The following is a 55,927-nucleotide window of genomic DNA, read 5'->3' as shown; positions in this document are numbered from 1 at the left end:
GATTTATCATCGCCGTGGCGCAACCATGCCAACACGGAAGATGCAATTGGTGAATGGTGATCCACCTGAAGAGATCTACCTGACCTGATCCTTGTAATACTCTTTGGTTTTGCAAAGTCAACACAGAAAACCTGAAGGAAACCCAATGCTAAATAATTCTCATGATAATCAATGTCTAGGATCAAAGATTCAATAGTTAATGAATTTCACAGGCAAAGCTTTTCGGCGATAATTCGATAATGATTAAAGATATTTTTAGGTCAGTTGGATTTTAAAAGAGAATGGCAAGAATAAGAAAATTCAAAAAGTTTAATAGGGTATTTTGATAATTTAATGATTTTCATTATCTTACTTCACGACCGAAGGGGTATTTGTCACAACATAAAAGTTCAGGGGCGGGTCAATGCAATTTACCCTTACTTTTTTACGAGTATGGACTCCTGGTTATTACTGTGTCAAGGTTTCAGGTTTGAGCCACGATACAATGCAATAGATATTCATTCAACTTGATGCCACCATGGCAAATTAAATTTGGATTAAAATTGATTTCAAGATTCAAAACCTTCTTCGGACCCTCTCTCGCACCATATGTGAGTAAACAAATGGAGTGTAGGGAAAATTTGTCTGAGACATGCACTGGAAACAGTCCCTACAACCAATCTAGTTCAGATCACTATAATTCCTTCTCTTACTCATGGAATTACACAGGGCTCTCGCCCAAACATGTATATGGCAATGAGAACTGGATGACTGGGGGGGAGTAAATTGACCACGTTTCAACTTTCAGGCTTCAGCATTTTCACCAGCTCCACTGTCCAAAGACTGAGTAACACCAACCTCGGCTGGCCGAATTACCCGATCATAGAGCATGTATCCAGGCTGCAAGATAAACACAAAGGCACAATTTCGTTATAAATTTGCCACTACATTTTACTCGTCATTTTTCCAAGGCAAATGTGAATGTAATTTCAAATGTAAGTCTTATTTCTGCATAATGCAACCAAGTCATTTAGTCATGCTTATGTCATAATGTCTATCAGCACAGTTAACCCCCACTCCTTTGCTACATAGATAAACTAAAAAGGAAGCTCCATATTACGTTTTGAATGAATACTCGTAATAACATCCAAGTACCTTCAGAACTGCAGCCACAGTGCCAGGAGGCTTAGAACTATCAGGTATTTGGAAGACTGCATTATGCCTATGTGGATCAAACTGCTCATTCATTGAATCAAATTTCTCCACTCCAAACTTTCTAAACACCTGAAAGAAAGAAATATTTATCAAAAACTTATAAACTATGACGAGCACATTATTTTCAGGTGACCCTACGAAAATCGTTCAAACTCCAGACACAAGTAGAGAGGACATTGTTTGTAAACAGATACAATTAGCAAAGATGAAGATTAGAACAATTTATAACCAGTTTTGGAACAGATATATTATCAATAGTTAACAAAGAGGATAAGGCTTACTGAGTTTAGAATAAATTTAGTTTTAGAATAGGAAAAACAAACTTTTTGGGAGCATGTAACACTTGAAAAGCAATGCAATATTAGCAAACAGAGAGAATAAATTTAGAAAAAAAAATCCAGTGGCCACAGAGCACTGAAATTTTAAGAAATTGCATCCAAGAAACTCGTATCAAGAGGGAGTTACATTAAACTTGGTTGCTGACTGGAGAACTGGCAATGAGAAACCATCAAAGAGCAGATAGGGTGTTTAGTTAAGCAAATGTGGTAATGTTCGTCTTGTCAGATTTACGAGGGGGGCTCATTAAAAGCTGAGATACTCTCTCAGCAACAAGGTTTAACACTTGGTTTTTCCTCAGGCATAGGTTCACTATTATTGGTGCAGGATGATCACATGTCGTAGTAGGCTGAATGCTATCATATTCAGATGGCCCTTAGGCACTAAGGCATTACAGAATACAGACAAGCCAATTCTTTTGCATCCAGGTTAAGCAGCTCATTGAAACAGATGTCTAGATCAGCAATCACTGGCTGATGGTTCAGCAAGAGGGTAAGAAGACAACAGCTGTACAGAGAGTCAGGCAACCCATAGTTTTTTTGGTAAACAGGCAACCCACACTTGTTCACTATGATCTTCTATCTACTTCGGTGATTTTTTATTTGTCAGTGGCAATCAATGTGGTTCTCTCATCTGGAATCTTCTAGATGTCAGGTACTACTCTTATCTTTTCCTCTCATTCATTATGCATAATCCTCTTTGGTTGTGCTAATAATTAAAAAAACAAAAATTTAAGAAAATAAACACGGCTCTAGAAAAGCATCCTTGAGAAATCACCCCATCCTGTCCACTCATGGTTGAGTTCTATCATGATAGATAACATAAATTCATAGCCCAAGATGTTGCATGGATTCTAGTGCAGGTATATGCCCAGGAGACAGATCCATCATCCATCTGACCCCAAAATCTTGGAATACAAGGACTTAGCCAAATGCAAATAAATGCAGATCCAAAAGGGAAATATTAAGGATAAAACAAAGCAAATAAATCAGCTTGCAACATAATAACTAAATGCAAAAGCATAATGATGTATAGGAAATCTACGTTTTATAAGGTCTAAGAGGCATTCTTGCTTGAGCATTATAAAAGTGTAATGCATCAGTTAATAATTTATGTTTAATTTGTGTCCTATTAAGTAGAACAAAATCCAGATCCATCAAACTCTAGCAATGAAAACAAAAACCAAAAAAAAGCACAAGTTTGGGGATTTAATACATATTCCATGTATCATGTCAGGTAGGTAAAGTGAGGAGTCAGGTTGTTACAAGCACAACTGACCAAGGAGAAAGCAATAGTTCAAATGCTGCAAAATGATTTATGAACAAGTGAGGATGTTAGACAATGTATGCCCTTAGATCCAATTAGAATGATATACCTTATGACATTTAATGTAAATGAATAAAGTATATATTTGATTCATGTTATTGTGGTGTATTTCTGTGTAATACCCTTAAACTGGACACATATGAGACTCGTGTTAGTTTAGAATCTTCACAGCTGTTGGATAGATCTGGGGAGATTTATCCTGCCAAGGCTGACACTGATGTACCACCAAGTTGGTTGAGGTGGTTTGTCTCAGCTGCTAGGGTGAGACCTGAGGTACATGCAGTGTGGGCTTTCTTGAAACCCTGAATCGGACCAGAATTCCAGTATTCCCCTGGACCTTAGAGATTGATGGGCAAAACTAAAATGTTACACATGACCCCTAGACTCGATTATGATACTGCACTAGGTGTCGGATTGAGGTGTCTTTGATATGCTAATCAGTGAGATCCTTAGAGGGGGTCAACTTGGGTATGTTGGGACAGTCCGAGAATTCATCTGAGTGAGTGATCATAGTGACAGGATCAACCCATTTGTCGAACAAAGGTAATGATCGGGAATGCACTATCTCTGATGGAAACCTAAACTGCCGGCAGTTGGTTTCAATTGTTGAAATTTGTTTTGCAAAATATATTTGTATAGAGATATACATATATATATGGTTTCAAAATATTTGCAAAATGTTTTAATTCTCGAGATCCATGTGAGTAGAGAGTGTACCATTGTTCCTTGCAGCCGAGGGAGAAGCCATCTCTTATCGAGCAGCGTTTAATCATTATGGGCTAAGAGGTTAAGTGTAAGACCATTGAGGGTAAAATTTTATGGGCTAATCTTACATCTGCCCACAGTCCCTAGGTTTTTATAAGGTGGCTTGGCCCAGGGACCACTTAGTGTAAGTGTTGGGCCCATTAAGAGCCCATGGAGATGGGCTCAAGGGTTCACTGTCCATTACAGTGAATTCGGCCAGGCCTTGTAACAGAGGCTAAGCTGAACCAATGTGGCTGATGTGTAGATCAATGTTTCGGTCCCACACCATACAAGGAAGCCCAACTGGGGAGCGGTTTGGAAGGTTAGTGAGCACATGGACTTAATGGGCCTAAAGCCCAATTCAATTTGGTTTAATTGGATTAATTAAAGAGAGGCGGATCTAGGATTTGGATCAACAGATAAGACAAGGGATTATCCTTATCCACTTAGAGAGTCCAGATCCAAATAGAGATTTGGATTTGGAAACTCCTAATAATATTAGGGGGGCTGATCTAATCTACAGATAAGATAAGGGCTTATCCTTATCTCTTAAAGAGAGTTCAGATTCAAATAAGGATTTGAATTAGGAAACTCCTAATGGGATTAGGAGTTTATCTCTTCAAGGCTATTAAAGGAGGAGGAGAGCAAACCTCCAAACACAACAACTCAATCAGATCTCAGATCACAGAAAGAGAGAAGACAGCAACAGTAAGACTGCGCAAATCCTCTTTTACCCTCTCCCTAATCTTTCTTCTTTATTCCAATTCCAACAGTCACACCATCTTCCTCTAGCCCTGTTACTTCAACTCCTCTCCCTCCCATCTGAAGTGATCTGTCATCCCCAACTTGTTCCTACTTTCACTTCATACTTATTCTAATTCTCTCTATCCTCTCCTCTAACATCAGGGAAGCCTCTTCCAGACAACCTTCCTACTCCTAGGTCTTCTAGGTAAGATTCCACCAAACTAGTAGTACACCATACAAAGCTTGCAAACTCAAAATTGGATCACACTTACTTGAGATGATAAGGGCATAAAGGGCTCAAAAGAGAAAGGGGGAAAGAAATGCAGAAATGGATTTTGACAGAGTAAATATCTTACCTCTACAAGCTGCTTATCAGTCATCTCAACACCTTCCAGAAGTGTTTTTAGAAGTGGTACAGCTCCAACGGTGTCTTTGGATGCATCAATCTTTGAGAAGCTATCTTTGACAACTGAGGAAGCCCTTCCAAGATTGTCTGCAACATCTAAAAGGCTCTTTGCAAAGCTCTGCAGTACATTTCATATAAAGACCACCATCAGAGCTTAAATATACCACATAGACAGCCAAATATTCTGATATAGAAATCCATAGTGCCATTTGAAAGATCATTAGCCATGTAGAGGTGAAAAGAAGCCACCAACCTGTATAGCAAATTTTTTAGAGTTCTCTGCTTCACGTTTTGTTCTATCCATTACATTTTCCATTTCTGCATAAGTACGGAGAACTTTATCTTGCATTTTTTCAATCTCCTTGTGCTTCGCCTTCAACTGTTCTTCCTTCTCGGCAACAAGTTTTACCAAATCATCAAAAGAGGGTTCCTTTTCATCATCTGAATCAGAAAATGCAGTACGTTTAGTTACTCTCCTCCTCCTCTTGACAGATTCAGAGGCAGGAGATTTATGTTCTGAACTAGAACCTGTTCCTTCCATTTTCTCTGGTGCTTTAGTATCTTCACTTGTCTTTGTGGCCTCAGCATTTACAGGGGTGTCATGTGCATGTTCATCTCCAGACTGGTTAGTCTCATTTTCATTTGGTTGAGGAGAAGAAGAGGAAGAGATACCAAATTGCTGAGTCAGTGACGTATTAAGGGCTGAAGGAAGCCAAGTAGCCTGACTTGGGAAACACTGCCATAGAACAAATACCTTCTTTAGTCAATACAAGAAATATTCTTTTTTCAAAAATCTATAGCAGGAATCACAACAAGTTGGCAGCATGAAGGCATCCCATCTTGAAGGAACAATTGGAGTCAGTAATTTAGCGCATACTGTATACTTGTAGCAGTATACTCCATAAACTGAATAGTCTTTTATGTTGAAATTTTAAGGATGCAACATGTGCACCTTATAAGATGAAGTCACCCATCCAAATTAAAAGAGTCTAAAATAACTACTTGGAAGACTAAAGAGAATCTGGGTTCAGTTAGTGAGAAAAGATTTGTTAGTAGTTTTACCAATTATAGGGATTTTTTATCATAAAGATGAAATCTTTATATATAGTGCTGATACTTCACTTGGCTTCACGTCCAGGCCATAAAAGTTAAATCAGAATATATTAATGGCATCATACAATGCCAATGATTGCAAACAATGATTGCCCAAATATTCCAATCTTTAAATCTAATCTATGAGTTAATCAGTTAAGGTACTTAAGAAGTATGATAAAAAAAACATTTCAAAATTTAAATGTCTTTCCATCTTTTTACCTTTTTATCATTACTGTCAACGTTCATGGCACATGCCTTTCCACTAACTTTATTAAAAAGAAACACAGATGATAATAGAAAGAAAGGAAACGCTATCCAAACAAAGGACCCCACAGGAATAAAAAATACCACATCCTCTAAGGCCCCACCTCTTTGGCAACAACCAAAATCCCAAATCAGAAACATCAACACTGCACAAACTCCCAGCTTCCAAGCATCACTAACCCATATCTAGACTGCTCAGTTCTTACCCTTACCACCTATTCCTCTTCCCCTCACTCTTTTAGAGGAATTTCTGAAAACCTTCAGTGTTATGATATATAGGGGTTCTCCTAAATGGATGAAGTGCCAGGTCAGCCACACATCAGAATCCAATACTCCACAGGCTCTTGGGGGGACACTTCTACATATGGTTGTCTTACTTTTCATTGCTTATTTGACATAGATGAATATCTAATATGCATGATGGAAATCCATCTTTTCTTATAGAATTTCACTAGGTAACAAAAATAATCTTTTAGATTTAGATACACAATAACCTATGGTCATATGATTACAGAATTCAGCGTATGTAGAAATATTTTCAAGTAAATTTCCAATTTCAAAAATTCCCTTGGGTAAATGTCTTTTCTTATCTTGCCAAGTCAGACGTTTGGACAGTGGCACCTCTAGACATCGGCACTTACATTTGTCACCTCATTTACAACCTTAAGCTGAAAATAGGAAGTGCGCTGTTGATTTGAATCTTACAATTGAATCATGAGTCTCACAGGCTATGATTTCAATTTTACAATTGAATCCCTTACAGAAAAAGGTTTATGATTATTATTTGAATTTTGCATTGTAATAATGAATTTTATGATTTATATGATTCATGCAATTTGAATCAATTCATAATAGGACCCTATTCTCCATGTTGTCACTTTGTTTCTTTTTAATATTTTAAGGTGTTCTTGTTTCAAAATCGTTATTAGAATAAGATTTATTTGGTCCATTTAAAGCATATTTAGGAAATTCACAAAAATTATTTTCCATCATATGTATGTTAAAGAGTCATTATATGTAGATTAATCGATTTTCAAGTCAATTTTGATTATATCATCTTATGCTTCTAGCATACAACTAGTAAGCTCCATGGTATTAAGTATACTAGTTTAGTGGCAGTGCACTTGCACATGCAAGGAAAGATGAGTATAGTAGGGAGGTGGGGAGAGAGAGAGAAAGAGAAATGGACTAAATATCTCTCATGGTTGTCTGGACCTGAAGCTAATGCAAGTACTTACATGCCTTATATATAATGGATATTGATTAAGAATATAAGTTCAATCTATCCTTTTAGTTGTTGGCATAACTTTTCATTTTTTTTTTTATAAATTTCAAAAAAAACGGAAATAAACTGATGATTTACAATTCAATTCACGATTTGGTTCAATTCAATACAATTAAACTTTCTCTATGATTTATGATACAATTATGATTTTGCTTTTGGAAAAGGTAAAAGTATAAGACTATATTAGCATTAAAGAAAGAAAATACAAGCATGCTTGCCAAATGGAGAAAAGGCCCAACAGAAAATGAACCCCAGCTGAGTCAAAAAGCAACAATCCATAACCAGCAAACTCAAAACGAAAAAAAAAACTAATGCACCCAACAAAAATCTAATGAACCCCAGCTGATACAAATAAGGCATGTATATTACGATGATGGATTATATATGACATTTACAATATTGATTAATAAGAGTACAACATATAACCAAAGGGCCAAATTCCAGGGTCAAGGAAGTACCAGTTACAACTTACAAACGCCACAAAATTAAAAAACAAAAAAAAAAGAAAAAGAAAAAGGCCAGAACATCACAACCTAACGCCCAATAACGTCCTCTATTCGTCGCTCTGTGACAGACAAGGCCTACAACATTAGCATTGTACTTTCAAATATAACGTGTCACAACACTCTATAATGCATGCTCAATATGTGAAACACTTCCAATTTTCTTATTCATCTAGATAACCTAGGTGCTAGACCATTTCTTGATTGGACCAAGGATCCCGACTACATATAGAAAATCTCATTAATGTCAAACACTAAGGAAAACATCAAGTTGGCTACTTATGGAGATGCAATAGAGTGCTGGTGAGGTATTATTTGGATGACTTTACATAAATATTTATATGTAACTACAATAATAGATTGAAAAAACCTTGCCGTATGAAGACTCCAAACCATTAACCTTTATCCCTAAACCACCCAGATTCTCTAACTTCCAGAAAAATCCAATCGCAAAAATGCTTTTATTTTTTCTTGAACAAGGAACAAAATTTTCTGTTAAACAATCAAACTTGAATAAATATGCACTCCATAAATACACCAGTTCAGAGCAATGACACTTGCAGCCAGAACCCAATCGCCCGCAGACCTCAAACCCTACTACACCCCACCGTCCTAAACACAAACAGAAATAAACAATGGATTCCACTTCCCAATCAGATATCATTCCCTGATTCCCGAGTTAAAAAGAAAAAAAAAAACAAATTGATTAATTAACAATAAAAGCAATGAATTTGAGGCAACTAGTCTAGAGAGAGCTCCGAAAGCCCTAGAGCCACATTAAACGCAAAAGTTCATAAAACCTAAAGAAATGAAATAAAAAAGGAGAACTTTTTTTGAACTTTACCTTGTCAATTGATTCACGGAGAGAATGAAAACTATTGGGCAAAACCGGTAACTGGTCGTGGCGAGAAGAGACGAGGACGCCTCGGGCGTGAATCGAAACGTTTCTCGAAATCCGAGAAAAAATCCTCGAAACGAACATTCCTGGTTAATTCAGAATAGCAAGCTATCTTCCGAAAGAATCGTCTAATGGCGACTGGAGGGAGGCGGAAGAGGGAAGTTTGTGCTCTTTTTGGGATATTTTTCCATTTTAGTTGGCGAAACTACCCCTGGATATGGAATTAGTTTTAGAGTATTTTTGTAAGGGTTATGAAGTCTTTTAATCCATTCGATTGTATTTGTCCGTCGGTTCATTTTAGGTCTTCGTTTCGCGCGCGGAAGAAGCCTCCAGAACTTTTTCTTTTCTTCATTCCATCTTCTATTATATAGCCGGCCCGGACTCGGAGGCTGCATATTGGACCAGATTAATAAACGGGTGACCCGACCTTTGAAGAACGGCCCGAACCTAGACTCTGGACCTTGTTGGGACGGGTTTGAACATTGGATTTGGTCCAAAGAACAAGACTCCGGATAACCTACCCACAAGGCCATAACACATTACTCCGTGCACTCAGAACATCCCCCTATACATGATACATATAGGAAGATGAAATGTTCTTCATGTGTAATTGCGATATTACGTGGGCAAAATTCTTGTGGGTAGGAGATCTGGACTCTCATAATAATCACAATGGGGCTTGATTGCTTTGTCCCTTCTACTCGCCTTTATTCTTGTTCCCAATTTCCAAGTAGATTTGTTCATAGGCCGGGTTGTGGGACTCGGCCCATGAACATTTTACTCTACTTAGATCTCAGGTTTTGGGCCGGGCTCATTCAATTTTTGGCAAAAGTTAAGGCTGAGCCCGGCTCATGAATAAACCAGTTCTCAGGTCCCAATACAAACAAAGTGCAGAGTGTAGACGTATTCAAGGAGGTTGTGTTTGGAGAGTATCTTGATCATGTAAAAACTAACCAGTGCCATCCTAAAAGCAAAACCTTGCTAAGGCCTCTAACCCAATTTACCTAGTTTCAAAACATATGGTAATTTGATTGTTTGAGAGCATTATGATAATATACTTGTGTTAGTGAGGCACAATCATGGATGGTTTAGATGCTGAGGTCACATTGGCCATTGCCCATCTATGTATATACACTAAATTAATATTATGTCACCTTAGATGGCCTCTTTGTGTTCCATTACCCTAAGGGAGCAATTCTAGAGGGGGTGTAAAATTCCCCCTAGAATCACCAGGAGTTGTCACTTAACATGGTGATCTCCCCTTTTTTTGCCCAATAATTATCACTCCCAAAACCATTTTTTATTTCTCTCAACACTACAGAAGTTTCCTCTTTTAAAGCAGATTTAATCCCCTTGATTATAGGCATCTCTATCTCTTCCCCCAAACAAGGATTGTTACCTTAATCCTAGCTTTTCATTCATTCACTCTCTATTTCCTCAAAATTCGATCATCTTGTCACCTCATTCATGTCCTCCCTCTCCTCATCTCCCTCTCAACAAATCACACACACACACACACACACACATTAAAAAAAAGGAAGTCTAGAAATTTTCTCCTATTTTTGAATATTTTATTTTTTTAATCCATGTCATTTTTTAAACTACCAATTTAGAAACTCTACTTTCCCCAAAAAATCTTCCTAAAATTACTTAAAAAATTTAATATCCTAAAATTTCTCTTAAACAACCTCCCCCACTCTCCCTAGCTTTCTCCTAACTTATCTTTAATTTAATAGAGAGTTTCCCTCCTAAATTATCTCTAATACTTATTTATCTTCTCCCCTACTTTTTATCTACATCTATCTAAAGAAAATTTGAATTAAAAATTTTGAGAATTATTTAAATATTCTAATAAAATTGTATAATAATTTTAAAATATTTATTAAAAATACATCATGAAATTATGTACAAATAATATAAATTATGATTTTCTGGATTATTCAATCTAAATGTTATTCAAATAATAAAAATCTAACATTAATAATGAAATATTATTTAAATATTTCAATAACTAAATATCTTAAATAACAAAATATTAAAATTAATATTTTAAATCAATTAATGATATATTTTAAATATTTATTGAATCTTTCAATTATAATTAATAGATTAAGATTTTAAATATTTAGTTAAATAACTAAATATTTGAAAAAATGAAATATTTAACATAATTAGATTTTAAATAATTAAAATAACAAAATTATGTACTAATAGTACTATAACTTTATGGATTATTAAATTCAACAAGTAATTAATATTTTAAAATTTAAATAATGATACTATTTAAATAAATAAGTAATATTGTAAATAACTAATTTCATTTTTACCAATTAATAATTCTAGAAAATAACTTTCAAAAAAATTAATGTTTATTAATAATAATTTTAAAAAATTAATATATATATATATAACAAAAGTAAATATTTATTGTTTTTTATGATAAATACATTTTCAATAATTATTGGAGTTTAAACTACTATTATTTAGCTTTTGAATTTAATTTATTGTGTACTTTTGCCATAACTTATTAATAATTATTGGAGATTAAACTATTGTTCATGGGTTGGTTTGGTTCAGGTATAGGTTGTTTGGCCAACCGAATCAACCTAGTCAAGTTGGGGAGTTGGTCACTCAAGTTATACCAGTTTGGGTCAATTTTTAGTTTGTTCAGTTAGTTCAAAAGATTTAAATTTAAACAATTAAATTTAAATTTTAAGTTTAAATTTTAAAAATTACAATGGCAGGGAGTGCTCTCTTTGTCCCACCAATGGAGATGAAAATTTTCCCATCTCTACCCCCATAGGAGGAAAATCATCTCCACCTCGTCCCATTTGGGTGGATCCCCATGAGGACCGAGGAAATGGGGAAAATTGCCATCCATAAGTTTGATAAACAACCTTATCTAAAATTAATTATTGTTATTTTTATATTGTAAAGAAAATTATTAAAAGTAGTATATAAAATATATGATTATTAATTATTATATAAAACAATTGTATATTCTTGCATATTTCTATTGTTTATATTTAACTTAACAAATTTCGTGCATCTCACAGGTCCTTACTAGTATATATTAAAAGAAGGAAGCCTAGAAATTTTCTCCGTTTTTGAAATTTTTATTTTCTTTAGTCCATGTCATTTTTGAAACTACCAGTTAGAAATTTACTTCCCCCCCCCCCCCCACCAAAAAAAAAAAAAAAAAACTTCCTAAAATCTCTCTCTCACTCTCTCTCTCACGTTCCAATAACCTAAATAATCTAACATCCTAAAATTTCTCCTAAACAACCTCCCTACTATTCCCAACTTTCTCCTAAGTTATCTCTGTAGAGAGTTTCTCCCCTAAATTATTTCTAATTCTTATTTATCTTCTCCCCCACTTTTTATCTACACCTATCTAAAGAAAGTTTAAATTTAAAAATCTAAGAATTATTTAAATATTCTAACAAAATTATATAATAACCTTAAAATATTTATTAAAAGGACAAAAAATAATTATATCAATTTAATAATATTCATATTATTAATAATTATATATTTTTACAAAATTCATCACGAGATTATGTACAAACAATATAAATTATGTTTTTATGGATTATTCAATCTGAATGTTATTCAAATAATAAAAATTTAACATTAAAAATGAAATATTCTTTAAATATTTAAAAAACTAAATAACTTAAATAACAAAATATTAAAATTGATTTTTTAAAATCAATTAATAAATATTTTAAATAGTTATTGAATAACTTTAAATTATAATAAATAGATTAAGATTATAAATATTTAGTTAAATAACTAAATACTTTAAATAATGAAATATTTAACATAGCTAGATTTCAAATAGTTAAAATAACGAAATTATGTATTTATAGTACTATAATTTTATGGATTATTAAATTAAACAAATAATTAATAATTTAAAATTTAAATAATGATATTATTTAATAAATAAATAATATTTTAAGTAACTAATTTCATTTATACCAATTAATAATTCTACAGAATAACTTTAAAAAATTAATGTTTATTAATAATAATTTTAAAAACTAAATCTATATTTATTATATATCTATTTATACTAAAATTAATATTTATTGTATTTCAATAATTATTTATTGTTTTTTTGTGATAATTATATTTTCATTAATTATGTAAAAATCTATTTTTGTTTTTTATTTAATAGAAAAATTTCAATAATTATTGAAATTTAAACTACTTCTATTTAGCTTTTTAAATTTAATTTATTATGTATTTATGCTATAAATATTTAATAATTATTGAAGATTAAACTATTATTCACGGGTTGGTTCAGTTTAGTTGTAGGTTGTTTGTCTAACCAAATCGACCTAGTCACGTTGAGGAGTTGGTAACTCGGGTTATATCAATTTGGGTCAATTTTCAGTTTGATTGATTCATTTGAAAGATTTAAGCTTAAAATTTTAAATTTAAAAATTAAGTTTAAATTAAAAAAATTACAATGGCATTTTTAGAAAAATAAATTTATGATATAAAATATTTTTATCCTAAGAAAAATTAGAATTTTCCCACTTTCTCGTATTGAACAATATATTTAAAGTATAAAATATTAATATATATTTATGGTTAGGTTGTTCCATTTTGGTCAGTTTACAAATGGCCAAAGCGAAACTGATCCAACCCACTCGGGTTGGGAAATTTTGAACCAAAGCCAACTAGAAATACTAGAAGTCGGGTTGATCAGTTTCATTAGTTTGATTAGGAGTGGCAACGGGGTGGAGCAGGGACGAGGAGCCTCTCCCCATCCTTGTCCCGGCAAAATATCCCCATCCCCATCCCCATCCCCGTTCCCATCTATGCTAAGGCGCTAACAGGGACAAAGTTATCCCCATCCCTATCTCCACGAGGATCCCCACTCCTTGTGATTCTTTATAATGTCAACCATTATGTTTTTGCTTTCTATTTTATTTTAAAAAATAAAAATTAAAAAAATTAAAAATTGCAATCCTATTGGAAAAGATTTAAACATATTCAACCATATTTTTAGAAATATTAACATATATACATGTATAAACGTATGCATATATATACATATATATTAGTAGGGATCCCCGTAGGGCAAGGAGTGCTCTCCCTGTCCCCGCCAGTGGGGGAAAGCATCCCCAACCCAACCCTATTCAAGGTGGATCCCCATGAGGATCGGGAAAATTAGGAAAATTGACTTCTAAATTTGATAAAAAATATTAAAAATAATATATAAAATATAAATGATTATTAATTATTGTTATTTTTATAATATAAAAAATATTAGAAATAGTATATAAAATATAAATGATCTATTATATATATGGGAAAGGCCTACGTGGCCTTCTCTTTCCTCAGGATAAGCTATCATGATTTTCTTTGCATCATGCGAATATATAATGAATGAGGTCTAACATTGCTTTTCACGTATTTATATTTCATCTTCGAGGTGTGAAGGTACGAAATATTTTGGGATAATAGCATATAATGACAACTTTTGAGTCTTAATATCAATAAATGTAATATTTTTACAAAACTTTAAAAAATAGGATAACTTTTTAAAAATAATATAATAAAGGTAGAATCACTGTTCTTCCTCTTGCAATCTCTTCACCAGGTCGCCGCTTGCCGCTGCCTCTGCTTATCTCCGCCCACCTCTGCCTTCGATAGTGCCGCCGCCGCCTTTATCTCCACCCACTTTCGACAATATTGTCGGAAGCGGAGGCGAAGATGGCAGCGTTGGGCAGAGAAATAACGAACAGCGCCGCCGTCGCTGCTTCTGCCTTCGCCTATCTTCGACAACGTTGTTAAAGCGGCGGCACTGATGAATAGACATGAATAAAAAGATGAATAGTGATTCTACCCTTTTATTGCTATATGCTATTATCGTCTTCTACCACACTCCACCGATAAGCGAAATACCGGAACTTTCTTAAACGACAGCTATCAACACTTAACAGCACCACCGTTAAACAATAAACACCGATACATAAAAAATCAAGCCAACACCGCCATTGATTTTCACCACTAATTTTTCTTCGCTATCTAATGGTCTTTCGATCTGTGTGCTACTCTCTCGTTAATTGTTCACCTCCAGACACCAAACTGGAACTATTATATAAATCAAAGACTAAGATACGGGAAATATTCAAAAAGGTTGTAACCTTTTTCTGCAGCATTTCCCTCGTCTGGTTCCGTAGACCTATTACTAAACTGCTACTAAGATTCTGGGATCTGAGATATGGAAGAAGGCTGCTTTGAGGAAGCAGCAAAGCTAGTCTTTAGTGGCTGGATGAGAACCAGAGATAGGGCTCTTCATAAAAATGCCCAACCCGACCAAACCGACCAACCCAAACTGACCCAATTTGAGTCGGCCGGATTTTTATCAGTACCAGTCGGTTTTGGGTTGAGAAAATATATAAATTGATATATCGGGTCGGTTTTGGTTTTTTTGTGTAAAAAACAAAACTAACCCGATCCAAACCGAATTAGTCTTCTACTAGTTCGGTAGTTCCTAATTTGAATAGTTTCCTATTTAATTATAATTAGTCTTTTATTAGAATTAAAAGGCCCATTAGGCAATTACAAATAGAATAGACAATCTATCATAGTTTCTAACTTTCTATAATCTTTTACACCAAATAAACAACCCATTAGGCAATTATAATTAGAATTCAATTAGGTGTTCTTTTGTACAGGAGCAAAACTGAAACCGACCCAACCCGACTCAAACCGATCAAGTTGGTTTGGCCTATTGGTGGGTTGGTTTTGGTTTCCATCTCAAGTAACCCGATCAGGTCAGGTCGGTTGAAAAACCCTCAATAAACCGACCCAACCCGACCCGTGAATACCTCTAACCAGAGAGGTGAGAAGGAATGAGAAGCTCAAAGAGGTAGAGACTGTTTGCAACCCAATCATGTTGTTGTCTATCAAAGGACTGGTGGAGCTCTTGGTGGATCAAATGGAACGATGATTCACATGATGAGTTTTAGAAGCTCATCTATTTTTGTTTGACTGTAATATATTCTAAGATAGTTCACTTTAGAAAGCTTGGAATTTCTTCTTTCTTTTTGGGTTAGAAAGGGAAAAGAAACATGTTAATTGGAGAGTTATATTGTAAGTTCCAAGAGGTTGAAGGTGGGAATAGAGAAGAAAGACCATAAACAGAGGACACGAACATGCCGGACTCCCCTGTGATTGGTTTTATTCTCCTTTGAATTTTTGTAATTTTGTGCCAGGTTTTGTCTCTTAATTTTTGCATTTTTATGCTAAACAATTCATAGGTTTCGTATGTGTTACATGTTATAATTGTTGATTAACATGATACTTAGTTGTGATTTTGTCTTGAATTATATTCTTTGGGGAAGCACCGAAGCAGTCGCACCACTTAAAGTTTTAACCTGCCATGGCATCTAAATTCTGCACCAACTACTTGACAAGAGGAATTTTTTAGTTTTAACCATCTAAAGTTATGAGATTCGTGGATGCACGTCATTGCAACCCTCAAAAGCTTGATTATCAATCTTTCGAATTAAGGTATCCTTCTTTGGTATTTAGAAATCATTAGGCGAAAGAGGTTTCTGAGAAGGATAACAATCACAGATTCACAATCACAGCTTTCATGGTAAAAAGCCACAAATCTAGCAACTGTCTTGGTTGGGTTTTAGCATGTCTGCATTTAACAATGACTGTGTGTGGGGGTTTGGCCAGCTACACATTTACCTCACGACCAAACCTTTCCAATTCATCCAACTGCAGCTGTAGCTTGAGTTTTACAAAGATATGGGGAGTGAACTTCACTTTTCCCTGACAATTGTATAATTGTATTTGTCTATCTGCATTTTGTTTAGTAAGAAATCTAGCAATGTCTTCCACCAATTGCGGATATTTCAAGCAGCAGTGTCACTCCCATGCTCAGCACGGGTTATTCCGCTAGTTATTAATTAAAACAATTGTATATTCTTAATATTTCTATAGTTTATCTTTATTTTAACTTAACAAATCTGGTGCGATGCACAGTCCCTGCTAGTGAGCATGAAAACCAAGAAAAAAAAAATCTAATAGGAATGTAGGATGAGCAATGGCATAAAAACATCCAAATTAGCTTGCCAAAGATTGCACAAGTTTTAGGAGAGGTTTGAGGGATGCTGAACTTAGTAGTGCTTCAGAACTGTTGTTTCTTCTTGGCAGTGTCTTTCTGGACCCTCTTCAGTCGGATGTGAGACTATGGTCCCCTCATCCAAAAGGTTTTTTTCACTTGTACTTCATTTTTTAAGTCCCTTTGCCCCTCCATGGGATAGTTGGATTTCCCTTCTAAGAAGATTTAGTTTAGACCTGTTCCTCCTAAAATTATAATTTTCTGTTGGGAGGTGTTTTATAGAAAGATCAATACTCTGGATTGCTTGCAAAAGAAAAGGCCTTTCATGTGCTATTCCCCTAACTAGTGTGTACTTTGTAGGGCTAGTGGTGAAGATTGTTCCCACCTATTTGTATCTTGTTCTTTTTCTAGTGTTATTTGGAGTTGGATTTTTTCTTTGTTTGGATGCAAGTGGAATCTGTCCTCAGAATTAAGTCAGCTGTTTGATCCTTATTTTCTTGTGTGGCCTACAAGGAAAGGAAAAACGATGTGGAGATGTATTAGAACAGCAGACGTGGACAATTTGGGAAGAAAGGAACGCTATGGTGTTTAAGGAAAAGGAAAGAAGCATACAAACTGTGGAGGATTGTATACTAACAGAGCCATTCATTGGCTAAGAACTTTGGACTGCCAATAGTCATACGAGGAGGGACAAGGCAGCTGCAGTGTGGAAGCCTCCACCTTAAGGTTGGGCAAATCTGAATTTTGATGGTAGTAGCCAAGGAAACCCAGGCCCTTCGATGATAGGAGGGGTGCTGAGAGACAGAGAGAGCAACATTTTAGCTTTGTTTTCAGGCCCTGTGGGAATAGGAGATTCAAATAGAGCAGAGATCTTAGCGGTTGTACAAGACATCCAGATTGCTGAACAATTAGGAATTCAAATAATTGAAGGAGACTTTAAAATTGTTGTGAGATGGCTGACAAAGCCAGCTTCAGCTATGTGGCGATATAAAGATTTATTAAGAAAAGTCAATTGGCTCACAAGAAATATGACAATTACCTCTCTTTGGATAGAAAAATCAGCAAATTCCTTAGCGGATGGACTAACTAGGGATCATCTGTTTTGGGCTGGTATGTAATTTTATTTCCTTTTATTTCTGTTTATCCACTTCTTAAATGATGTAATACCTTGTTAGAAGAGAAGAGGTAACAGCTCGCGCCTCTTCATGAGTTTCCTGTATTGCCTTATATTCTGAATTAATAAATTATTTTCGTTCATCAAAAAAAAAAAAAGATTGCACAAGTTTTCAGGTTTTCAAAACAGAAATGGCAATTTGATATGTTTAAGAAGGTAAGATTCAACCTCCTATCAGTTGTAACCGCATAGAAAGGGAAAAAAGTGAAAGTAAATAAAGTTTGAGAAACTATAATTGATCAAAAAATTTGGAAGATAAAAATGCATTATAGGGAGTATGTTTTATTTCCATGTTATTATGTTGATTTTCTTCGGTAATTTATCCCAAAAATGATCTCCACATTGTATAAAAACCTAGTAGTAACCCAAATGCAAATGTCAATGAGATAAACAATGCTGTCCACTTTATCTACAGTAATTCTTACAGAGTCATAAAAATCGGATTACATCCAAATCAGGGCAACAGTACCTGTAACCGGACGTGCACAATGAATACAACACTTCACACAACACCCTGTAACGCCGATACCACCTCAAAGAAAAGAATACAAACTACCTTGACGTACAACAAAGACAGAAAAGAGATCCCTTGTACAAATCCAACATTTGGCTTTACCACTTCCAGGAGGACCACGACTAGTAAGCAATGCACATCTCCAATGAGGACTTGGCAAGCCAGAGTAACCCAGGATCATTCCTTTTCAGAACCATGTAAGTCTCCACTCTCCCAACTTCATCAGACAAAACATCTTCATTGAAGCCCACCAGAAAAAGAACTTCCATGGCAGCTGATCAAAAGAAGCAGAAGACCAGTCATTAAAAGCTTTTCGAGCCTAACAAAAGTCAGCACCTCTTGAAAAACCCTATGCCCCAGTGCATAACATGGACTCAGATTGCTTATTGGTTCAGCACCTCTTAACTAGGACATACCAAAAGTCACTTTGATCAGAAGCATCTAGTAATATATTACCTTGAGCCTCAGGCCTCAAGTTTTAGAAAGGTCAAAGATGCTCGATACAGTATGACTTTTGGGGGCTACTTTATTCAGCACGATGGTGCAGCTACTGACAATCCGGATCAATGAATTGATGGGGTCACACATAAAGAACCATGATACTTAATTAGATGATGGTCATCATTTACATCTCATCAAACATTAAGTAAGACAAATGAGAAGAAATGGGGAAATGTTTGAACCTTTATAATTTGCAACGTTCCTTTGAAACATGGGATTTGCCTGCAGTTCAACATCAGTTACCAATACAGAGGAGAGAATTGGAAGGACGAAACATAGATCCAAAATCTTTTGTAGCCTCCTAAAATTAATATATACATATGCGTGTGTGTGTGTGTGTGAGAGAGAGAGAGAGAGAGAGAGAGAGAGAGAGAGAGAAAGAGAACCTTCCGTAGTCTCCTAAATTTAATTTCATCTGGGTGTTCAATGATATTCCTATAAGAAATGAGCATCAATATAATTAGTCACTATAATATCTCAAAGCACCAAAAAGAAGAGTCCAAATATCAATAGCAATATGGTGATTCGAGTGCCATAGAATTACCTAACGATCTTACAAAGGGTCTGAAGAACAGAATTAGCTTCTGTCGAATTAACTTCAGATCGCAGCACTTCAATGGCTTTCTGAAGACGAGTACATACAAGAGAAACAGGGTCTTGAATTCTCTGCAGTTCTTGATCATCTGGATCAGGTTCATCAGCATGCATTCTAGAGCTTTTATTGGAGTTTTCCTTGTCATCAGGATCGGGCTCAACCTGCATGACTTCACTGGCATGAGAATCACCAGGATCAGGTTTGCTGTTGCCTCTATATTCCAAAGAGATCTTTTCTACTTCAGCGTCATCAAGATCAGGCTCCTCAATAGTATTCTCTACTTGGACCTCATGTTCAACAGTTTTAATTGCTTGAGAATCATCAGGATCAGGTTCACCCCTGTTTCTGTAGTCCAAGATAACCCTTCCAAATTCAGAATCGTCTGGATCAGGTTCTCTGCAGTTCATCGTTAGCTGGCTCTCACTACCCATAGTCTCATTTGCTTGATTCTCATCTCGATCCAGTTCAACCACCACTTTATTCTTTAGAGCAGCACTGTTCACCTCCGTATCATCAGGATCAGGTTCTTCACAGTTATTAGAGTCAATCAACTTCCTGTCAGTTCTCAAATGAGGCATGGATTGTGCCAATTTACGATCATCTGGATCAAGCTCAAGTTCAGTTCTGTTTCTGTTAGCTCCCAAATAAGGTTTGAAATCCATGGCATGAACACTTTGAGAATCATTGGGGTCAGGCTCAAACTTGTTTTGATCAAGCAAGTTGTGATTAGGATGAGGCTCGCTGCTAGGATTCTCACAAGTTTCCTTGGGGATTTCAGGCTGCATATGTTCTTTTACCAAAGAATCATCAGGAACAGGTTCTTCACAGACTTCAAATGCCCCAGAGGTGTTGGTGGAAGTTTCAGCTAAACGACGGTAGGCAGCAGCAACTGATGATGCACGGGCACTGGCCAAGTGATCTGACATTTTGCCCCCAAGCTTTTGAGAACTACTACTTCTGGTTCCAGTATAAAACTCCTCTTCATAGTGTTCCGAATGCCTGACAGAAGTCAAGGTGTGGCTTCTTGACTTTGTCCAGTCTAGACAAGCAGCTTCTTGGTTGAGCTGTTTGGAACAAAAGCAAATCAAGGCTAAGAATCTTCAAATCAAAACCTCATGTATACGCTTCAAGTGCAAACACATAATATAGATATATACCTGCTTATCTAGAGCATAAAAGTTGGCATCATGTTCAGAGTAAACCATGTGAGCCTGAAATAGACAAAATGGAAAAAACAATGTGGGTTGAAGGATCATTTGCTGACTGATAATTATACAATTATGTACATATGTTGCACTGGTGTACACATTGAGGAAACTCCTAACAAGGGATTTAAAGATAACTTGTTATACTTGATGTAAAGCCCTAAACTGTTAAAATTAGTATGCAAGTGAAATTTTCAACCGGTGTTTAGGATGGGCTATAGGGATGAAGTCAAAATGGAGACTGTGATAATCCAACTAATCTCCATTTGGGCAGTAGGAAAAAAATTGGATAAGAGAAAGGCCAACAAAAGTAGAAACACTCGATTATCTATGGAGAAAACTGCCTGAATTTCTGAGTAAAATCAGATTCAAAGAGTCACCTCCAATTGAAAGCTAAAAGTTATGTACCTAATACCCATATTTTGCATATAATAGATCCACAGAAAGGTCAGGAAGTTGAATTTGGATCCTCTAGTGTAAGAATGCAGAAGACTTCTTGGAGTTGGCTTCTATAATTTCCAGAAGTCCCATGTTGGATCAATCAGGACATGGGTTCATAATGTTCACAATCCAACTAAATACAATTTTTTTTTTCAAAGTAATAGTGACATATGGGCATTTTCATCACACAGACAATTCAAGACCACAGAATGTCATGATGGATCCATGTGGTACTTATTATGTCATAGGTACTCAAACAGAATACAAATTTTATAATGAAATGTTAGAAAATTATACTCACAAGCTCATGTAACAGAGTTTTTTTAATGCTCTCATATTTCCTAAAACCCTTGAGGTCATCAGTTCGAAGGCGCAGAGATATCTCCTCTCCTTGATTCTGTAAAGAGAATAAGAAATGACAAAACAATATATAACATTTTTTCTTCAATTTTCACTTTTCTATGTATTGTACCACCAAAATACATAACCCAATTGTTTTCTGATTGGCGTATAACCCAAATGTTACCTTGTTAAGACCAAGAATGCATTTGGGACTGATACCAACATACCCCACTGGAGCCATCTCTGTCATAACTCCTACCCGCCATCGATGCTTTAAAACAGTACAGAAACAATACAGTGTCTAACAAAATCCATGGCAAAACAGAAAATATAAAGGTAATAACTAGGAATTGTCATTTAGAAGAACCTTGTTCATGATAGCAATAATTCCTGGATCAGCAGCAAGCATATGCATTATTCTCAATGCCTCAGAAGCTGGAGGGTACAACTGTTAAAAAACACAAACACATGATTAACAATAGTTATAATAATAAGATTAGGTGGCTGATCAAATAATATGATTAGGTATGGCATATGGAATACCAAGTTCTTCATCTTAGGTTGAGGTTGGTTGACAGGCATAGCTTAATTAAGATAATAGCAGGAGAAGTGTCAACTCAAAAAAAAAAAAAAAATCATTTGGAAGGTGTTTAACTAAAGTAGCTCAACAGAGATCTATCTAGGGAACACAAAGTTTTAACTTGTTTAGTGGTTATAGAAGTTGATCACACCTCTATTCCTGGAATGTGAAGTGTGCGGAAATCACAGAAGATATACGTTCCTTGTGGAAGTTTTAGTGAAGTTGTGGGCCTATCTATCATGCGCTGCCTCAGTCTCCTTTCCTCTTCATCAAATCCAGCTATCCTCAAGTCAACTTTTTCATTTCGTAGAACCTCTTCAACTTCATCTTCGAACACACCCATCATTCTAATAGGCTTATTCTGCTCAAGAAAAGGCAAAGAAATAAGTTGCTTTGCAAGGAGTACATAGACAGTGATGTTAAACATGATTATTGTCTTCCTATGTGCTAGTTGACTAAAAAACCTTTCTTAAATTACAATCTAAGAACATTTCAGACCCACTTCACAATACATTTATCCTTTGACTGCATCCATTTATCTTTTGGGATTTAACCAAGATAACAGCATTGATGAGGGCTTTAATATTTTCTCATGGTGAAAAATCGTTCAGGTTCAGGAAATAGACATACGGAAATTCATTGTTGATTCCATTATCCACAAAGACAATAACCATGTGAGACAACCAAGTGTTTCCTGCCAAAGGAAAACCAATGGTATTCACAAATTCCAGGACTAAATGAACTTGATCAATACAACCAAGTTGCTACTTGACCAACAGAGAAACTCCACTTAAATGGATGCAGAGCTACAACAAGAGCCTTAAAAAGCTAAGTTTTATGTCTCAATTATCCACTGGGGGAAGTTATTACCATGGTTCACAACTTTGATATCAATGGACATTTTGCCATGTAGAAATGAGAAATTCTGGGGATATTTCACTTATCTTGCTAAGGCATTTGAAAAATCTAAAGCAATTGGGGGAATTACTAAAAACATGGAATTTGTTAATGAAATTTCATGGATTATTATAAGTATAATTGCATATTTAAAATAGAAAAACCATAGCAAGCAACTGGGAATTACAAATAGGAGAAAATTAGGATTCTCTCAGATCAAAAAGCAAAAAAAAAAAAAAAAGAAAGAAAAAAAAAGAAAAAAAGAACCTGTTGTTACAAGTCACATAAACACTTAAACAGTAAGATAGTCATCCAATCACAAAATCTCCATTTGATTTTCAGGAAGACTTCTAAAAACCTTCAATGATTTTAACAAAATATCATAAGGTTACAACGATTTTCTAAAACATAAAATCTTAGATGTTTGAATAATCAATGAGATTTGAAATATCACTGATATATTGCAATATAGAGATAAAGGGAGAAAAAAATTCTTGGAATATTTTGTATTGCCTCTAGTGAAATAGGGAGATTGTTCCAAATCTCATTGATATTGCCAACCATGATTATAAAAACTAAGACACTTGTCAATTTAAATGTGAGATCAAAGGCACAATTTTTATTATGTAGGAAATAAAGTATTAATGAAGGTATAGGAATATGGTTCATACCTCAACAATGGAAGACTCAAGCAAGCTTAAATTTGAGTGTTCTCCAGAGAATGGAATGAACGTATTTGAGCTTTTATCAGAAGAGCGTGGTACAAGGAGACGCATAGTATTCGCTTTTACATTAGTCAACTTCTGTAGTTTGTGTCCAAGATCTTTGAGAGTAGCACCTGAATTTATCTCCACATTCAACTTCCTTCCCCTCCAAATAACTAAGATATTCTGTGTTTTTTCCATATTGTACTGCAAGGAAAAACAAAGGAAAGTAACTAAGAAAGAAGAAAGCTGAAGCTTGAAAGTACTAATTGATTCCCTTTCTCTCTATGGGCAACCTCCAACAAACTTTTCTATCTGATCATGCAAAGATTCAACAATCAAGAAAATACAAAAAAAAAAAAAAAAAAAAACCGACACCGCACACACACACAAAACACTCGACATAGAATTATTAGTTGCGAAACATAGACACGTTGAAGGTTGAATGCAAGAACTTCCACAAGAATGGAGACCACCTCAAGACATGGACCATGGGTTCAGAAAGTGAAACAATAATTGTCGGTTGTAAAAGTAAGGTTTTCATCTTAAGATCAAACCACAAGTTTGAAGTCTCAAACCACAATCTGCTTGAAATCTTCATTTTATCCCTCAAGTTACCAAATTTTGTTGGCAATAATACGGCCAGTATCAAGTAGAGAACTCGAAAACCAGCCAAGTTAATAGATGTTAGCTGTCCATATAAAAGTTATCAATCTGTAGAAATAGTTCTGAATATAGGTTTCCTAGACTACTCCCATAAAGTTCAGAATAAACTCAAACTATCCAAAATTCCAACAGGGAATTCAAATATTCAATGTCGATATTAAAAGAAAATGCAGATATAATAGTCAAAACGGGAACAATAATTAGAATCAAACTTCTTTTTTTTTTCGCACCACTAAAATCAAGGCGAAATTAAAAAAAAAAAAATGAATAACAGTATAACAAAAGGAAGGGGGAAGACAGGACAGAGCCAGAATATATCCAAAACTAAGAACGAAAAGACCATCAATCTAATAAGGCGTAGGCATCCGAAACAATATCCAGCAGGACCTGAAATCAATGAACCAGGCCCTCCAGTATCGATGAAATTCAACCGAGTTTGCTATAAATAAACTGCTAAACAATAAAGATTTCGAGATATATCGATTTCTAAATATGCCCAGACCGGAAAAGAACGGAAGAATTACCTCAATTGAATTGAGACGATCGGACTCTACGAATTGGGCACTTCGTTCTGTCTGAAAAAAAAAATGAATATCAAAGAGAAGATAGAGAAAATAAATAGTAAGAACTTGGCGCGACTGGAAATTTATAGGATGTCGCCGGAACGACATTAGATTATTGGCCGATTGGCGCAATTTAGCGTGACCACAGAATAAAATGCTAAAATGAACTGACGAACTTGAGAACATTCCCGTTAACGGTGTTTGTGACCGTGCGTTAGTGCTTATGAGGATTGATGAACACGTGAGAATTCAAGTGGTCAGCCGGTCATCCGTAGTTTCTAGAGAGAAATACCAGGTGCTGTTTGGGAACGTGTACATACGTAATACTTACTTAATGGGGTAGGTATCGTTTGGGTGTGGGTGAATGCGTGATGCAGTGATGCTTGCCAATGTAACCCATTGCCCGTTTTCGAGAAGAGAAGCATCCAAACAATAGAAGTTGCCAAGTCGGAATCCAAATAAGCTAGATAGGAGCTGATGTAACCGTTTTCGGCCACGTACCAATGTTTTGTGATGCAAAATCTTTTGGCTAAGTACCTCATTATTTGACCCGGTGGTGGTGTGCCTTAGTGACGAGCTACTTGGTGGCGAACTCCCTGGGGGAGAACTACTTGGTGACGAACTGCTTGGTGGCGAACTGTCCGGTGACAAGCCCCTTGGTGGAGAGCTACTTGGTGACAAATTGCCAGGTGGCGAATTGCCTGGTGGCGAACTGCCTGGTGGTGCTCCCTGGTGGCGAACTACCTGGGGGTGAACTCCCTGGTGGCGAACTGCTTGGTGGCGAACTGCCTGGGGATGAACTGCCTGGTGGCAAACTCCCTGGTGGCGAACTGCCTGGTGGCGAACTGCCTGGTGGCGAGCTGCCTAGTGGCGAACTGCCTGGCGAACTCCCTGGTGGCAAACTGCCTGATGGCGAACTGCCTGGTGGTGAACTCCCTGGGGGCAAACTGCCTGGTGGCGAACTGCCTACTAGGCGGCCGATGCCTTAGAGAATGCTGGAGCTCCCTGGTGCAGCACAATCTGACTGCCCTCAGCATGAGGTGGTCTTCTTTCCTTTATAGGCTGTGGGAGATGAGGGACCTGTGAGAACTTCATCTTTTCCTCCTCTTTGTAGGTGGCGGGAGCTGAGAGACCTACGAGAACTCCATCTTTTCCTCCTCTTTGTAGGCAGCGGGAGCTGAAGGACTTGCGAGAATTGAATCAGAGGTCCCGGGGGTATTTTCCCGATGGGGGTTCTTCGATGCTTAAGTTAGCACTCTTATTGTAGAGAGCTTTGAAGATAATATGAGAGAGCTAGAGAGCAGGGGTTACTTCCCTTTTTTCCATCCCTCTCCCCTTTGGGGGGTGAGGTCTTTATATACCGAAGTTCTCGCGGGTTAGGTGGGTGAAAAGCCTCCAAACGGTAAGACCCGTCGCATCTTGTCAGAACCGGGGTACGGTGGTGAACTCCTCGAGGTCGTCAGGCTGGCGCTTGTGTCAGGCGGCCAGGTCGGTGCCTGGGCCGGGTTGTCAGAGGGGTGCCTGCGTCAGTTGGCGGGTCAGTGTCTAGGCCAGGTCGTCAGGTCGGTGCCTGTGTCAATTGGCGGGTCAGTGTCTAGACCAAGTCGTCAAGCTGGCGCCTGTGTCAGTTGGTGGGCGCCTTGGTCGGATCATGCGCTAGGCTGGTCCAGGTCGGCCAGGTCGCGCAGGCCGCATGCCCCACGTAGCTCGCGTAGGCTGTGCGCAATTCGCACAGGCCGCGTGTCGCGCAGGTCACGCGTGCCATGCGCAGTTCGCGCAGGCCGCGCGCGCGCCGCGTAGGTCGCGTGTGCCATGCGCAGGTCGCGCAGGCGCGTCAAGCCACGCCAGGCCGGCCAGACTGGTGCCCGGGTGGGTCACCAACTTCGTAAGTTTGTTGGCTGGGTGTTTTCCTAGTTGTCACGAGGTGCCACGTGTCACAATTTCACTAGAGGGCCAAATCTGCCCTCATCGGGAGCCTAGGATAGCTGATCATCTCCCCACACAGATTATAGAAAAAAAAAGTTTGTTATGAATCCTAATTTTCAAGATAATATGTCAAGAATTCGAACCAAAAGGAAGATAATCCATCAAATCCTGTAACAAATATGTATAATACATCATTGCCATCACTTAAGGGTATGTTCGTTTGCTCTAAAGTCTGACATATAAAAGTGTAATAATTACATTTAGAGGTTTAATGGTATTGGTGAACTTTTCATTTCTCTAAATTTTGAATGCTGAGAATGTTGTTCAAAATTATGAATTCTAAAAATTATCAAATATCTATTTTAATTCTATATATAAGAGTTTTTATTTGTTTTTTTGCGGTATCATTGAAAAACAAAAAGTTGTAAAAGTACACTTTAAGAAATAAGAGAGAGGAAACGAACGACCATTTTTCTCTTAAAATTAAAAAATTCCTCTTAAGAGATAAGAGTTAAGAAGAAACGAACATACCCTAAGTCTTGCCTAACTACAAGTCTATAAGTGGAATAGCTCCATGACTTTGATTAGCGGAGGTAGGTATTATCATAACATCAACTTAATCATAATTGGGTGAGTTTGGGTGGTGACCATACTCCCTATCTCTGACTTGTTTTTCGTTGGATAGAAAGTTTAAGTTCCACCCTTGATCCTTGATGGAGATGGGTTCCCACTAAACCTGTTCATGGGCCGGGCCGGGCCAGGCTTTCACTTGTCACTAATGAAAAGATACTAGGCCCGAGCCCGAGCCCGGCCCTAGTAAAAAGCTCGAAACCCGAGCCTGAGCCCAAAGCCCGACCTAATTGAAAAAAAAAACAAATTTCCCTATTCAAATTAGAATTAAAAATTCAAATAGTATTTTTTTTCTATTTAAATGAACAATGGGCCTACAAGATGGTATTTTTCCCTTTCTTTTATATTTTAAAACACAATTTTACATTCTTAAATCAAAAAATTTATTTAAATGGACATAATCACATAACTAATTTTAAGTTTAATATTAGGTTGGACTAGGCCGAGCTTGGGCTGGGCTATTTTGACAAAACCCAAGCCTGGCTTGAATTTATTGCGGGTCGGCCCGTTGGGCCACCCGACCCATGAATAGGTCTAGTTTCCACCAAGGGCTTGAATCCTTGACTTTTTTAATTAATTTATTTTTGGGAAAAAAGATTTATGTAAAATAAAGGAAATACTGTAGGGCTTGTTCGTTTCCTCTTAACTCTTACCTCTTAAGAGAAATCTTACAATTTTAAGAGGAAAATGGTCATTCGTTTCCTCTTATCCCTTATCTCTTAAAGAGGAATCTTACATTTTTTTTTTGTTTTCCAATGATACCCCCCAAAACACAAAACACTTCTTCTTCCCTATAACTCAAGGGTCTCATATGCAATAATAATAATAATAATAATAATTAATTATTAATCAATTATAATAATTTTTAATATTATTTTTTATTGAATTACATAGACAAACAAAAATTTTCACATATGGGGTTAAAATGGATATTTGACAATTTTTAGAATTCAAAATAATATTCTCTACATTTAGAGTATCGAGGAAAGAAAAGTTCACCAATACCAATATACCTCCTAATGCAATTATTGCACTTTTAAATGTTAGACATCAGAGCAAACGAACAAGCCCTAAAGCATAAAGATTAGGGATGTCAATTTTCCCTATTTCCCTCATTCCCGTGGGGATCCACCCCAAATGGGGCGAGGAATGGGGTGGGGAAATTTTCATCCCCATTGGTAGAGACAGAGAGAGCACTCCCCACCTCGCGGAGACCCCAATCCCCGCCTCGTAGGGTCCTTGCTAATATATATGTATATATGTATATATGTATGCATACATTTATATACTGGTAAAAGTGCATGCATGTTGCATGTGGCAGTGTGTATAGTGCCGTTCAACTCAAAGACCTAACTTCAAATATTCTTATAGTTTCTATCAAAGTTTTCAACATGTTTTAACCTAAACATGGTTAGGTTATTGGATTCATTGGTTTGTTAATTTGATACATTTTTTTGGTATGTTTTAACCTAAACCAATTTATTGCTCAAAAAAACCCATTGACTTGGTCAAAAACCAAATTAGGTCCTTACCGGTAGAACCACTAACGTATTTAACCAGGAAAATGGGCTATGGTTAATACATTAATTTGTTTTTCTTTTGTATTTTAGCTATTTCTATTTTTACTAACAATAGTTCTCATTTTTTTTAAATATACTTTTGTTTAATATGAAGAATATATAATATTAATACATATTCAAAATTTTCCATAAAATTTATAAAAAAATCTATACTTTTTATTTTTTATTATTTAATTTATGATATAATAATAATTACTTATTTAACAAGAGGAAAATGCAATTCCAATGTATTGTTTGATATTGGTTTTAATATTGGGGTCAAATCAATTTATTAGATTGATTAGCCAACCACCCAATTCAAAATTGTAGGTTCATTTACCACCAAATTAACCACTTGTCTACGGTTGCCTAGCCAATTAAATCATGGAACCATTTGACATGGTTAGTGGAGTCATGTGTTAGACATCAATGCTTTGTTTTTTTCCTAATTTTTATCCCATTTCCATTATTAATGAAAATAATTCTCATTTATCACACTTTTTTTTATATGATGAATATATAATATCATAGAATGTACCCAAATTTATCTATATTTTTTATAATTTTATGTATTTTATTATTTAATTATAACATCGTGTGTTGATCCATTTGATATGGACAATTGAACCACTAATCCACCACTTGGATGGAAAAAACCATTTTGCTTTTTTGGTTGATTTTAAATCTTGTATTTCATTTTCATCATTAATAAAAGTAATTTTTATTTTCATATTTATCTTTGTTTAATATTATGAATATATAACATTAGAATTGTATCAAAATGTTTTATACAAAGATTATATTTTTCTTTGAGTTTCTATAGATTTATTAATATTTATTTCTTAGTTATGACATTATAGATTGACCCATTGACCTAGAAGATTATATCGTTAACCTACCACCTAGATATGACATTGGTTTCATTTTCAGACTGGTTTTAAATTTTTTATTTAATTTATATCACTAATAAAATAATTTTTATTCACCATACTTATTTTTTATTTATATGATTAATATATAATATTATAGTTGTGCCCAAAATTGTTTCATACTTTTTGTATTATACTATTTTAAAAATTTTATTTTTAATTATACATCATGAGTTAACCCATTTGATCTAAAAGGTTGAACCACTAATCCGCCCCCTAGATAGAAAAATTGTTTCATTTTCCATCGGTTTCAAGTTGTATATTCAATGTCAATCATTAATAAAATTATGTCTATCCTATCATACTTTTTTTTAATATGACAAATATATAATAATATAATTGTGTCCATTTTTTTTAAAAAAATCTATATTTTCTATATTTTTATATTTGTTGTATTTATAAATTTTTATTATTAATTTATAACATCATGGAATTATCCATTTGACCAAAATGGTTGAAATACTTATCCACCACCTAGATGGAAAAATATGATTTAATTTCTAGGTTTATTTTAAAAATGTCAAATTTCATTGTATTAATAATTATTGTGTATAAATTTATTAGTAAAATTTAATAGTGAGAAAGAAAAGTATTAATGTTGGATTCAATAAGAGATGATGTGATTTATTTAATGACTTAAATGTGAGACTTGACGAGAGGTAATAATTGAATGCATTTAATAGTATTATTTTAATTGTATTTTCTACTTAAATCTTGCATTCCATTTTCATCATTAATAAAAGTAATTCTTATTTTCATATTTAATATTATGAATAAATAACATTAGAATTGTATCAAAATGCTTTATACAAAGCTTATATTTTTCTTTAAGATTCTATATATTTTTTAATATTTATTACTTAGTTATGACATCATAGATTAACCCAATTTACCTGGAAGATTAGATCGTTGACCTACTATCTAGATATGAAAATGGTTTCATTTTCATACTAGTTTTACAATTTGCATTTAATTTATATCACTGATAAAATAATTATTATTCGTCATACTTATTTTTTATTTATATGATTAAGATATAATATTATAGATGTAGGGGTGAGCATTCGGTTTATTCGATTAAAAACCAAATCAAATAAATTGAAATTTTTTAAAACAAAATCAAAACTGAATAATAGAAAAACTAAAATTTTCGATTTGGCTTTTAGTTATTTAAATTAAAACCAGATTTTAATAATGCATATACTATATTATATACATTATAACATATAACATATAATATATATTATGAAAGAAATTTTCATTATATTATATATTAATATATAAATAATATATATTATGTTATATATTATATATTGCATATGATCTCCAAAAGTTCAGTTTATTCGGTTAACCGAATTTCTAATTCTAAAAACCAAATTAACCGAAACCCTAAAAAAATAAACCAAAATTTTCAATTCAGTTTTAACTGAATTATGCTCACCCCTATAATAGATGTGCCCAAAATTGTTTTGTATTTTTTGTATTATTCTATGTTAAAAATTTTATTTTTAATTATACATCATGAATTAATCCGTTTGACCTGAAAGGTTGAACCACTAACCTACCCCCTAGATAGGAAAATTATTTCATTTCCCATCGGTTTTAAGTTGTATATTCAGTGCCAATCATTAAAAAAATTGTCCATCCTATCATACTTATTTTTTTAATATGAAAAATATATAATAATATAATTGTGTCCATTTTTTTTCAAAATTTCTTTATTTTCTATATTTTTTATATTTCTAAATTTTTATTATTCATTTGTGAGATCATGGAATTATCCATTCGACCCAAATGGTTGAATTACTTACCCACCACCTAGATGGAAAAATACGATTTCATTTCTAGGTTTATTTTAAAAATATCAAAATTCATTGTATTAATAATTATTGTGTACAAATTTATTATTAGAATTTAATAGTGAGAAACAAAAGTATTAATGTTGGATTCAATGAGAGAGGATGTGATTTATTTAATGACTTAAATGTGAGACTTAATGAAAGATAATTGAATGTATTTAATAGTATTATTTTAATTACATTTTCTGCTCTTACAATGAAGGTGAACCAAATTCAATAGAATGGGTGTTGAATATGTTTGAATATTTTTTAATATGATTGTAATTTTTAATTATTTTAAATAAAAAAAAAAACAAAATGGTTGACATTATAAAAAATCATAGGGAGTGGGGATCCTCTCAAGGACAGGGATGGGAATAACCTTGTCCCCATTAGTAGGATGGGGAGAGACTCCCAGTCCTCGCCCCACCCGTTGCCATTCCTAATAAAGATTCACTCCCCATCCTTAGTCCTTGTTCTCCATCAATATCCCTATAAATCCCCATCCCTGTCAAGACAATCTCCACCCCCAACCTAATTAGGTTAGGGAGGTTGGGGTACCTAGTAAAAAGGATAGGGTAAAACTGCCATCTCTAGGTTTAAGGAGACAGAGTAGAGAAATAAAACAGAGCTGTTGAGGAGGGATGTGAAATGAAGTAAAAACAAAAGGAGGAAAAAAAAGTAAAAGTTAAAACCCTAAATCCCAAACCTCATAACTTGGTCTACATGGGACAAAGACATGGGTGCCATTCTTGTATATTTTTTCTTTATCTTTTACCTATTCTCCTATAAAAAAAGGACCCCATTTAAGAAACTAAATTTTATTTGACGCATACTATATAGGGAATTGCCCACACTAACTTCAAAATAGATCCACCAATGTATATGGAGTCGATTACAAGAACCTCATTTGCCCGTTCTGATATGGTTCCATATCCATTATTAAATTAGAATGTTAAGTCATTTAACCCATGCTCTTTTTAGTCTATAACTTATTCTTCTAACCCCTTCAAATACTAGTCGAAGATTGAGTATTTATTCAAAATAAATTGACATTAAAGTTATTTTTTTCTTGATTAAAGAAAAATAGATTTTAGCACCAAGGCCATACTTATTTTTTGGATAAATTATTTACTTGGTTATATGCACAATGTTTCTCCTCTAACACTTATCCATGTAATTGCATTTACCCATTTTTTTCCGCCAAGTAAGTATTTTTTCGGGTAAATTTCTTTGTGTTACTATTTTATATCCTTGTTTTCTTTTATTTTTAAATCCTATTTAATGGACAATTTTGTCAAGCTTGTTTTTACATTTTCCCCATGTAGGAAAAAATATTTATCTACATGGGAACAAACACAAAAAAATTGGTAAATTTTCCCCTTAACCAACTTTCCCCCAGATTAACAAAATCAAAACAACAATAAATCTAAAACCAGAAAGGAAAGAAACGAAAATGACATAGATTAAAACCTACAACCGTTAAAAGCCAACTACACTTGACTCTAGAGGAATATCCTAATTGGAAGCCTTGCTCCTGTCCTGTTGTAGGATTTCTGATAACCACAGGGGTGGGGTATCAACAAAATTTAGTTTTTGCACAAAAGCTTTCCATGTGATCTAGCGACCAAGTGTGCAGCTGCCTAATTACCTTATCCACCAATAAAAGATGAATTTAACTTGTAAAATTGGCCTACAATGAAGAGTGTAGTCGGAATGGTGAAAGTGGTTTTGGTGCTATTTGTCAAAGGTCTTTTTGGAATCTTAACGTTCATAAAAAAATTGAAGTATTCTTATTCCTCCTTTGTCAAAGGTCTTTTTGGAATCTTAACGTTCATAAAAAAATTGAAGTATTCTTATTCCTCCTACTCAATGACAAACTTCCAACTAAAAGTAAGTTCATTTTTCTAGAGGCATGAATTTGAATCCCAAATGTGAACTTTGCAATGAAAATGAAACATTTAAGCATTGGTTTATTATGTGCTCCTTTACTAAGCAAATTTGGTTAAGGGTGGGATCCTTGCTGCTGATTCCAAGTTCTAATGACAATTCGATAAATGACTGGTGGTCCAGTGCTTTGAGAGTGAACTGTTTGTTATAGAAAAGTTGGCAGTATTGCTTTGGTTTATTTGGAAGAATAGAAATGACATGTGCTTTAACAATAAATCTGCTCATCCCCAAATTATTATAGAAATGACTCTTGTTTATTGGGGAGAAATCATATCTTGTTTTTCTTCTTGTCCCAATGAGATTTCTAAAGAATGGAATTTTATAAGATGGCACAGTCCCTATCCTAGGACTATCAAAGTTAATTATGATGCATCCTGCAAATCAAGTCGGATAGTTGGTGCTCCATTGGGTGCATTGCTAGGGACCATATGGGTTTTATTTTGGATCTCAAAGCCTGTTATATTGGGGTCTTTTCAATTAATCAAGTTGAGGTATGGGTTGCTTGGGAGGCCATTAATATTGCTTTGAATTTTAAGGATTCCTCTATCATTATTGAATGAGACTTGAAGCTCGTGGTTGACTGCCTCAAGGAAAGAGTAAAGCCCTTGTGGAAGTTGGAAAGCATCATCAGTGAGTGTCTCTTCCTGAAGACCGAGTTTAGTTCAAACATCTCCTTCTGGCATATATATCGTGAAGCAAACCAGGTGGCTGATTGGCTAGTGCGCAATGCTCCTTCCTATCGTCTAGCTAGTTTAGGTTCAGTCCCAAATGATCTCAATCAGATTTGTTTTTTCGATTCCTAGGAAAGGGCTATTCAACTTCAAAATATACACTTCTTGTTGGCAACCACATCTTTCAATATGGTTCTCACAGCGACATTCCTTTTTCTTTTAATTTTTCAGTCACATATTTCAAAGATAAATATACTAAGAGGGGTTATTAATGTTTGAAGATATAGAAACCCTCCAGGTTCTAGTATATAACATTTTAGTGACCCCCGGGTTTAACCCAAAGGCCTTCACAGTTTCGGGTACACCCGACTTCCTAACCTGGTGGCTAGAATGGAACCCAAACAGAAAAAAATCTCCTTGATTTCTCTTTGGCTAGAATTTTGGCCATCCTACGGGCTGAATGGGACCATAAAAATGAAGTAATTTTCAAAGGAAAGTCCCTGAACCCCCTTCAAGTCATGAGAAAAACAAATCTATATGTTCCAAACACAGAAGATCAAATCTGGTCCCAGCCTCTCCAACAATCTGCACACAATGAGTTCTCCACTCACAACCTACCCCTTGCTTCCCATACACTAGCGATAGTTGATGGATCTTGGAACCCAACAACTAACTCAGCCTCCACAGGTTTATATATATAATCTTACACATACAATTTTTGCTTTGTAGAATAATAGCAGTGCAATGCCACCAACGCTCTGGGCAATCATCAGAGGCCTGAGATGGCTTATTCTACTCGGTATCAGCAATGTCAGATGCAAAGGAGATTTTAAACTTAGAGGAACGGTAGGAAGCATAAGATGGAAGGAGCAAACACTGATCGAGCATATCAAATCTCTGCCTCCTTTTTTGTAGATCTGAAAATTTTGTATGTAAACAGGAATGATGTAGGCCCCCGCTCATGATATAGCAAAAAGGGTCAATGTAAATAGAACATATATTTATCCCTAGACCCCTCTCACCGAGGCACAACTCATATCTCAGTATGAGGGGTCTTCTCTTTATCCGTAATTCTGCTTTCTAATGGGTATTCTTTGCTTACAAAAAAAATATTTTAGTGACCCCGAAAATGACAACCCATCTTCTAATTGCCCTTCTCTAATGAATTGATTGAAATCCATGATTATGTATCGTACTGTGTCTTTCTTTTTTTTTTTTTTTTTTTTCTATCGTTTGAATTTGATTGATCGTTTCATCATCATCAACTAAACCCTGTCATCATGAATGATGAATCCTATTTCACAACTCCATTCTGTTCAATTCATTTTTTATTCCACCCAAATATTTTTCAGATCCTGTATCCGTATGCCCAACCCGGATCGATTTTGGGAATATTCGGCATCCAAAAGTTACCACCCAATTGGGCCCAACATGAATAAGAGATAAAGATTACACAGTGAAGTGAGTCAACCCTGCACTGTTTGTCTCAGGGTGGAAGAATAAGCAAGCCCAGCCACAACAATTATTCATTATGCCCCCCCCAAAAAAACATTTATCAGCAGTAGTCAACATGGGTTCAACACCCCTATCCGTAACAAGTCCAGAGAGATATTTGGTCAATGTTCTTTTGAGGCAGCCATCACTTCTGTCTCGGGAAAGTAATCATGCCTGAAAGAGATTGATCAGAGCGTGTTAGAATTGCCACCTTCAACTTGAAGCAATAAACAGAAAGTCAGGTGATGAGACAAAACAAAATGCCTCCTCCACCCCCTCAATTAAAAAAAAAAAAAACCCGATTCCCAAGGTGAAAGGTAAGGATTAAGGAATAGAGGACCATCTTCCATCCTATAAGCTGCAATTAGTGCACAATGTTTGACATATTCAAAGATGAGCACCATGAACCCAATTCTGTAGCTTACCGAATTTTGCGTGCAAGTTGGTAAAGCCCTGTGACGGCCATTGCAACGTTTACACTGAAAAGATTCCAGTTTTTCTGCAATCCAAACATGGTATACCCAAAGATCAGAACTAACTGCAAAGTGCAAACTACGTACAGAGAATGCTTCTACAAAGTAAAGAGAAAAAAAAAAGAATGGATGAGAAGCTTTCTTCCTTCATATTCACAAATCACAATAACTCAACAAATTTGTGTTTCAAGTATATGATAAATAAGGCATTCTATATCTTTCCATTGCACTACAGATAAATGGGTAAAATTCAATAAGCTTTCACAACTAATGTTACATAAATAAAATTGAGATATTTCTATTATAATTATTTAAGGTATGACAAATTGCATGATGTGAAAGCATGCATTTTAGGTACCATTTTGTTTTTCATCACTATTCAGGTGACACAACAAAAATATAAAATCTTGAACCCAGTTAGAAATTGATATACAATCTGAGAAGAAGCACCAGAAGCTTGAAACTTAAAAGTACTCACAACATCCAATTTTCTAGAGGAACTTTATTTAGCCAACAATACATATTTTGTAAGAAAAAATTGGGAGGGGGGGGAGAACTTAAGTAAATGGAATTCCTGTGATGTAGGTCTGCATCTATTGGAATTCCCTGAACAGATATAATGATATATCCATAAGCATCAAACTTCTACTTCCAGGCATTTCAAGGGTAGATGCTGAAGACTGACCAGCAGGGCCTGCAGTTTACTTTCAGGGTCTAGACCTAACTCAAGCATTAAAGATTGGTGCCTTGTTGTGCCATCTAAAGTGGCATTCACAGTCTAGTCAGCAACTTAGGGCAAATGCTTAACAATTGATAACCTGAATGACCAAGGCATTGTAGTAAACAACACTAATTGTGTCCTATATTCCTACAATATATGAAGATTACCAACCATCACTTCATCCGCTGCAGGGCCACTTCCTCCTTGTGGAGTTATTTGATTGCAGTGATGCTTCCCATATAACTTAAAAGGTTTATCTTCAAGGTGGTAAACTAAAGGATTCAGCATAAGAGGAAAAACTTTTGGTCCATGTTTTCTTTTGTGGGAATTAATATTTGATAAAACAATTGATCCTTAGAAGAGAGGTGGATTCTCTCAGATCCTATAGCTGCATAAATTATTCAGGTATATTCCTCACTCCTCTTTCTTTAACTTTACTTCTCTCATTGGATGAAACTGACTTTTATGAAATGAATTTGTACAACCTGATCTCTTGTATGGACCCTCAGTGTACATGGTTTCTAGTGTACAGAGTTTTGTGATACAAAGAAATATATACCATATTTTATCATGTCCAAAAGAAGTGAAAGAAGGTTTCCTTTAAGTCCATTTAGTTTGATGCTTTAGTGTGATGCATGGTAATAGCATATTGGAGAGGCCTAATGCCATTTAACTCTTTCTCGAGGTAGGTGCTATGGGAATCCTTCTACAAGGAAACTTAAGATCTCTTCACTCCCTTAATTCATAGACATTGTTTTTAAAGATCTCTTTCTCGAGAAGGGTTGTGTCAGATTCGGAGCCAGCACTAAAACTTTTGCTAAATTCTCATGGTCATGGATCCTGATGATATGGCAAAACTGGATTCATTTGCTTTCTTTTATTCAGGGTGACTATATTCAACTTTGATTTTGTGGTATATTAACTCCAAACCAAGGTCTAACATTTGCTACATTTATTTCTATAAAACCTTAATCAAGTTACCCAACTTTTGCTCTACCCCACCTGATTCATTCTCAGACATATTACCAGCCCAAATCCACTCTCCAATTCCTCTTAATTTCTGTCAAACTCAAATTCAGCCTTCTTAAACCCAGCAGCCATCCTAATTTTCAATCATTCACGTCATTTATTATCTGAATCCATTTCAACCCTAACTGTTTTCCCTGGAAACTTTAAAATGAGCTGGCCTAGATCATAACACTCAAGGTGGGGATTGGTTCTAAGAAAATTTATGATTTCTTTAATCAGATATCAGACATTTGGGCACACTCTCAAGCAGTTCCCAAACATATCTCTGCATTAATACATACTTGGGTAGAACACAACCGATACCTGTAAAAAATGAAAATCTTGGAAAGAGCTATTCTTCAGAATGCACAAGAGAGTAGCAGGTAGGGCTACAATAGGGATCAATTTGTCAGAGCCCAAGTCTGAAATTCGATCTGAGTAAAGCCAGTTTTGGATCTCAAATATCTGATCCATTTATAATCAGGTTGATTTAAGAATGTATTTTTGTAAACATTGCCAATGAAAAGAACCTTGTGAAAGGGTCATAGGTACAACTCTCATGGAAGTTATTTTAACACTTTTTTAGCGATATATAATATCAAACTTATCCCTAATTCATTTTATTAACAATATAACATTCTGGTTTAATTTATTAATGGTATATATTATCCGAGTCTGAAATAAGGATATAAATCCAATGGGTAAGACTCAATTCCATCCAAATCTTAATAAGATGGTATTCTAATCTAGGTGTGTCCAATCTGAAGTCTGAAACACAATTTGTTTACAGCTACAATGGCAGGATTTTCCTGTATCTATAGGACCTTGTGCTTGGAGAGAAGTGGAAGAAATATCAAATAAGACAAAGAGGAACAATAGTAAACAGTGAATTTATGCAAAAATAACCAAAAAAAATCCATGGGTCCTACCTTGTCTATGTGGTGAGATATTGAACAGTTGCATAAAATTATTTGAAAGCATACCATATAAAGTAATTAAGAGGATCTCTTACTAAGGTCAATTGCTAATGCAAAACTCACCCATGTCATGATTCATGAAGCAGAAAAAGTTACTTAACTAGTAAAGTTTTCTTTATATATATATATATATATAAGAGAGAGAGAGAGAGAGAGAGAGAGAGAGAGAACCTTATAGTGATGTGCAAGATAAGCTTTTGCTATGATAACTCTCAAATGAATAAGTGAACAAGCAAGAATAGTAGAGTCTACAGTCATGGAACAGGAGTGTGGGAACACCAATGTCACAAATATTTGTTGCAAAGATCTGAAAAGTACCAGACTACAATTTATATTAAATCTGGAAGTTTTTCCACATGATCATCCTTACCGGTGTAATTACTGTGCTGTAGCGTGACCAGACAAATCCAGTGCATGTAACGGCTGGAAAACATAAGAAATTTATTAGGAATTCATCATTTTTTGTCAGTTGGTAATTCCAGCCACCTTGCTAACATTCACACACACACACAAAAAAAAAAAAAAAAACAGAAAAACAATAAAAATGATACATACCAATTTGCTGAGGATATGAAAGCTTTTCAGGGGGTTTAGAAAAGTCAGAAACATTTGCTATACTAATACCCCATTTAAAAGTTGGAGCCCAGAAGTGAACTGCAATTAGGAAAGTATACCATTATGCATACAAGAAGTAGCCAACAAAATTAATATTTAAATATACTGAACATAATTCATGTTCAGTATATGAAAATCTGAACTCCTAATTAAGCTGCATATCATTCAATTGAATTGCTGCATAGACCTTTATTTACATATGATGGCCTTAATAGAGAATTAAAAATGCAGTACACCCAAAAAGCATTATGTTAGATATTCTATTGAACACTTCATTAATTGTTTCATTAAACATTTTCTTAGCTCCCAACCATATATTGTCAATGTTCAATTGTCACAAACACATGGCTTAACCAAATCACCAAGAGGAAAACATTGAAGAAGAAATAATCAATTAACAAGCATAAAAATGACCTAAGAGGAAACTTGAGTCTAACCAACTCCTTCATGTGAAATTTTTCTTAGCATATGATGCCAGTATACATCTCTGTTTTACTTGCCATTATTACCAAATTTTATTTATGGGCAGTATGATGCCTTTGTATTAAATAATAAGTAATCGACTTAAAACTTATCAACTATTATTGACATAGAAACAGTGTCAATGTAATATATGAACAATAAAGCACAGCAGTTTACTTTTCTCTGCTTATAGAACAAAGTATCCAATTATGTTGCACTGCTTGATCTCTGAACCTCTTAATAGTATTGTTCCTTTCCATAGATTTAGTTTCATTTTAATCCAATAGCAATATCTGTTATAGTATATGATTCAACCTTCCCGTACTGATAAAAAGAAATTCCTATAGAAGATATCCTATCAATTTATAACCAAATGCAATTTTGACGTTTTCTATAAGGATTGACAGATTATAGTCTATGACTTAAGATTTAATATCTCTAAAACTACTACAGTAAATATTGAGTATAAGGCTACCATTTTGACATCCTCTAAATTATGATTTTGACCATTTCGTAATTACAGGTTCATAAATCGGGAATTGTGTTCCTCATAGCTAAATATGCATAAACAACTCGCAATAAGTCGCATCCATTCAATACAGTCAAACATGAAACCACTATAAAACCCCGCCAAAGAATTAAAGATCAACCTCGTAATCGATAAGACGAGAAAAATCATCGAAAGCTACAGTACATAGTTGAATTGATCTAGAAACAGAAGTAGGAGGTTGCCAACCAAAACAGAAAACCAGTATATTATAAGCGAATTCGACGATAAGGGGAGTCAACGAACTGGTTTTAGGGCCGGCTGGGTGGTTCCAGAAAGCTTGAAGCTTGGAAGCCGCCATGAAATCTCTGTTCTCTTATCTCTTTTCCCACCGTAACGATAGAAGGCCTACCAAACAAAAGTTCTAATCGCTGCCAATCTATTTTTCAGTACCCTGAATGTCGTTTCTTTTTTTTTGTTCAGTGCACATCTTCCGTTGCAACCTGCAAGTTGCAATCCCATATGAAATAACGGAATCACCAGCAATGGAAATTAAAAAAAATCCACGTAATATTTTGAATTTATTTCCACTAATGACGTGTTCGTATTTAAATGGGTCCTGTGAGAGAAAAACTTGGGCTGTCCGACAGACTAGTTCTCTAAATTGGACAGCCTGGGCTATCAAATGGGCTCTCCCCACTTAATTAAAATCACTCCCTGTAAGTTGTAACAGCGTAGGTTTTGGATGCTTTGCAGGAAGAACCCTGTGGAAGCCAAAGATTTCTCACTTAGCAATGCATCCAGCAGAAGTAGTTTTTTTTTGGGTAAAAAAAAGATGAAAATCATTGAATTAACTAATTAAGAAAAGAAAATGTAGTTTTTTTTTGGTAAAAATTGATGAAAATCATTGATTTTTGTTTGGTAAATGAAAAACATTGAATTAACTAATTAAGAAGAGATGAAAATCATTGATTTTTTGTTTGTTAAGTGAAAATCATTGGATTAACTAATTAAGAGAGGAAAATCATAATTAGAACCCATTGATACACTCCGATATTTTTTATATTTTTAGTTGTTTTTCAAAATTTTAGAAGAACCTATTTTTATGTGATTTAATTATTGAAAAAAGTTTCTTTAAAACACATTTTTTTAATAGATTTCTTAAAAACACCTTAAAACAGGTATACCAGAAGACTCCGGATATCTTATTGGAACTTTACTCACGCCTACTCACAAAACATTACCTCCATGAATCGGAAACATTTCCCCATAATAATATGTAAAAGGGTGAGATGTTCTCCATGTGTGATTATGATGTTACGTGGATAGGTGGAATTGTCGTGGTTAAGAAATCCGGACTCCTATGGGAAACTAAAAAATATAATAAGATGTATCACATATCCATTAGTGAGCCCAACTATTTAGGGATTAGGGAGAGAATAAAAAGGTTGTTAGTTGGAATCTTTACGCACTAATTGAGACGGTTAGAGACCTTGTAAGTCCATGTACTGCATTCACGTTGGGTCTTGTGGGGTCAATGTTGGTAGTTACGTAGAGAGTGGTTGCATTCAGTGGGATAAGTGGGTTGTTGAAGATCAAGTCTTTAGGAATTTGTTATTGTTCAAGAGTGTATTTAAGTTGTAATTCTCCTCTTGATTAGATTATTATGAGAATTATCCTTGGTAATTGAGAGTGATCTCTTTGGAGGCCTTCGTCTTCCTCAAAATAGGCGAAATTTAAGTTGCATCATATTTGGGATCGTAACCGATGCCAAACATGTATTAAAATTTTAAACCTTGAACTCAATATGTGGCCATATTACAAAATTTGGACAGCCAAAAATTTTCCTCACAAAAGAATGAGGTTGCATATGATGAAAAATCACACTTTTTGGGTAATTGTTGAAACCTCTCATGAAGTTTGGTAATTGCAATTACCTCCCTGAACTTTTTAAATTAGACCAAAATGTTTATTTTCCAAATTTTTTTTCGTATGAATTATCAACCAAAACCCTTTAGATCATTTTTTTTGAATTAGACCTATTTTCCAAATTTGCCCTTGATATCAAGCTTAAAGGTATAGATGCATAACTTCTCTATTTTTTGTTGTTTATGAAGTTTGTATTGTTTTTTTTTTTTGTGTGTAAATCAGCCTCATAGTAGTTGTATGGATATTTTGGACATTTCTGTGCCTTTGGTTAGAAAAAAGGGGTCTATTTATAACTGTGTTAGAAAGTTTAGGGGAGGTAATTGCAACTACTAAACTTTAGGGGAGATTTCAACAATGATAAAAAATTTTAGGGGGGTTTCAACAATTTATCTTTTTTTACTCATTTATTTTGATAGGGTCCAATGCTATTCATCTGGGAGAAGCATATTATAGTCACGCATAGATTCTTGTACACGGTGGCAATTAGGATATATTTTATTTAGGTAAATTGCATATAGGTACCTTGTACTTTGGGGGTAGTGAACTTTCAATTCAACACTTGAGTACCCTAAACTCTCAAAAATAGACACTTCCGTCCATCCATTAGTATTCCTTTAGTTAAACATTATAGCGTACCCTTCTGTATAAGTTATTAAATCCATGTTTGGGAGTGCTTATTTGCGTCGGGATCACACCATTAAACACTTATTAGTGTTTGGGAAATAAACCAAAAATAAGTGTTTATTTTAAAAATAAGGGCTTATTTTCTAAGCCCAAATTTCCAGCTTTTTTAAGTTCCTATACAATAAGCACTTATTCAATTTTTTTTCCAAAATTATTCTTAGTTGAATTTTAAAATACCACTTATTAAATTATCCCTAGCTGAATTTTATAAAAGTAATTTCGTAAAAGTACTTTTATAAAATTAATTTCATAAAAGTACTTTTGTAAAAGTACTTTCATAAAAGTGTTTTTATAAAACTAATTTAATAAAAGTATTTTCATAAAGGTGTATTTTGAAAATTTGAAAAAAAAATGAAAGCCAAAATGGTCACCAAAGCTTATTTAAGTGCTCATTGGAGAAAAAGACTACCACACATTCAATATGAAATTTAAAATAAGCACTTGAAAAAGTTGGGTGCCAAATGCAAATAAGTGCTTAATCGAATAATTACTTATTTTTAATACAATCACTCACAAACATGGCCTAAGTTAATGAAGGGACCAACCACTTATCCCCATGATGATGTTCTCACGTGGACAACATTTAGAAAGGACTATGCTCGCATTTCAACACTATTTTTTAGCAACAACATTCTCTAGCGATGATTTTACTTTGTTGGCAATTTCCTACCCTCACGGCGAATCCTACCCTCACGGCGAAGTCAACTTCTCCCCAAAGATGATATTCTCACATTGACAGCAAATTAACAATTTAGATTTTTAATACCATTTAAAAGGGACTATGATGGCATTTCAACGCTATTTTATTTTTAGAGCCATTCTCTAGTAATGATTTTGCCTTGGCGGCTATTTCCTACCCTCACATGCCTTTTGTTGAACTCTTATTTGTAGGGATTAGCCAGCATAGCCCCTTTTGAATGATGTCCATGTGAGAAGGTCGTCGTGGGTAGGGGTGTTAATTGGACTGGATTTGGTCCAATCGACCGAGTTCAATGTGAATCTATTACAAATGAATTAGGTCCAATCCAATCCAATGAATATTTTGGACCATTTTAGATCAATTTAGTTCAATGTTTGGATTGTTCAATCTGTTCAAATTTACTTTAATTTAGATTAATTCTAACCAAAACATAGTCCATTAACACTTATATTCTTATCTTCTATTTCAATGGATTAGATATTAGCTCAATCCAACTCAATCCAATAGAAATTCATTATGGATGGACCAGGTCCAATCCAATCTAATAAATACTTTGGACTATTAAGTATGGACTGGTCCAATTCAATATGTCTTGTTGGTCTGTCCAACCCCTCCAAAGTGATTTTGGTTTGGACAGGGTCCAATCCAAAATCGGTCAATTGACACCCCTAATCCTGGGAGAAGTGGCTGGTCCCTTGACTAACTTGGGCCTGTTCGATAGTGCCCAACGATGAAGTCTTAAAGGGTAAAGTACAAAAATTGCATTTTGAGAGCGTTTGGTTCACTCTTTAATCTTTAGCCTTAATGTATGGATCACACCAATCCTTTCACACAATGTTGTTTTTCTTTTCCAAATATACCCTCAAAACACTTTCTACTTTGAGGACCCCACGTGAGCATGGAACAATAATCCCCTTCTTCCTTCTTTCTATAATATTATCAATAATAATGTTATTAACAAAAATAATAAAATACAAGAAATAATATTAAATGTTAACATATTAATAAAAATAACAAAATAATAAAACCAAATGTTTTAAAAATTAACCCGAAATCGGAACCGCTTTGGCCACTGGTTTCTGGGTTAGTGGTTCAACCATCTAGTCTAAATGGATGGCCCACCACAATTTTAAAAATAAAAAATAATTGAAATGAAAAAAAATGGTCAAAACCATTCATTAGGTTGAATGGATCGATAGTTCAATCACTTGAGTCAACAGGTCATTGACTTTGATATAAGACAGGGTTTGGGGTCAAATAGAACCGATTGCCTAGACGGTTTATTAGGTCGAACAGTCCAACCATCTAGGTCAACGATAGTTTGAAAACCATGACAAAACATTTTATAAGTAATACTGAACCATTTATTAAATGCTTAAATATTTTTATTTTAATAATTAGATTTAGTAATCAGGTCAAGTCGGGTCAAGATCGAGTTGGATTTGTCGGTTATTTCAAGTTGGGCTGGATCAGCAAAGGCTAGACCCTAATCTTAAACATTTAGGTTTGGGTCAACCCACGGTCAATGGTTCAACCATCTGAGTCAATTGGTCTTTAACCAAGTTAATAAATTTTATGAAAAATATGGGTTTAACCACTTGGGTTAATGCTGATTTGGAAAAATTGGTGACCTAGCGGTCACCCATGACCCAACCTAAATTCTCTTCGAATCAAGTCAAACCATGTCATCTTTTAGTTTGGGTCATTGGATAGGGAACCCTAACCCATTTTTTCGGGTTGGGTTGACTTTTTGGGTCTATTAATAATTAATTGATTGTTAATACTTATATTTTATTAATTATTTATTTAGTTTATTATTTTTGTTAATTATTAATTATTATGTAATAAATATTTCATAATAAAAAATAATTAGTATCTTATTATGTGATTATTTAATTAAATTATTAGAATTATTAATTATTTAAAAAACAATTATATAATTATTGGTTATGTACTTATTAAAATAAAAATATTTAATGAATTGTTTAATTAATTAATAGTTAATAATTAATTAATTATCAAATGTTTGATTCTTTAAAAATATTCAATTATTTTTAATGAATTTGTAAAATAGTTAATCAAACTTTTCATATCCAAGGTTAAAATGGTCATTTGCTACTTTTCAAAATTCAACATTCATATTTCAGAACTACATTTAGGACCAAGAAAAGTTCACCAAGTCCAATATACCTTTTAAAGTAATTATTATAGTTTTAGATGCATTCAAATCAGTTAACTAAATCGGTCGGTTTGATTTCGGTTCGATGCTTTTAAAAACTGAAGGTATTGGTTTTGTTTCAGTTAACTAATATAGAAAATCGATGGTTAACCGAACTGACCAGTATACATATATTTCTATATATTTTATATATATTTGTGTATATTATATATATATATTTATATATTATAAATTAATAAATATGCATTATATATAAAAATATATTTATAATATATGATATATTATTTATTATTTAAAATATAATATTTTTTATATATTTATATATATTTTTATAATTTATATTGTAAAAAATAAAAAACCAAAAACCAATGAACGGAACCAATGGTTAACCGAACTAGTCAACCAGTTAACCGATAAGTTTTGGTTCAATTTCAGTTACCGTTTTTTCAAAAGCCAGTACTTCTGGTTCGATTACAAAAAATACCCCACTGTTTGGTTAACCGAACGGTGAACATCCCTAGTGCAAATGAACAAGCCTTTAATAATTTATGCGATATTAATGAGACCATATAACAGAAGGATAGTTTTGGCATTATACCCAAAGTATAGGGTTCTATAATTTACCTATTTATTTATTTATTTATTTATTTATTTTTTGCTTCATGGGTTTACACAAGGGGGGTAGCCCATCCCCCTCCTTTAACCATCCCAACCCCAGTGGTAACGGGGATTGATCCCAAGTCTCTACACAAATCAGAGATCCTACCACCATCAATTGGTACCTCCCTTCGATTTTAGTTAAATACTAAAACCTCTCAGTTTTTACCTATTGACTCATATCCCCATTCATCACAAAACTTAAGTAGGTCGAACCTATTTTTAATTTTCCATTTTCACCTTTTGTCCTCTTAACAAATAGGAATGAATTTTTGATGAACTTTGTATTTCTGATGTTGTTTTTAATACTCCTGAATGGATGGAGAAGACCCTGTACTCTTTTGTTCATAATATGATATTTTGCCTTTGAAAATTTTGAAGTATCATGTGTAATAGAAATCTTCGAAGGTTGTCTATGATATTGTACTGTTTAGAGAATGGAAAAGGGATCAAAGAAATTTCTTATCCAATCAAATCAAATCTTTGTTACGTTACATTTTGTCATATATGTTTAGTGGTTAGTGGTTAGTGGACTAATGGGTTGATGAGATGTTACTGTATAATAGTGAATTTAGGGTTTGAGGTAGTTGTTTCAACCTTTAAAATTCTATAAATGATTATTAAATTATTGAATTAATAATAAAGAACGATTATTTTTAAGAAAGCAAGACATTCTTGCAGAGATTTTTTTTTGGGAGTGTAATGTGCTAAATGGGTGGAAAGTAAATTCTCCATTTCCCTCATACGCTGCATATATCATACGGATACCAGATCTTAGTAATTGTGGGCAAATAGAGTGATTTTATTAGATCAAGGATGTGAACTTTTCCATCATGTAGTCCATTAAGGGTTTTCACAATTGGCAGATTTAGGTGAGATCTGTTCGATCAGTTGAAAATATCAAAATCTATTGGTTACCTGGTGCAAATCATGCAATACATATTATTTTTTAAGGCTAGGTTACTTAGGAATGGCAATTGGGTGGGTTTAAATGGGTTGGGTTTGGATTGAGCTTTGATGAGGGCAAATTTGGCCCTTCAGTCATGTCGTGACACATGGCATCTTGGAACGACTGAATGATACATAGGCACCACCTAAGCGATGATTTAGAGTCCTAGATTGCGGTTTGTTTTCGCTCTGACCTAGCGACTTCGACCACAACTTAGGTTGGCTAGGAGCACCTCGTCTAGGGCCAACTTGTAACACCTTGTCACTGGCTGATGTGACCTTGATGCGAGGAGCGACCTCCCTCGAGGGCTTGCCGATTTGACTGAGGTCCAGGAGGCGACCTACAAGTTGTGCTCGCCGACAAATTCGGTATGCATAACCTGACACTCCCAAGTTTCTTGGAAGTTGGCCCATGCACCGAGTGTTTTGGAGGATGGTCAACGTGCATGGTGGTTACCTCCGGGGATCTCGGACCGGTTAGGCGACCTCTCGGAAATCTTGGATGTAGTGCGTGAAGCCTACGCCAAATAAAGCCTATATAAAGGCACCAACCCCAATGACACAGGGAGGTACGTACGGTTACTTGCTCACTAGCTTACTTACACTCAATTATTCAACTCGCAACCATAATACAATACTAACTTAAGCATCGGAGTGCCCCACCCCAGGTAAAGCAACCCGGGCACTCTAACATTGATTCCTTGTAGGTTTCTCTGAAGAGCTACCCAACTCAGCACCCGATCTACCCCCAACTCGGCCTAGTCATCTCAGCATCCAAGTCTTCATTCGGAAGAAATCCTCCACTTCGGCCTCTGAGTCATCAGCCACCATGAAGTAGCCAGACGACCAGAGAGTAGTCGGATTGCACGCCACTAATCAGCATCTGAGTCACCATCCAGTCGGGGGTTGCCAAAACCAGCATCATCAATTGGCGTCGTCTGTGGGAAACACTACAAGAAGCTAAGTTCTCACCTTCTAAAAGAATAAGTCCTCATCTTCCAGAAAGCTAAAGATCACATCTATTAAAAATTTAAGTTCTCACTCTCTAATTTCCATTTTTTATGAACTCAAAGGCATTTTTTAGCAGCGCCAACATCCAAAGCGAATATCAATTACTAGGGGGCAAAGACATCCGTGATGAACCTTAAGGACTCCCCTGTGACAATCAAACAAGTTTAGGTCGAGCTCAACATTCCTAGTGCCTCAGATAGATACCCTACTACCACATGTGAACGACCCTTTCCAGTAGTAGAGCCATCAGCGGTTCCCGCCGAGATTGAAGGTCGATGGGAGAAGTTCGATGTATACAGCAACAAAATACGTACACAGTAGTCTCGCAAGCACTCGCCCAGAAAGATAATCCCATGGGATGGCGTAGAAGCAGCCATATGAGAAGTTACTACAGAATGACCACTCGCTTAGGCGGAAAGGTCAGGCCGCACGTCGGCTAAATAATGTTAAGGAGAGTGGACCACAAATCGCTCCCAAAGCCTAAGGTCTAAGGTGCCAAACTAACAAAAGACCTCAACACCACATGAGACCCAATCGCCTCTTCGACATGAGCAAGATCAATGATAAGGAGAGTGGACCGCGAGTCGCTCCCAGAGCCTAAGGGCTAAGGTGTCGAGCTGATAAAAGACCTCGGCACCACATGAGACCCAGTCTTTGGTATGGGCAAGATCAAGGATAAGGAAAGTGGACCACGAGTCGCTCCCAGAGCCTAAGGGCTAAGGTGCTGAGCTGATTAAAGACCTCAGCACCACATAAGGCCCAGTTGCCTCTTTTGCATGGGTGAAATAAAAAGCAATTCACATTCAACATGAGAAAGAGAACAAAGGAAAGACTAGCTCACTCTCAGCACCATGATGGATGCAAACTTGGATGATCTCTTCACTTTGGTTTTAGGCTCCGCGTCAAACTCATTGGCTACTCTTTTAAGAACCAGTAAGAGTGACACTACGTTGAAGTCTACCTAGGTGGATCGACCTAATAAAACAGTCATGCGGTTAGAACTCCTTGAGGATGGCATGATGAGCTCCACTCTCGAGGTAATAGGTCGGATTGCAAAACCCCTTGATAGTTGCATCCCTAATAATGTAGATGTCCTCGGGATACCTACTTCACCTCTCCTCGAGCAGATGAGTCCGCTTTCGTGCCCTGAAAATCAAGATGGCAAGGTCCTATGTAAGGCTGCTAACACTTGAATTCTTTCGACCTGAGAAGCAAATTGGACCAATGCATACAACTACGAGCTCATGAAACGGTCATTTCAAGCCAAAAGGAATGATCTACTCCCTTCATTGAGTTGTCCTCAACTCGAGATGGGGGGCAATTGATGAAGGTGGATTTGGCTCTCCAATCACGTCGTGACACATGGAATCTTGGAATAGCTGGATGACACATGGACACCACCTAAGCAATGATTTGGAGTCCAAAATTGCGGTTCGTCTTCACTCCGACCTAGCGACTTCAACCACAACTTAGGTAAGCTAGGAGCACCTCGTCTAGGGCTGACCTGTAGCACCTCATCACTGGCCGATGTGACCTCGATGTGAAGAGCAACCTCCCTCGAGGGCTTGCCGACCTGATTGAGGTCCAGGAGGCGACCTGCGAGTTGTTCTTGCCAAGAAATTCAGTATGCATATTCTGATACTCCCTAATTTCTCAAAAGTTGGCCCATGCCCCGAGTGTTCCGGAGGGTGGTTAACATGCATGGCGGTTACCTTCGGGGATCGGACCGATTGGGCAACCTCCCGAATATCTCGGATGTAGTGCGTGAAGCCCATGCCAAACAAAGCCTATATAAAGGCGCCAACCCCAATGACATAGGGAGGTACACGCGATTACTTGCTCACTAGCTTACTTACACTCATGTATTCAACTCGCAACCATAATACATTACTAACTTAAGCATCGGAGTGCCCACCCCGAGTAAAGCAACCCGGTCACTCTGACATTGATTCCTTGCAGGTTTCTTTGAAGAACTACCTAGCTCGGCACTCGATCTACCGACAACTCAGCCTAGTCAGCTCGACATCTAAGTCTTTATTCGACAAAAATCCTCCACTTCAGCCTCTGAGTCATCAACCACCAGGAAGTAGCCAGACGACCAGAGAGCAATCGGAATGCACACCACTAATCAGCATCTGAGTCACTAGCCAACCGGTGTTGCCAAAACCAGCATCATCAAGCTTCAGCCCAGAAAAATAAATGGGTTGGATTGAATACAAGCCCAATCTAATATGTCCAATCCATTAATTTTTTAAGTCATTAAAACATAAAAGAAATTAAGAAATTATGAATAAATAAATAAAATGCAAGAAATTTATAGGAAAATATAGCAAAATTTATAGAAAAGTGTAGAAAATTGAAAAATAATGAAAATTGTAGAAAGAATACATAAATCATAAAAAATACAAAGAATGCAAAAAATTACAAAACATACAGAAAAATATTAAAAAAACCTAGAAAAAACAAAAATTATAGAAACTAGCAAAAATTTTTGGAAAATATAAGAAATTATACAAACACAAAAAATTAAAGATAAATAACAGAAATACAAAAACACAAAAAAGTAGAGATTACATAAAAAAAAAATAGACACTGTGCAAAAAATATATAGAAAACTAGACAAAAAAACATATAAATGTAAAAAAAACAATAGAGATTGAGTGATTTGAAAAATACATAGAAAATGAAAAATCTCAGTGGTGTCGCTGATGATGGTGGTGTTGATTAACGAGTCCTCTATTACTTGCAATCAACATGTGTGGCCTGAATCAAGCGAAGATCGTTGTTTGGTGTTGCCATGAGTTCTTCAAACGGAGACAAGATCAACAATGAGGGTTAAATTTTCTGCTTTTGCCACAACAGATGTGGTTGAACTATACTACTTTGATGTGTTGTGTGATGGCCAATGTTCAAAGAAATAGAGAACTGGACCAGACATATACGTATATAATATTAGGGGTGTCAACGGTATTTGAAATCCAATTTTGAATTCTAGATTTGACATGATCAAATTGAATTCAAATATGACCTGATTTGATTCGATAAATATTCGAATTCGATCAATTAGTTAATTCTTATATATAATATATAAAATATTTAAATATTATATATATAATAATTAAATTATATAAATAACTTATATATTTATATACTTTATATAAATATATTATTTATTTTATATATTTATTAATTACCTAAAATAATTAATCGATTAAATTTCAACTGAATTCAAATTTGGATAATGCTTGATTCAATCTATTTACACCCCTATATACTACAAGTCATATAAATCTATATATAATATATTTTATAACTTTTAATATACTTAACTATGATAGATGGATAGCATATTCCTTAGTTATTAAAGTAAATAACTAGGGTTTAAGTTTCTTAATTTATATTTTCTTTAAAATATGTGCTTAGTAAAGTAATATGTATAATAAAGAGCCATTAATTAGAATAAGTAAAGAGGTGGATTAGGGGTAACTAAGCAATATATTGTATATGAAAATAAGAGGTCATGGATTCAAGGCTTGTTAAACATGTTTTAAAATTTCAATAATTTAAGGAACTGGGCGATTTCACGAAATTGGGACCGGTTCATTGGTTTTTTGGTTAAAGCAAGCAATCTATGATTTTCACCGGATTCTTAGAAAAATATGGTCATTGGGGTGTGACCAAACCGGCTAGGGTCATTGTCATGGTTTAACCAGTTCGACTAGTCGGTTTGGCCCAATTTCCTAAACATTGGTGATGACAACTTTACAAGTATGATTATGAAGAAAATAGAGAGGCAGCAGGGATGAAAGAGAGAAAGAAAGAGAAATGAAAATAAGAGAAAATAGAGGGTGAGAAAGAAAAATGGGCAACAATGAGTTCTTTGCTTTAATTCTTTTGGACTAAAAAGAGATAATAGTAGACCTGGCAATTGGGTTGGGTGGGTCGGGTTTGGGTTTGGTCAAGACACAATGGGTTGGGTCAGCAAATGATAGACCCTAAACCTAAATGTTCGGGTTAGGGTTGACCCACGGGTCAATTTGGGTCATCCCTAAAAATAACAGAAATTTTATAAAATAAGAAGTACATGAAAAATGTGAAAATAAAGGAAGTAACCATAAAAAATACAAAAAAAACTTGAACACTCAACAATCGAAAGAGTAAACGATAAAGAGCGAAGACTAAATAGTAAAGATGAAAGAGAAAGCTTCTAAGAATACACAAATAGTCCCAATTAGACCTAACAATCTAGTTAGTAGGTTGACCCATGACCTAACCCAACCCAACCCAGTTTTTTTCCAAGCTGGGCCGAGTCGAGTGATTCTCAAATTCAAGTAGATAAAAATGAGACCATAACCCTATTTTTTTTGGGTTGGGTTGGGTTGGGTCAACTTTTTTTCCAGGTCTAGATAATACAATTCAAAAAGAATTTCCATTCTTTTTTATTTTCCAAGCATTAAAGTTGATTATCAACAATTTATTGTTTCCACTGAAGGATCAAAATTTCGTCACGTATCGGTCCGTATCGACCAATATGTATCATATTGGAGCCTTCCTGATATGCCCCTAGAGGGGGTGTTTCGGGTCGACAAGTGGTTTAGAGAGTACACCGACCTTAAACCGACCCCTTTGAACCAGTTTCAGAAAAAAAAAACACTTGAAAAACAATACTGATACAAGCCGATACGTCCTACCGGTGTATCGCCCTATATCAATATTTTAAATCTTGTTTCCACTTAATGGTTACCCATTGGGTACCTATACCCAACCCACCCAAACCATTAAGTGTCTGTTTGGAAAGTCATTTCTAGAAGATCTGTTATAGTTAAAAGACAGGGTAAGCTTTTGCAAATAGATCTTGGAAGACCAAAGATTATTTGGTTGAAATGTTTTTCATAGATCTCATGAAAGACTATAGAAGTTAGAAGACAATTTGGTAATGTGATGAAAATATGTATGTTATGTATATATGAATGTCTTGTGTGTGGGCCAACAAACCTTTCATTTAACACGTTGTACCCACATACATTTTATAAGGTGGACCCCATATACCATTGGTGGACATATATCTGGGGCCCACATGCATTTTATAAGGTGGGCCCGACATATCATTGGTGGACATACATGTGGAGTCCATGTATGTGGGGCCCACATACATTTTTCGAAGCAGGCTCCACATACCATTGGTGGACATGTATGTGGGGGTCCATGTGTGGACATGTATGTGGGGCCCACATACATTTTTCAAGGTGGACATGCATGTGGGGTCCATGTGTGGACATGTATGTGGGGTTCACATGCATTTTTCAAGGTGGTCTCCACATACCATTGGTGGACATGTATGTGGGGCCCATGTATATTTTACAAGGTGGGCCCAACATGCCATTGGTGGACATGCATGTGGAGTCCATGTGTGGACATGTATGTGGGGCCTACATTAATTTTTCAAGATGGGCCTCACATACCATTGGTTGATATGTATGTGGGGCCCACATACATTTTACAAGGTGGGCCCTACATGCCACTAGTGGACATGCGTGTGGGTCCATGTGTGGACATGTATGTGGAGCCCACATACATTTTTCAAGGTGGGCCCCAATAGATCTTTCTATTGCCAAACAAGAAAAGCCCAAAGTTAAGGCTTTTGAGCTTCTAAACAGTCCGAAGCCCGCATTGAAAGACTTGCCAAACGTGGCCTAAATAATTTTTCCTTCTTGGGTTACCCAACATGCTAATGATTAAATGGATACAACTTAACTCATCAATTAATGGTTGGGTTGGGTGGATTAGCGGGTTGGGTTGATAAATTGCCACCCCTAGGCTCAATGACACACTATATATTAAGATCTGATGGACTTTAATTGTTTATGTGAACTTTTGGATCTTATCTAGTTTTTCTTTTATGCAAAAAGTGGAAGTAGCTATTAAGGATAGGCCAAAAAGACATGGATTGAAGTAATAAGAATTTAAGTGCTCATAATTTAACGATAGATATGACACATGGACCAGATTAATGAAACAAGATTCATATAGCCAACCCCCGTAAAAGAGAGTCGTGGATACATAATGCAGTCATCAAAACCAGCTTACTTTGTTTTGGGGGTCACATACTCAAATGTGACCACCCGATTGTTTTTAACATTCTCCTCCTTGTATTGCTTTCCGACCCCTTAGAGTTTTGCAATTTTTTTTTTTAATTTTTAAAAATAAAAACAAATAAAATGTGGGGATATTTAAACTCACCCACAACCAATTCGTTGGTATGCAATGGAGAGAGTTTCTAAAACTGGAAAACTTACACACACATGCATAGAACTTATACATAAGAGTTAAATATCACATTTGACTCCTTATATATAGACCCTTGCACCTCTCCTTCATTTTTTCTATTAGGAGATATTTCTCCTCGTACACTCACACATGTATCCTAATATGAACTAATGTAGCATGCAGGGAGAGGCTTGTTGACAGCATTATCCGCTGAACAACTAAAGTTTTCTCCTTGGTGCTACGTTTTCATCAAAAAAAAAAAAGATCACGACTCCAAGCTTATCATCTCCTGCCTAACCGTGTGACAACGCCTCCGTGGAACTTTAGAAGGATCATTTTTATGCCCAATATATAAATAGAGAATAATTTTATCAACGCAATGGATATGGAATTCGAAGAATAGGGTTTGGAATGCTATTTCGGTTCCAACTGTTTAGTTGGGCGGAATTGGAATCTCATTTTCATTCATGTTGGCATGATATTTTATCATTTGAGGGAATGATGATCATTCCATTCCCCTCCTTTAAGAATGAAATATCATTTCTGCTGAGTTCAATTCCCATTCTCATTCTTATTTGAACCATACAGACTATCAAAATAGACCATTCCAGTTCCGAAAAATTTCGGTTTTGATTTCGATTCCAACTGCAAACCAAACGGATCATGAATTTCCCTATTTAAAAAAAAATATTCATTGATCTCAGCCTTAAGTCCTTAATCCAAATTCGGCCATTGTG

General features: G+C 35.3%; 3 protein-coding genes across 5 annotated transcripts; all 3 read right to left on the bottom strand.

Moving 5' to 3' along the window:
• Nucleotides 1-496: 496 nt before the first annotated feature.
• Nucleotides 497-9,131, bottom strand: LOC148878376 (grpE protein homolog 2, mitochondrial-like). Of its 2 annotated transcripts, XM_088953818.1 has the most exons (6): nt 8,742-9,131; nt 5,279-5,486; nt 5,004-5,191; nt 4,701-4,868; nt 1,135-1,263; nt 497-879 (listed from the first exon to the last, which is right to left on the bottom strand). In XM_088953818.1, the coding sequence occupies exons 1-6, from the start codon at nt 8,877-8,879 to the stop codon at nt 784-786; spliced, it is 927 nt and encodes a 308-aa protein (XP_088809944.1). In that variant the 5' UTR covers nt 8,880-9,131; the 3' UTR covers nt 497-783. The 2 variants fall into 2 exon arrangements, with proteins under 2 accessions (XP_088809944.1, XP_088809940.1); XM_088953814.1 differs by having other exon boundaries at nt 5,004-5,486; nt 8,742-9,063.
• A 9,318-nt stretch (nt 9,132-18,449) lies between these two features.
• On the bottom strand, nt 18,450-25,265 carry LOC148878375 (zinc metalloproteinase-like protein). 2 transcript variants are annotated; one of them, XR_016102019.1, is made up of 12 exons: nt 25,037-25,265; nt 23,814-24,053; nt 22,397-22,606; nt 22,033-22,113; nt 21,850-21,936; nt 21,625-21,720; nt 20,835-20,888; nt 19,627-20,741; nt 19,469-19,517; nt 19,265-19,304; nt 19,038-19,131; nt 18,450-18,855 (listed from the first exon to the last, which is right to left on the bottom strand). XR_016102019.1 is itself a non-coding variant. In XM_088953800.1 (11 exons), the coding sequence occupies exons 1-11, from the start codon at nt 25,259-25,261 to the stop codon at nt 18,704-18,706; spliced, it is 2,349 nt and encodes a 782-aa protein (XP_088809926.1). In that variant the 5' UTR covers nt 25,262-25,265; the 3' UTR covers nt 18,450-18,703. The 2 variants fall into 2 exon arrangements, 1 of the variants encoding a protein (XP_088809926.1); XM_088953800.1 differs by lacking the exon at nt 19,038-19,131.
• Nucleotides 25,266-35,891: 10,626 nt separating this feature from the next.
• Nucleotides 35,892-41,362, bottom strand: LOC148878374 (mitochondrial pyruvate carrier 4-like). The gene is made up of 5 exons (XM_088953828.1): nt 41,122-41,362; nt 39,807-39,905; nt 39,622-39,674; nt 36,498-36,571; nt 35,892-36,246 (listed from the first exon to the last, which is right to left on the bottom strand). The coding sequence occupies exons 1-5, from the start codon at nt 41,174-41,176 to the stop codon at nt 36,195-36,197; spliced, it is 333 nt and encodes a 110-aa protein (XP_088809954.1). The 5' UTR covers nt 41,177-41,362; the 3' UTR covers nt 35,892-36,194.
• Nucleotides 41,363-55,927: the final 14,565 nt, after the last annotated feature.

Source organism: Nelumbo lutea, chromosome 1 (genome assembly GCF_056320005.1).
Source record: "Nelumbo lutea isolate HS-2025 chromosome 1, American lotus-T2T, whole genome shotgun sequence".
NCBI lineage: Eukaryota > Viridiplantae > Streptophyta > Magnoliopsida > Proteales > Nelumbonaceae > Nelumbo > Nelumbo lutea.
The sequence above is the reverse complement of the archived record's forward strand: the minus strand, read 5'-3'. Positions and strand labels throughout refer to the sequence as shown.

What these genes read in the sequence shown, in the direction of transcription:
- LOC148878375 (XM_088953800.1), bottom strand. Translation starts at nt 25,261, where the DNA reads ATGTTCTCAAGTTCGTCAGTTCATTTTAGCATTTTATTCTGTGGTCAC. An exon ending in ACCCTTTGTAAGATCGTTAG is followed by an intron (nt 19,518 to 19,626) that starts GTAATTCTATGG and finishes CATTTCTTATAG; the next exon opens with GAATATCATTGAACACCCAG. An exon ending in AATTTAGGAGACTACGGAAG is followed by an intron (nt 19,305 to 19,468) that starts GTTCTCTTTCTC and finishes GTTGAACTGCAG; the next exon opens with GCAAATCCCATGTTTCAAAG.
- LOC148878374 (XM_088953828.1), bottom strand. Translation starts at nt 41,176, where the DNA reads ATGGCGGCTTCCAAGCTTCAAGCTTTCTGGAACCACCCAGCCGGCCCT. An exon ending in TTCATATCCTCAGCAAATTG is followed by an intron (nt 39,675 to 39,806) that starts GTATGTATCATT and finishes TATGTTTTCCAG; the next exon opens with CCGTTACATGCACTGGATTT. An exon ending in CAACTTGCACGCAAAATTCG is followed by an intron (nt 36,247 to 36,497) that starts GTAAGCTACAGA and finishes AATCTCTTTCAG; the next exon opens with GCATGATTACTTTCCCGAGA.
- LOC148878376 (XM_088953814.1), bottom strand. Translation starts at nt 8,879, where the DNA reads ATGTTCGTTTCGAGGATTTTTTCTCGGATTTCGAGAAACGTTTCGATT. An exon ending in TCCGTGAATCAATTGACAAG is followed by an intron (nt 5,487 to 8,741) that starts GTAAAGTTCAAA and finishes GTTCTATGGCAG; the next exon opens with TGTTTCCCAAGTCAGGCTAC. An exon ending in CTGATAAGCAGCTTGTAGAG is followed by an intron (nt 1,264 to 4,700) that starts GTAAGATATTTA and finishes TCTTTCTTTCAG; the next exon opens with GTGTTTAGAAAGTTTGGAGT.